This window comes from Dreissena polymorpha, chromosome 5 (genome assembly GCF_020536995.1).
Source record: "Dreissena polymorpha isolate Duluth1 chromosome 5, UMN_Dpol_1.0, whole genome shotgun sequence".
In the NCBI taxonomy this organism is placed as follows: Eukaryota; Metazoa; Mollusca; class Bivalvia; order Myida; family Dreissenidae; genus Dreissena; species Dreissena polymorpha.
Genome location: NC_068359.1, coordinates 115,883,492 through 115,945,114, shown reverse-complemented (window position 1 = coordinate 115,945,114; position 61,623 = coordinate 115,883,492). Strand labels below are relative to the sequence as shown.

Here is a 61,623-nt window from a genome sequence, read left to right as displayed (position 1 = left end):
GCAGTTTTAACTTTATTTTATTTAATGAAAATCTATGCATGTTTGTATACGATATACAGTAAACAATTTTCAACAGTATACCAAATGACAAGTAAAATTAGTCATCATCATTTAGTTTGTATTTTGTGAAGGGTTTATAGGAGATATTCTCAGCACCAATAAAATCTCTTCACGAAGGTTGTCTGACACCAGGGAAGCCGTGTTATTGAACCGCTGAATATCTAAAAATACTAAATTAAAATTTATCGTAATTAAATTTCACTTTGACAATTACTCTTTAAAACTGTCGAACTTTGTACAGTTTGTGGTGGCTTGGACATGGTGTCTACTGAGGTCCCCGCCCGGTTTAATCTCTATTGTGTAAACGCTATATTGATCTCCCCAAGAAGAAAAGTACTAGTTATAGCGGGTGAGTGACTGAGTGAATGAGTGAGTGAGTGAGTGAGTTAGTGACTGACTGACTGAGCGAGTGGGAGAGTAAGTGAGTGAGTGAGTGAGTGAATGAGTGAGTGGGTGAGTGAGTGAGTGAGTGAGTGAGTGAGTGAGTGAGTGAGTGAGTGAGTGAGTGAGTGAGTGAGTGAGTGAGTGAGCAAATGAGCGAGTGAGCAAGTGGGAGAATGAGTGAGTAAGTGACAGAGAGAGGGAGTGAGTGAGTGATTGAGTGGGTGAGTGAGTGAGCCAGCGAGCGAGCCAGCGAGCGAGCCAGCGAGCGAGCCAGCGAGTGTGCGATTGGGCGAGTTAGTGACTGAGCGAGTGAGTGAGGAGTAAGCGAGGGGCGAGTGAGTGAGTGAGTGATTGAGTGGGAAAGTTAATGAGTTTGTTAAAGAGCGAGTGAGTAAGCGAGGGGGGCGAGTGAGTGAGTGAGCGAGCCAGCGAGTGTGCGATTGGGCGAGTTAGTGACTGAGCGAGTGAGTGAGCGAGAAAGCGAGGGGGCTAGAGAGGGAGTGAGTGAGTGCGTGATTGAGTGGGAGAGTTAGTGAGAGAGCGTGTTTGAGTGTGTTCGCGGTTGTTCAATTAGTGTTCGGGGGAACGTCTAAACCATTCAGATGCCGGTTTTTCCGTAAATAGTTGATGACTTTTGTACATGAAGTTTTCCACTGATGTATTCAAAAGATTACTAGCTAGCAATTACAGCGCTTAATATTGAAAATAACGCATTACTTAAAAAAATCAACAACCTCAACCCCACATTAGTAAAATAAATTTCCATTCCATACATGAAAGCGTTTTGTGAACGAACCAGAGATCTATCTAACTAACAATCAATAGTATATCGATCCCATTACAAACGAACGTAAAATTACCAGCCCAAAACAATAAAATATATTTTCTGTCTCAAATATATTCTATTTACTTTAAAACACACTTACTGTTTGTTTACTAGAAACCTAATTTCACGAAGTTTCACAATAGTCGAGACCGAGACTCCTATATTACTGCACAAATTGGTATGATATTATGCTACGTTAAAGTCATGTGTAAGCTTTAAATTATGACTAAACTATACATTCTGGTCAATATGTGGTTGTTTGTTCATATAAGATTCTGACTTTATATTTTATTAGAATATACAAAGACCTATAAATACACATGGTTAATATAGATCTTTAAAAGGAAGGAATTCGTCGAATGCCAGCCTCACCGAAAAAAACACTAGCCTTATTTGAAATCTTTCGCCTATAAATTAGCGACTCTTAACTGATATAATGATGTTTGTCAATTTTTTTTTATGTAAGTGTTTAAATTAGTCTTATTTTTCCTGATGTGATTTTAAAGATTTTTTTGGCAAAGTTGATAAACGTTAAAAATATTATAAAATGACGCAATTAATTTGCAGCCAGTAACCACTATAGGACTGTGCCTCGCTAAATAATTGCGTTGTAATAATCAATGTTATCACAACTCGTACAGAAAATTCGTTTTTTATTGGCTAAGCCAAGTCACATGTTGTATTTTCCCATATCAGAGTACTACCTTTTCATATTAGATCAGTAAGTTTTAAATTAAATGACTTCACGGATGTACCGGTAAACACGGTGACGTAATCTAATATGAAACAGCGAACGTTTCACCTGATATTACAAACATGGTTGAGAATGAAGGAGACTCGATATGATAAATTCGTTGCACGGCTACCTACTGACCCCGCACGGAGTCATACAAGGTAGAAAAAAATGTGGATTGGGCTCCATCTCTGTTCTTTAATGACACTTGTATCACACCGTTCGGGGACAGTACAAAGTCGTGTAACTAATAAATTTGGGAATGTTAAACTTATTTTTCCTGATTATGTTCCATACCAAAACTACAACGGATAGAAGTTAACAATTCACTCTTTCTTTGAGCGTTTCGTCCGAAATGCTTTTAGACAAATTGAGTCCAAAAATTATTCTCTTGCAAGTAGAATTTATACTGATGAAGCTGACATTTAACAAAATAAAAGTTAAAATTATTGAAAGGCGAATTCATAGTTCTTAGTTACCATGGTAATCCTAGAGGTCTAAATGCTGCTGCGAATTTCCACTTCCACAGATTGAGAAATAACAACTGCGGTTTTATTTGTTGAAGACAAATTGCGGCTTTATTATTGGTAACAAAACAATGCCATTATATCATCTTTCAGGCTAAATTTCCCCGTGTCCTTATCGGGTATACACATTAAGTAATTTCTAAAACCATGGATTGAAACTAACAAAGATTACGGATAATGCCACTTAACGATGTTAATATGTTTTAAAATGGTACGAAACTTGGTTGGACGAAACGACACCAACACAAATATGGCTGCGCCCATTAAAATCTGCATGAAAAGGTTGTTTGACGTTTATTTTCATTAAGCGACCATTTTTCTTCAATTTATTAGCGTAGATTATCTATTGTTGTTGTTTCTTCACACAATAGAAGAAACTATTTTGTTTAATATTGAAAATAATTAGAATTGCAAATGTTCTGTTATATTGAGTAAATTTCGGATAGGTATTAATATTCGGACTGGTTTTCATTGCAGCAAACTGCACATTCTTAGGCTTATAGAGTGTTTTATTAGACCGTTTGCTTGTCAGAATAAGTACGTTTTCATTTTAAAAATTTCTAGACCTGGGTGGGGATCTTTTGCAATAAACATTAACATGAAATGTTTGAAACCGTATTTTTAAATGGAGCAAAACTACATTGAACAATATTGACACCAAATAGAGAAGTTCATAATGTTCGGGCCAAGCACTCCTAAGCAAACAACAAACAAAGACGCATTTATTTACTCATTCGGAAAAGAAACTGTACCATAACAATTGAAAATAAATATCGCAAAAAAAGGAATTGGGGAAAATTCTTGTCATCAGGGCCAAAACACCAACTTTGAGGAAAGGGCCACAGCCTTTTTTGGGGGGAATAAAAGACACAATTTAATGGCTTTGGGGAATGAAAAATACTGAGGTAGATTGGAAGTTTAGAGAAAAATGCATGATTTTAAAGAAATTTCAGTAGGGGAAAGAGCATTTTTGGTTAAGGTGAAGAAAAAGAGGCCCCTTGCGAAGAAGTGTTTTTTGGCCCTGGTCATGAAGTATTAACTGGGAATTATGGGTCTCTTTAATTGCAAAGTATAAATTGCAAAAATCAATTATAATAACTACATGCATTTTGGCTTGGCTTGAAATGCTCACTTGCTGATAAATCACTGCTGGAACAAAATGTACAAACTATTTCTTTCCTTTTGGGAATTGTTCAGATGGGTATTTAGAATTTTGTAGTTTTTCCTCCTTTTACAGGTACTTCATAAAAAAGGAAACAATGCGTTGTAAATAATGGAACATGGTTATTATTTCAACATTGGATGCCTGCCCGAAATTTGCTCTTGGTTGCAATATTTCAACAATACCATGCAAAACTGCCCCTTCATTTATTCACAGGAGTTTGAAATTCTATCCATAAAGCTAATCTTATGGCTAAATGATAAAAAAATAAACTCCTATATTAGGAGTTTAATTTTTAACCAGGTTTTCCGAAGGAAAAAACTGGTAATTAGATTGGCGAATGTCGGTGGGCGGGCGGGCTGGCAGGCGGGTTGAACAAGCTTGTCCGGGCCATAACTTTGTTGTTCATTGTGAGATTTTAAAGTCATGTGTCACATTTGTTCACCATCATTAGACGGTGTGTCGCGCGAAAGAGTTACGTCTCCAAGGTCACACTTTGAGCTCAAAGGTCAAAAATGGCCATAAATGAGCTTGTCCGGGCCATAACTATGTCATTCATTGTAAGATTTTAAAATCATTTGGCACATTTGTTCACCATCATTGGACGGTATGTCACACAAACGAATTACATCAATATCTCCAATGTCAAGGTTGCCACAACTAAAAATAGATTTATTTTCAAACAAGGGAGTAAAAAAATTCTGATAAAGGTTTACAACTCAAACTGAACAATCAGTTCAGTTTGAGTTGTCTCCCTTTATCAGAATGTTTTTTTCAAATTGAAAACCTGGTTTTGTTACAATTTTGTCCCTTGTTTATTATTTAGCCTTTAGATAAGCTTTATGGATAGAATTTCGAACTCCTGTTATTTATTATTATGATGGACAAATTGAGTGTACAAGTAAACAACTTATGGTTTAACGTTGAACGCCTATTCGTCAAAATGTTAATGTACTATACTTCTAATTTTTTTGTCAGACCAACAGAGACTAAACTAGTAAAACCTTAAAGAAAACGATAATCCATCAAAAGAAATACTAATTCTCCCATAGTTTGTTATTTTGTTGTAATTATATTATCTACACATGAGTTTTAAACTTTTTAAAAGGATTATTTGAGGTCAAAATAGACTATGATATCCTAAGGACCCTAGCACTTTTCACCTTTTCAAGAATAACTTGTGACCTTGGATCATTCTACACTCCTTGCTCACATAGGTTGGTTCATGGTGGTCACCATACCTGACAGGTGGGATCTCCTCTGGATACACAAGTACAGCACAAGACCATAATAATGCAATTGGATATCTTTCAGTGAAAGCTAAAATCTAGCATTGTAATCTTTAGTGCAGTTATTTTATTACATTAGATGAACTTCATGTCATCACATTATGCAGCCACAGATACAATAGAACCTTATAAACTTTTAAATGCCTTCAACAATTCTTTGAATGTGTTTATAACTGATCTACAAGAATACATGTACTACCAGATAATAAAACTGACAAACCAAAACCTCTTATGCCTTCCATAGGTTGGCAAATAGTACTTGTATTTTCCGCCCTACCGTCTGTCAGTCAGTTACTGGTTTACTTCTTTGTGTTGTGGGGCATAACCTTGGATGAATCAATGGGATTCTAATGAAACTTTAGGTTAAAGGGCAATATGGAAAAAAGCAATGTACAAGAACCATGAATACCTATTCAGGATTTACAGACCAATTGCCCTTTAGTATTAGTAAATTTTCTTGCAGAAAACATAACTTGCTAAGTTTTGCAGGAATTAAAAACAACATTTTTTATTGAAAGCAGACATTCAGAGAAAGTGCAAAGAACCACATCTTTATTATTACCGGTATTCTCCTTTGTATGTTTGCCATATGCTTAATTTTAGGTATTGTCTGTTTCTTGTTTGGATTGTAACTCTGAGAGGAAGTGAAGACTAAAAGTACTCTTTCATAATTATTTAAAGAGAGTGTTCATTTGTGTTGATGTTCTTTTTCACTCTATGATTGCATTATAAGAGAAGATATTAAGACGAAACTTCACTATCTACAGTATTTTGGGCAACATGAGTGGGCAGATGGCACAAAATATTTGTTTGGAAAAATAACTTTGTCTAGCACCAAATACTGGTTCTAATCCCAGGAAACAGTGTTGCAAATAAGCCTTAGGCTTCCTATACAATCAAGCTAAAATAAATAACATGATTGGATTGAAGAAAAATGCAATAATTGTTTTTAGCTCACCTGATTGCTCAGGTGAGCTTTTGTGACCGGTCTTTGTCCGTCGTATGTCCGTCCGTCTGTCTGTTAACATTTGCTTGTAAACACTCTAGAGGCAACATTTCTTGTCCCATCTGCATGAAACTTGGTCAGAAGCTTTGTCCCAATGAAATCTCGGCCGAGTTCAAAACTGGGTTGTGCTGGGTCAAGAACTAGGTCACTAGGTCAAAAAAAGAAAAAACCTTGTAAACACTGTAGAAGTCACATTTTATGCCCAATCTTCATGTAACTTTGTCAAAATGTTTGTCTTAATGATATCTTGGTTGAGTTCAAAAGTGGTTCCGATCCTTTGAAAAACATAGCCACAAGTGGGCGTGGCAGTTTTCCTTATTTGGCTATAGAGAAACCTTGTAAAAACTCTAGAAGTCACAATTTTTGCCCAATTTTCATGAAATTTGCTCAGAACATTTGTTTCCTTGATACAAGAGTTGAGTTCAAAAATGGTTCCGGTCAGTTGAATAACATGGCTGCTGGGAGGGGGGAAGTTTTCTCATTATGCCCCCCTTTCGAAGAAGAGGGGGTATATTGTTTTGCTCATGTCGGTCCGTCCGTCCACCAGATGGTTTCCGGATGATAACTGAAGAGCACTTATGACAAGGATCATGAAACGTTATAGGTACATTGATCATGACTTGCAGATGACCCCTATTAACTTTCAGGTCACTCGGTCAAATGTCAACGTCACGATGACCCGAAATAGTAAAATGGTTTCCGGATGATAACTCAAGAACACTTATGCCTAGGATCATGAAACTTCATAGATACATTGATCATGACTCACAGATAACCCCTATTGATTTTCAGGTCACTTGGTTAAAGGTCAAGGTCACCGTGACTCAAAGCAGTAAAATGGTTTCCGGATGATAACTCAAGAACGCTTATGCCTAGGGTCATGAAACTTCATAGATACATTGATCATGACTCGCAGATAACCTCTATTGATTTTCAGGTCACTAGGTCAAAGTCACGATGACCGGAAATAGTAAAATGGTTTCCGGATGATAACTCAAGAACGCTTAGGCCTAGGATCATGAAACTTCATAGGTACATTGATCATGACTCGTAGATGACCCCTATTGATTTTCAGGTCACTAGGTCAAAGGTCAAGGTCAGGGTGACCTGAAATAGTAAAATGGTTTCTGGATGATAACTCAAGAACGCTTATGTCTAGGTTCATGAAACTTCATAGGTATATTGATCATGACTAGCAGATGACCCCTATTGATTATCAGGTCACTAGGTAAAAGGTTAAGGTCACAGTGCCAAAAAACGTATTCACACAATGGCTGTCAAGGTCACGGTGACTCAACTTAGAAAAATGGTTTCCGTATGATAACTCAAGAATGCTTATGCCTAGGATCATGAAACTTCATAGGTACATTGATCATGACTTGCAGACGAAATAATGATGAAACTTGACCAGGATGTTCGTCTGGACAATAGCTAGGTCAAGTTTGACATTTGGTAAAGATTGAATAAACCGACTCCTCTCAGGTGAGCGAACTAGGGCCATCTTGGCCCTCTTGTTATTAGTTGTTGTTTTCCTAGTAAAAACCTGATCTGCTTGTAAGTGTTTTATCATAATACTAAGTTGTAAAATGGAAAATTGTAAAATGTTTCATTAAAGAGTCGCTAATTTACAAAGCCCTGAATTCAAAGCTATCAATGGTTGCAAGCTTCAAACATAACTAAATTAAACCGATTCATGTATTTGTTACAGGCATTTAGATGAAAAGGCAAATGGCGAGGAAAGTGAAACAAATAAATGCTGCAAAATTGACAAACAATTATTGATGTAAGTTGTTTTTTTTATGTTTCAAGCCTTGAGGATATCATGTCCTTAACTTCTTGTGTTGGTAGTCTTCTAATGTTATGTTCATATTTTCCAATCGCACAAAAATGAATTTTACTTGGCTATGCAGCTTCTTACATAGTTTTGAGGGTATATGTGTTTATAACAAAATATCACAAACAAAGCAAGGGATTAAACTCTGTCAGTTTAGAAGTAATACATTTCCATGCATAGCTTTTCAAATCACTTTTTATATGTGAGAAGTTGTTTAGTTCACAATTATTTCAGTGGCTTTTACTTTATATTGTTTAGGGTTGTACATGTTGTTCATCAACAATACTTTTTGAATGTGTATGTTTGCTGTGTTTTCTAGCACAAAGTGTATTGTTTAATCTAGACTTGCTAGGAGCATACAGTATACCAAATCTCCCCACGTTCTCTGTAATGAGTATAAGTCAACCTATTATTATATAAGAACAGTAAGGTCCAACACATATTGTATTTAATGGAACACATAATGTATGCACTTACCGGTATGTTTATTGTCCTTTTTTAAAACTGTACGCTGATGCACCTGCAATTCTGATTGAAACTAATGGAAGCAAGTTCGGATGATAAGTAAGCCATGATTCGTGTTCTTGAAATCCTTTTGTGTTGCTCCAATTGTCACGAGATATTATTCAATTACGAATTCGGAACGTGAAGTCTGTTAAAAAGGGGACAAAACATGCGGAGGATATGGAAAGTAAGGCTTGATTGGTCATTGTCGGCTCGGGTACTACTTAAATGTACCCCGGGTACTCTTAAAATATGCTTAAATGTACCCCGGATACGGAAAATATACTGAAACGTACCCGGGAATTCTATCGCTAAATTGGTCGTTGTCGCCTCGGCTTTTTTTCAAATTTATTATGTTCATATTTACGTCAATATTCTGTAAAAATGGCCTATTTATTATCGAAAATCTTACTAAAAATGTCGTGGCAGGTTTTGTTCAAAGAGATTTTTTTGTATTCTGTAGCGCGTTTTACGACATCGGATATTGGGCGGGAATAAAACTCGGGTACAGTCTAAAATGGCCGGGTACAGCATAACATGTCAGTATATTTTCCGCACCCGGGGTACATATATTGATTTATCAACTGTGATGCTATTTTAATTTATTGGTTTGCTATTTCTTATGCCATAAGCGAAACGCTTATTTTATGTGTAATATATGCTTTATGTACTATGGTTTACAAATTGTTAAAATATGAAATAAATGAATGAATGAATATAAGTTTACTTAAGAGTACCCGGTGTACATTTAAGTAGTACCCAAGCAGACAATGGCCACTCGAGCGAAAGTAAGTCGAAAGAGCTTAAAACGGGGTCGAGACAAAGGGTGACAAATAAGTAGAAGGGTGGGACATAGTAGTTAAGGATCGAGACAAATGAGTAGTTGGGCGGGACAGAGTGGTAAAGGATCGAGACAAAGGAGTAGAAGGACGGGACAGGGTAGTAAAAGAACGAGACAAATGAGTAGTTTGGCGGGACAGAGAAGTAAAAGATCGAGACAAGAGAGTAGAAGGGCGGGTCAAAAGGGTAGCTGGTCGGGACATCGGAGTTGCCGTTCGGGACAAAAGGGTTGGAGGGCTAATAGGTAGAAGGTTATTCCTTTATACAAGTTATAAAGGGCTTTGTGGACCGGGGAAACAGTTGTTGAATAGTCGCGAGGGCTAGGAAACGGCTTGGAAAGGCGTGAAAACGGGTTTGCAGAACTTACGGGACGCAATGGAGTTCCGAGTACGTACTGTTTTTAGGAAGGAAACCCCTACTGATTGAAAATAATCAAAAGCGGGCATGATAATGAACAGAAAATGAGGATTTGGCCAAGAGCGAACATGGAAAGATGACCTGCCCTTCCGTTAAAGGAAAAACAGTCCCGGAAATGAAATTGCCAATATGCTCTCATCTCGGTCACCGCGTGCTTTTAGCAATCAATTAGCCTCGCAAAAGATAAACTTCACCGGTTCGTGTTACAGGTAACCAATTAGACGCATGCCACTCATTGTCTGTTGAAAGCAGAGAGCGTCTGCGCCGTGCTAAACGGCGTTCTCAGTTTTGATGGATGTTCAGCATAAATACTGCAGGCGTAGTTAATAGTATTGAGAGGTTGGAACACGACTTTTCCATCACCACATTGCCATATGGTCGACCGTTAAAAGTGCAAACGGTTAATTGTATTTCAGCTTGATAGAATGGCATGGTTGTCTCTTCACTGTAAGCGTCGTTAGATTTATTGTCCCCTACCGGTATCACCGGAGGGGACTTATGGTTTGCGCTCTGTGTGTCAGTCAGTCTGTCTGTCCGTCACACTTTTCTGGATCCTGCGATAACTTTTAAAGTTCTTAATATTTTTTCATGAAACTTGCAACATGGATAGATGGCAATATGGACATTATGCACGTCATTTCATTTTGTTCCTACGTCAAAAATTGTGGTTGCTATGGCAACCAAAAACAAATAAAAGATAAAAATTCTGAAAATGGTGGAATTTCTGACAATGGTGGAGCCGGTAGGGGACCATATTTCTTGACAATAGCCTTGTTTATGTGGTTTTTCATCGTAACGTGCCGAAATTCGGTCCCTACTTTATAAAAAAAAATATATAATATTCCTTTAATTCCTCATTTAATTGTTTGCTCTTTTGAAAACAACGTACCGGTAGGCTTTGATTGACAACTTTCGTCAACGTTGACGCGGTGAGGTCGTTTATTTCGTGCATTTTTTAAGCTCTCCGAACATTTGTACCAAAGATAATATTCGAAGCTGGATCACGTGGGATCAAAAACTATATATAAAAAAACACACACACACAAGGCCACTTGGTCAAATTCAAGAAAAACACTCTTGAAGTCATTGCTTTCCAATATTCTTAAAAATTTTCCCCACACATGTGTTGTGCTGATACCTCAGCCAAGTTCGAAAATGTTTCCGGCTCGTTGAAAAATATGCGGCCATGGGCATAGGCGCTCGATGTCAATGACAATGTTTTATTTATTTATTTATATATTTTTATTTTTTTTTAGTTACCCGTTGTTTCTTATAATGCATACACATACTAAATCAATAAAAACCTTCCGACAAAACGTCTTCTTAAAAAAAGATAGTTCGACTATGTACATAGATATTGACAAGGTAAATCACTCGCCATTTTCTCAAGCAACGGAAGTGCGTCATTATGCATAATTAAATCGCTGTCACCCCGCTCGCTTATTGAAATGTGCGCGCAGGCCGGGAACCTCGCGAGTGATTTAGTATGTGTAAGCATTTTAATAAACATCGGGCAACTAAAAAAAATAAAATAAAATAAAACATTGACATCGAGCGCCTATGGCCATGGGGCTTGGCAATATTCTTATATGGCTGTGTTAATAATTTTGAACACTCTAAAAGTCACGTTTTGTCTCAATCTTCATGAAACTAAACTTATCCTGAACTGTACATCAGATTAACTATAGGCCGAGTTTTTCTTATTTGGCTGTAGTTTAACATTTTGAAGACTTAAGATGTCAAATAGTTTGTCCAATCTTCACGAAAAACAAGGCTACAATGGGGTCGAGGCAGTTTTCTTTATATGGCTATAGTCGAAAACCTTGAGAATGTGTTAACAGTTTTGTCCTATCAATATACAGCGTAATCAACATATTTCTTCTTGTGATATCTCAGCCGAGCTCAAAAATGGTTCCACCGGATCGTGAAGATTTTTTTATGTAAATTAAGAGCGACCGCTAAATATATATTTAAACTTAATATTTTTTTCTAAACAAATCGACGGAACGTCAAATGATGACATTGGGGCAATTGTCAGATTCTTGCTATTATAAGATTGTATCCATTGTTATCCTATATGTCAAACCAAATTGTGGTTGAATGTTTACAATATTTTTGGAAAATATAGAACTAAAATGGATAGCTCTTTCATATTAAGCATCATGCTCGAGAATTTTGTGGCGTTGCTTTCGTAGTACCGCTTTCATCGGTTGATAATTAGTTTAATAATTGAAAAAAATGGCTAACACATAAAAGTGATCAAACCGTTTATATCGTTTAAATTGAATAAATATTGTGCGAACAACTGCGTTGTCAAAAACGTGATATTCATGCCTGAAAAAGTGAAAACACGCATGTGTTTATACAAGAAAACATTGTTGATTCGCAGTTTATCATTAAATCGGTACAGTTAAGTAGTACTGAACCGATTGTTCAGGTAAGCCTTCCGGGTACATCGTGAATATCTTGCTTGTATCTTGTGTTTAAATTTACATTAAATATACCCGCTACCACCTTTTCCATTAAAAATGCACCAAGGGGTTTAGCACGGGATTTTTTTTTCATATCAGCTAACTGCTATGGTACACTCTACGTTTTGTTTCTGTAAGTTCGGTAATCGTTTATGATCGATCTGATCATTTTAATAATTAGGCGTGTTGTTTATTTCACTATTTGAACTTGATTATCGTTCAGTACTCAGACATACAATAAGTATTATTCGCAACAATATCATGTGCAAGCACATATCCGTATACCATATATTATACCGTAAATCAGAATTTGAGTTAAATACCTGTGTAACTGCATTTTTAAAAACAGTCTCACCAACCCCGACAAACAGTGGCAAATACATGTTATGTTTCGAGTAGTGTATAACACAATTTTCTTCAAAGAGTTGCGATCAAATGAGTCGTGTTCTGAGACAGCTGGACATAATGCTTGTGCGTAAAGTGTCGTCCCAGATTAGCCTGTGCAGTCCGCACAGGCTAATCAGGGACGACACTTTCCGCTTTTTATGGTATTTTTAGTTTCAGAGAAGTCCCTCTTTACCGAAAATCAAGTTTAGGCAGAAAGTGTCGTCCCTGATTAGCCTGTGCGGACTGCACAGGCTCATCTGGGATGACGCTTTACGCACATGCATTAAGCCCAGTTTTCTCAGAACACGACTCAAATGATTACTATCTAGATAGCTGTCAGAATGACTGATACTCAAATCTTCTGTCAGTTGGGAAGAGCTGGTGTTTGTGTGTGTCTGCGAAACAATATGGAACCTATTCATTATTCGTCTGAACTGAAACAGTGTTTGTGTTACGTCGGACTTACAACTAAGTTCATTTCATGGAAACACCAGACGTCTATACATGGGGGTGGTGGGAAATTAGTTGGACTGAAACTCTGCTGAAACCCAGTATAATTGTGTTTATATCTGTATCTATTAACCAATACGTGTGTAAATTTTTATTAATGCTTTTTATAGGTAATTCAACAAAACAAAAAGGGTATGTGATATCTTAGCAGAACTTCTTTGCATTACGGAAAACTGAAAAATGTATTAATTTCAGTTCGGTGGCACTTCCACCCTCCCACTTTTTGCCGCCTCTGCAAGTCATTGTCTTATTTCATTTACCAAACAATATATTCAGTTTGTGTTATCAGTCTTTGTTGAGGCGGTTTTGTCGACATGCCATAGATAAGCGTGGCGGGATCTCACTAGAACTTGAAGCCAAATTTGAAATCGTTTTTCATCCGTGTGCTTTCATTGAATAAAACGTTTTTAGAGTGAAGTTTGTTTGAACAGGCACCTGTGTGTTTAACTGTCTCGAATTACGCATTAACTTGGAATCGATCAGTTGCGAACATGGTGTGCGCATGCATTATATACCGGACGATTAAGATGAATAAAATGAAACTTTAAGTAGTGTCGCGGAGCGTGAATTATTAAGCGCGAAGGGCCGATGTACTTCGAACTAGTGCTTCTGGATGATAGAAAACAATGAAGACAATTTGAAAGTGTGGCAATTCGATTTGCAGGATGTATCCGTTTTTTTTCCCAAAGATGGACTAAACATTTGTGAAACACTGGGAATGAGTTTTGTAATATTGTATACAAACAATGGCGATTTAATGATTTAAGTTTTTCATGTATTGAAGAGTGATTGATACATTTGAATTGATGCACGGATTCACTCGCCAGTTAATAAATGAACTTATGGAATGTGGTGTGATAAATATGCAGTAATATTGTAAGATGTATGGTGAATTTGTGATTGAGAACGCAACTGTTTATGGTTCGTCATGCAGTGGGTTGCATTTAATAAATGATGATGTTACTATAAAAATAAGGGTTGATTAAGAACAGAATTTAGTATGAAAAAGCCATATTTATTTTGTGACACTGAGAAAATTAATCTGGGTTTATTAAACTTTTGGATTAATACTCCCCAAACTCTAGATAAAGAATTATAAAAGCGACATTATCTAAAGAGGGATTATCTTTATCATGTTCATTTGGGGTGTGCAACTTCAAACTTGTAATTCAATTTCTAGCTTCAATGTTTGTTGTTGTTGGGGATGCGAAAGCGTGAACTTCGTTTCAACTAGTATTGGTTACAAACCCGTGCACCTGTTTAGATGGAGAACTTCCATGATCGATCACCGTGAAAAATCTCCACGAAGCTAATTTTGATTCTTGAATAATGCAACTTCTTTGGTTCTGGACCCTTGCGTGTTTGCTCATGGATTTCATGGACTATCTTCTGTCGTGTTTCAGGTACAGATAGATAGATTTATTTCGGAGATAGCATACATACACACAATGCATTGAAACAACATGTACATCAAACAATATGAAGTAAAAAACAATCATAATTGAAAAGTACATGCATAGAATGCACTATGGCATGCACACTAACGTCAAGGATTACACAAAAAGAGCAATATCCCCTATTTCCATTGTGGTCCTTGTTGTTGGTGGCACGACATACAGAGGCACTAGTAATAAATGAATACTAAATACTATGTTAATAATAATAAATACATGAAATATAATACTGAGATTCAGATCAATGAACACAAATGTATCAATTACGAACATACAATACGTACAAAATGAAGCATGATCTGGCATTTGGTGCTCGTGTTAAACGAGATAATATGTATAGTCAAAGCAATTCAGAAACGAAAAACGTCTTGGCGATGGTACATGCGTTTCGTATTAAGTATCGCATGTACATTTTGGGTCTTTTCGAAGGTTGTTGTCTGTCATAACGAAAACGATCTTTCATGACGAATGTTCTCCCCTATTGCATGTCGTAGGAACTCTTAACTAGTAACACATGAACCTGTATGGCGTGACATGTATATATATATATATATATATATATATATATATATATATATATATATATATATATATATATATATATATATATATATATATATATATATATATATATATGTGTACGGGTATTTATGTTAGCGCCATTTCAAACGTGTGTTAACAAATATGAGACACGGCTTGTGAATTTACTTTTCACTTTGTTTGCATTACATTAGACATATTGCGATGTAGCAAATCACAGCGTAGAATGCTGTAGGACTCCTGCTATCGCGACAGTCTCGCAACAGACCATTTTTATGCCCCCGGATCAATAGATCGGTGTACTATTTTGTTTTTGTCCTGTCTGTCTGTCTGTCATTCTGTCCAAAACTTTAACATTGGTTAAAGTTTGATAACTTTTGCAATATTGAACATACCAACTTGATATTTACCATGCATGTGAATCTCATGGAGCTGCTCATTTTGAGTGGTGAAAAGTCAAGGTCAAGGTCATCCTTCAAGGTCTAAGGTCAAATATTATTGTATTTTTATTTCCTAAAACTTTAACCTTCGTTAAAGTTTTATCATAACTTTTTAAATATTGAACACAGCAACTTCATATTTGGCATGCATGTGTATCTCGTGGAGCTGCACATTTTGAGTGGTGAAAGGTCAAGGTCATCCTTCAAGGTCAAAGGTCAAAAATAAATCATTTCTCCATTCAATCTCTTACTTACTTCTCGCGGAGCTGCACATTTTGAGTGGTGAAAGGTCAAGGTCAACCTTCAAGGTCAACGGTCAAAATAAAATAAAAAAATCATTACTCTTTAAATATTGAATACAGCAACTTTATATTTGACATGCATGTGTATCTCGTGGAGCTGCACATTTTGAGTGGTGAAAGATCAAGGTCATCCTTCAAGGTCAAAGGTAAAAAAAATAATAATAACAAAATGTTCATAACTTGTTATGCCCCCGGATCGAATGATCGGGGCATATTGTTTTTGGCCTGTCTGTCTGTCATTCCGTCATTCTGTCATTCTGTCCAAAACTTTTACCTTACAGTAAAGTTTTGCAATAACTTTTGAAATATTAAACATAGCAACTTGATATTTGGCATGCACGTGTATCTCATGGAGCTGCACATTTTGAGTGGTCAAAGGTCAATGTCATCCTTTAAGGTCAAAGGTAAAAAAAAAAGCGGGGCACTGTGTTTCTGATAAACACATAACTTGTTGGTTTTAAAACATATCTTCATATTGTTTATGAATAGTAGCTAACGCACGAATGTTTGATTGAACGGATGATCCTTAACGATACCTCTTCCGGTTTCTGATTTCGAAAATCATGATAGTCTCTTCCTCTTGCAGACAACGTGAGACGGAGCGGGTTGATAAAGATGACACAGCGCAACAGCGGAAGCACGATCAGAACTACTTCCGGTATTAAATTTATATGCGCATTTAAACTATAAGTTCGATATACGAAGTTGGAAGGCGGAAGTTTCAAGATGCACGTTTAATAATTAGATCCAGTATCTGATGTCTTTCTAGCACGATTATTTAACCCCACCCCGAATACGTATAGAACCTATATAAAAGAAAGGATGCGTATTTTTTTTCACGGAACTTAACAATACTACCTCTGAAAAACACAAATAACAAGCTATATATACATGTTCTATCGTAAATGATTAGAATGACCTCGCAATTGTGCGCATTGTTTTATGAAATCGTACAGCTTTGTTGACAGAGCTAGTAACATATTGGCACAAGGCATTACTCGTTAATAGCGCACATGAAAGGCCACTGAAAACTTTAACTGATTATTGAAATAACGCATGCTAGTCCGTTAATAGGGTTGGTTATTCTATTGATTGTACTATGGATCAACAGATGGCAGGCGCGGCAGCAATATTTGGAATTTAAGGGGTGGAACTTTATCTTCCTAAAGTAAATTTGTCTAATCAACGGTTTTTACCTTGGCTCGATTTCGATTTCAGACATCAATGGTTTGTATTTGAACTAATGTTTCATGTTTTGGACATGTTTACATATTTTAAGCCATGCATTTTCATCGTTAACACTGTAGACGTCACATTTCTTGTCCAGTGTTCGTGAAACTTTGGTCAGAACTGTTATCCTTCTGATATATCAACCGACTTCGAAAAGTGTAATGTGGTGTAAAATAAAGTGTCATGTGGTGTAAAATTAAGTGTAATGTGGTGTAAAATAAAGTGTACAGTGGTGTAAAATAAAGTGTACAGTGGTGTAAAATAAAGTGTAATGTGGTGTAAAATAAAGTGTAATGTGGTGTACAATAAAGATCATTCGACAGCCTGGTGAATACAAACTTGTTTCGCCCAATGGGCAACATTTATTGCCCAAGCTTAACCACACTTAGTCAGAAAATGTGTCACTTATTGTCAACTCTATCAATATTTGATGATTTCTGATATAAACTAATTATCCAAGAGCCCAGAAAAAAACATTTTTATGTCCCCCACTATAGTAGTGGGGGACATATTGTTTTTGCCCTGTCTGTCTGTCTGTCTGTTGGTCTGTTGGTCTGTCTGTTGGTCTGTTTGCGCCAACTTTAACATTTTGCAAAAACTTTTGCTATATTGAAGATAGCAACTTCATATTTGGCATGCATGTGTATCTTATGAAGCTGCCCATTTTGAGTGGTGAAAGGTCAAGGTCATCCTTCAAGGTCAGAGGTCAAATATATGTGGCCAAAATCGCTCATTTTATGAATACTTTTGCAATATTGAAGATAGCAACTTGATATTTGGCATGCATGTGTATCTCATGGAGCTGCACATTTTGAGTGGTGAAAGGTCAAGGTCAAGGTCATCCTTCAAGGTCAGAGGTCAAATATATGTGGCCCAAATCGCTTACTAGTATTTTATGAATTCTTTTGCAATATTGAAGATAGCTACTTGATATTTGGCATGCATGTGTATATTATGGAGCTGCACATTTTGAGTGGTGAAAGGTCAAGGTCATCCTTCACAAGGTCAAGGTCATCCTTCACAAGGTCAAGGTCATATATAGGGGGACATTGTGTTTCACAAACACATCTTGTTTTCTATTACACAAACCAATGTAATTTATGGCCCATGTCGAATGTCAATGGAACATCGGCGAAGGTGAAAGATTCAAAACTACCCCAATATAAAAGTAACAATAAAGGCAAATCATGTGCTATAAAAACAATATGATGAAGGTAGAAGGCGTGTATATGACATACCCTGTACACAATGAGATAAAGTAGAATAATTTAAATTAATAAGTTAAAGCAAAGTTTAACAATGGAAGCAATTTTATTGGAGCCGCTTTGCTAGATGGCTTCACCCACTCCCTCCAAGTTTGCCGTTCTCTAGATGGTTTCACCCGCATCCCCCAAGTCTGCCGTTCTCTAGATGGTTTCACCCGCTCCCTCCAAGTCTGCCATTCTCTAGATGGGTTCACCCACTCCCTCCAAGTCTGCCGTTCTCTAGATGGTTTCACCCACTACCTCCAAGTCTGCCGTTCTCTAGATGGTTTCACCCGCTCCCTCCAAGTCTGCCGTTCTCTAGATGGTTTCACCCGCTCCCTCCAAGTCTGCCGTTCTCTAGATGGTTTCACCCACTACCTCCAAGTCTGCCGTTCTCTAGATGGTTTCACCCGCTCCCTTCAAGTCTGCCGTTCTCTAGATGGTTTCACCCACTCCCTCCAAGTCTGCCGTTCTCTAGATGGTTTCACCCGCTCCCTCCAAGTCTGCCGTTCTCTAGATGGTTTCACCCGCTCCCTCCAAGTCTGCCGTTCTCTAGATGGTTTCACCCACTACCTCCAAGTCTGCCGTTCTCTAGATGGTTTCACCCGCTCCCTCCAAGTCTGCCGTTCTCTAGATGGTTTCACCCTCTCCCTCCAAGTCTGTCGTTCTCTAGATGGTTTCACCCACTCCCTCCAAGTCTGCCGTTCTCTAGATGGTTTCACCCACTGCCTCCAAGTCTGCCGTTCTCTGTAACCGCCACTGCTTATCATTTCTGATTGCTTAAAGGTCCATTAATAATTCAAACCAATGCAATCATCGGAAGTCTGTTACACAACGTTCACGGTAATGGTATTACCTGCATTTCAAAAAAAAGCTAATTACTGGCTCAGGGGTCTTGATTTTAAAAGCAATTGTCCGAAACATATGAAATCAAGGGACTGGAGCGGATGTGTGTTGCAACAGAAACAAGTATTGTGACTGTCGAGAAACAATGTCGGAATAGTGTTTTCACACTGACTTAATAACCCAGATGAATGAAGTTGCTAGTTGTCTTTATATTTTTTCAAGTGACAAGCATATAACGAATTCAAAGGCACGCATCTTATAGAAAACCTTATATAGGTTCAATTTATTAAATTTCTGAAGTCGGTTATTCGTTAAATTCTATTTATTGTTCCAGAAGGCAATTTAATGAAAATTTAAATACACTGCACTTACGTTGTAGGACAATACTGTTAACAAATCACGTATATCACGTGATTATTTGAAAAAAATATGGTGCCATTCTTAACCGCCTGGAATAGGATTTTTTTATTAACTAGTGTGGACAATCTTGATAGTATATGATTCTTATCAGTGTGAAACTTTTTCTCTAATAGTTTAACCTTTGCGAGAATAGTATCTCATTCTTCACAGTTTGACAATGTCCATTCTGTACACTTGACAATTTTCATTCTATGCACGTGTCAAATATTATTCTTAACCTTTTTGTAAAGTGATTGCTTGCGGAGCCGTTTGTATTCCATGAAATCGTATTATCTGATCCTCTCGGACTGCTATTGTCTTGCCATCTGTTTATTCATACTTAAAATGTGACCAATTTACTATCACCTTATGTGTGACAAATATGATGTTATTTCTGGTTCCAGGAGCTATGCGGACATAGACGTGCACGAGGAGATGTTGAGCGACACCGTGCGGACGAACGCTTACCGGTAGGGTGCTACATGTATTGTACCTATGTAGGGGGCTATGTATTTGTCGCAAAATTTAAACTCCGACGGTAGCAATCAAAGTTAAACCTTGCACAAATTATCTTAACTAAATTTTAATTTAGTCAAGAACCTGTGGTCTTATTTACGGATGCTGCCACCAGTCCATTTGGACAAATTTCCATGTAACTTGTACACTAGCCAAGCTAGTAGAAATTAAATAAGTCATTTGTTTCTACCACGACATTTTATTATGCCCCCCTTCGAAGAAGAGGGGGTATATTGCTTTGCTCATGTCGGTCTGTCGGTCGGTCTGTCGGTCTGTCGGTCGGTCTGTCGGTCTGTCCGTCCACCAGGTGGTTGTCAGACGATAACTCAAGAACGCTTGGGCCTAGGATCATGAAACTTCATAGGTACATTGATCATGACTCGCAGATGACCCCTATTGATTTTGAGGTCACTAGGTCAAAGGTCAAGGTCACGGTGACCCGAAATAGTAAAATGGTTTTTGAATGATAACTCAAGAACACATACGCATAGGATCATGAAACTTCATGGGTAGATTGATCATGACTCTCAGATGACCCCTATTTATTTTGAGGTCACTAGGTCGAAGGTCAAGGTCACGGTGACCCGAAATAGTAAAATGGTTTCCGGATGATAACTCAAGAATGCATACGCCTAGGATCATGAAACTTCATTGGTAGATTGATCATGACTCGCAGATGACCCCTATTGATTTTGAGGTCACTAGGTCAAAGGTCAAGGTCACGGTGACCCGAAATAGTAAAATGGTTTTCGGATGATAACTCAAGAACGCATATGCCAAAGATCATGAAACTTGATAGGTAGATTGATCATGACTTGCAGATGACCCCTATTGATTTTGAGGTCACAAGGTCAAAGGTCAAGGTCACGGTGACCCGAAATAGTAAAATGGTGTCCGGATGATAACTCAAGAATGCTTATGGCTAGGAGCATGAAACTTCATAGGTACATTGATCATGACTGGCAGATGACCCCTATTGATTTTCAGGTCACCAGGTCAAAGGTCAAGGTCACAGTGACAAAAAACATATTCACACAATGGCTCTCACTACAACGGAGAGCCCATATGGGGGGCATGCATGTTTTACAAACAGCCCTTGTTTCCATTATATACACACATTTTATTTCAGCATTTCCAACAGAAGTCAAACATTAGACATTTAAAATATGTACACCACGTCAGAAATATGTTAAGTTTAGATACATTCTAAAAGCTCCACAAACAACAAAAACATCATTTCCAAAATCCCCCTCTTCAAAATAACTTCAGGTTTATATATATAACCCCCTACCCGAACTCTCAGGTTAACCTGAATCCTCGGTTAACCTGAATCCTCGGTTAACCTGAATCCTCGGTTAACCTGAATCCTCGGTTACTTCAAGAGTACCTGAAATTGTACTTCATCATAGACCTGACCATTCAATGCCGAAGTGTCAGATACCCATTGATAAACAATTATCCCCCATTGATAAGCAGTTATCTAGAACTGATCTGATAATGAGTGTTGTAGGTGTACCTGAGTTTACATAATATATTGTAATCTACCTGAAGAACTATCACCTTAAATACATGCACATGTTTTATGTAGAAAAATATTGGTACAAGTATTAATGAATAAAACCTCAAAAAGTGAAAATAATCATTATTGCTATAAAACATTTTAGATGCAAAATAGTAAAAGACTCACTAATAAAGTAGCAATAAGATTGTTAAAAACTGAAACATATTGTACCTATGTAGTGGGTTACATGTATTGTACCTATTTTGGGGGTTTATATGTATTGTACCTATGGAGGGGGCTACATGTATTGTACCTATGTAGGGGGCTACATGTATTGTACCTATGTAGGGGGGCTACATGTATTGTACCTATGTACGGGGCTACATGTTGTGTACATATGTAAGGGGCAACATGTATTATACCTATGGAGGGGGCTACATGTATTGTACCTATGTAGGGGGGCTACATGTATTGTACCTAAGTAGGGGGCTACATGTATTGTATCTATGTAGGGGGCTACATGTATTGTACCTATGTAGGGGGCTTTATGTATTGTACCTATGAAGGGGGCTACATGTATTTTACCTATGTATGAGGCTACATGTATTGTACCTATGTAGGGGCTACATGTATTATACCTATGTAGGGGGCTACATGTATTATACCTATGTAGGGGGCTACATGTATTGTACCTATGTATGAGGCTACATGTATTGTACCTATGTAGGGGCTACATGTATTATACCTATGTAGGGGGCTTCATGTATTGTACCTATGTAGGGGGCTACATGTTGTGTACCTATGTAAGGGGCTACATGTATTGTACCTATGTAGGGGGCTACATGTATTATACCTATGTATGAGGCTACATGTATTGTACCTATGTAGGGGCTACATGTATTATACCTATGTAGGGGGCTACATGTATTGTACCTATTTAGGGAGGCTACATGTATTGTACCTATGTATGAGGCTACATGTATTATACCTATGTATGAGGCTACATGTATTGTACCTATGTAGGGGGCTACATGTATTATACCTATGTAGGGGGCTACATGTATTGTACCTATTTAGGGAGGCTACATTTATTGTACCTATGTATGGGGCTACATGTATTGTACCTATGTTGGGGGCTACATGTATTATACCTTTGTAGGGGGCTACATGTTGTGTACCTATGTAAGGGGCTACATGTATTGTACCTATGTAGGGGGCTACATGTATTGTACCTATGTAGGGGGCTACAAGTATTATACCTATGTAGGGGCTACATGTATTATACCTTTGTAGGAGGCTACATGTTGTGTACCTATGTAAGGGGCTACATGTATTGTACCTATGTAGGGGGCTACATGTATTGTACCTATGTAGGGGGCTACATGTATTATACCTATGTAGGGGGCTACATGTATTATACCTATGTAGGGGGCTACATGTTGTGTACCTATGTAAGGGGCTACATGTATTGTACCTATGTAGGGGGCTACATGTATTGTATCTATGTAGGGGGCTACATGTATCGTACCTATGTATGTGGCTACATGTATTGTACCTATGTAGGGGGCTACATGTATTATACCTATGTAGGGGGCTACATGTTGTGTACATATGTAAGGGGCTACATGTATTTTACCTATGTAGGGGGCTACATGTATTGTACCTATGTAGGGGGGTACATGTATTGTACCTATGTAGGGGGCTACGTGTCTTGTACATATGTAGGGGGCTACATGTATTGTACCTATGTAGGGGAAGCTATATGTATTGTACCTATGTAGGGGGCCACATGTATTGTACATATGTAGGGGGCTACATGTATTGTACCTTTGTAGGGGGCTACAAGTATTGTACCTATGTAACGGGCGTATATGTATTGTACCTGTGTATGGAGCTACATGTTGTGTACCTATGTAGGGGCTACATGTATTTTATACCTAAGTAGGAGGCTACATGTATTGTACCTATTTAGGGAGAGGGGGGGGGGGGGGCTACGTGTTTTGTATCTATATAGGCAGCTACATCTTTCGTACCCAGCGAATCGATTGTATCACTCTTTTCAACGTATTCATACAACCAATTCTTAGATTCTGTATAAAAAAGATTTTTCTTAAAACTGTACTGTTGTTTATATGCTTTATTTTTGAGTCTTACTTGACATTGGGCACCTCAAATAACATTAATCTTCGAACATGTATATGACAGTGTGCTAATGACATATGAACCAATTTTTGCTTGCGTTATTCCCTGGTGAGTGTTGGGGGTGGGGGAAGCCGGTCTTAAATTGGGCTTTAGACTGGTAGCGATTCCCGACAGACGGGAATACGAAAACAGTCCGATTTGTCCTCGATCGGAGCGTAAAATACACTTTAGCCGGATGTTATAATGGAGCACGAAAGACTCCCAAGCAATTACATTAGATGCGCAAAAATCAATTTTCCCTGGGCCAGACTTCCGCTTCCCAAATTTTGTTGAAATATAATTATCGGTGCAAAATATTACAGGGCGGGAGAGTAGACTGATGTTATCTTTTCTTTCTAACATTTCGTTCATAATTATACGAATTATGTTATATTTATATGCAGTTCTTGCTATAAATTTTCCAGGGAAATGTATTTGGTAAAATGGAAAAAAAATCATTCACATTTTCAGCAGACTCTAAATTTCAGTGTTTTAGATAAGTTTAGGCGAGAAAGTTGTGCAACCAGTTCATAAGTCAAACCTCTCGCTTTTAAACCGAATGATTTCTCAGCGTACGTAGATAACCAAGCCGCTAAGGCCTAAGGGTGACCAAGTTCGGGTAATCAAAAGATTGTAATATTTTGGTTAGAACGAATATTTATTTTATACTTTCCGGTGGTTTATAGAGAAATATCAGTGAATTAAAACTGATAATTTCACTGTTTCAAACAATGAAAATTATCAGTGAAAATTATCGATAATTTTCACTGTTTATGTTAAATGACGTCATTTTTTGGACGAAATGACGTCATTTTCCCAACGTAATTCTTTAGTTAAACTCTTTAACAATGTATATAAACTGTGAAATAAAGCATAAAATAAAAAGAAAATTTGTTGGGTTCGGTGGATTATCGATTTTAATTCACTCGTGATCATATAAAATGTATATTTCACTCGTGGCTGCGCCACTCGTGAAAATATTATTTTCTATGATCACTCGTGAATTAAAATCGATAATCCACCGAATCCAACAAATATCCTCTATTTATTTTATGCTTTCCGGTGGTTTATAGAGAAATATCAGTGAATTAAAACTGATAATTTCACTGTTTTAAACATTAAAAATCGATAATTTTCATCGTTTACTGTGAAATGACGTCATTTTATTGACGAAATGACGTCATTATCCCATCGAAATTCTTTAGCTTAACTATAAACAATGTATATAAACGGTGAAAAAAAGGCATAAAATAAAAAGAGAATTTGTTGAATGCGGTGGAATATCGATTTTAATTCACTCGTGATCGTAGAAAATATATATTTTCACTCGTGGCATAATTTTATATGATCACTCGTGAATAAAAATCGATAATCCCCCGAATCCAACAAATATCCTCTATATACTTAATTTTAAAATATGCATTGGTTATTGTGTAGCGATCATGTCCGAAGCCTTTTTCTCAAAAAATATTAATTATTTAATTTAATGAAATCTCTAATTGAAATTCTGAATATTGAATTTATTTATCCAACACAGTTTCCTTGGTTTTCACCATTTATCAATTTTGCAACTCTTGAAAAAAAAACGTTTATTTATCTTTACGTGAATTTAGGTATGTGAATTAAGGGATTGAGTCATTAAATCTTACAGTGATAAAACAGGATCCCCCCCCCCCACACACACACACACTTTAACCACATGGCCATTAATTTGTTTCACATTTATAAAGACGCTGTAGCTGCATGGCGTTTCGCACGACTTTATTACCTGTCTTATCTGAGCAAGACATTATCCTTGCCAAACAGTTCAAAGTGTATTCTGCTTCATCCATTTCTGTGTAGACGTGCCAAGAGTTTGAAGTGACCCTTGTACGTAAATTCCTGCAGAAAGCTGTATATATTTTGTATATATTTTGGTCTGGTTCATATTGCACGACTGGGTAATTAAATGGATAATAAACTGAATTTCAATTCTCTTTTGTTGCTTTTTTTAATAAGAATGCTCTTCGGTTATTTATTTGTTTACACTTGTATGTTAACTATTAATTCCGGGATAAGCGAGAGGTTCGATGCGTCAGTAAACCGGTTTAAATCTTCTATGCTTAGACGGTTCCAAGCGGTGACCCAGCTTAACTCATTCGTATTGTCGTTTTGTAGGTATCGTCCTGTATAATGGCTGTATTGTATAGGTCAACTGCCTTAAATTCAAGACTAGGGTGGTTTAATAAGAATTTCTCTCCTGATAATCATTCTGTGGGTTCATTTTTATCTCATCTATTTTTTGAAAAAAAAATGAGCTATTGTCATCACCTTGGCGTCGGTGTCGGCGTCCGGTTAAGTTTTGCGTTTAGGTCCACTTTTCTCAGAAAGTATCAATGCTATTGCATTCAAACTTGGTACACTTACTAACTATCATGAGGGGACTGGGCAGGCAAAGTTAGATAACTCTGGCGTGCATTTTGACTGAATTATGTGCCCTTTTTATACTTAGAAAATTGAAAATTTTGGTTAAGTTTTGCGTTTAGGTCCACTTTTTTCAGAAAGTATCAATGCTATTGCATTTAAACTTGGTACACTTACTTACTATCATGAGAAGACTGGGCAGGCAAAGTTAGATAACTCTGGCGTGCATTTTGACAGAATTATGTGCCCTTTTTATACTTAGAAAATTGAAAATTTTGGTTAAGTTTTGTGTTTAGGTCCATTTTATTCCTTAAGTATCAAAGCTATTGCTTTCATACTTGCAACACTTACTAACTATCATAAGGGGACTATGCAGGCAAAGTAATGTAACTCTGACTGGCATTTTGACAGAATTATGTGCCCTTTTTATACTTAGAAAATTGAAAATTTGGTGATGTTTTGTGTTTAGGTCCACTTTATTCCTACAGTATCAAAGCTATTGCTTTCATACTTGCAACACTTATTAACTATCGTAAGGGTACTGTGCATGCAAAGTTATGTAACTCTGACTGGCATTTGGACGGAATTATGGGCCCTTTATACTTAGAAAATTGAAAATTTGGTTAAGTTTTGTGTTTTGGTCCTCTTTACCCCTAAAGTATCATAGATATTGCTTTCATACTTGGAACACTCGCAAACTATCATAAGGGTACAGTAAAAGGACAAGTTGCATAACTCTGGATGTCATTTTTACGGAATTATGGCCCTTTTTTGACTTAGTAACTTTGAATATATGGTTAAATTTTGTGTTTCGATCCACTTTACTTCTTAAGTATCAAGGCTATTGCTTTCATACTTCAAATACTTTCATGCTATCATGAGGTTACTGTACCTGGCAAGTTGAATTTTACCTTGACCTTTGAATGACCTTGACTCTCAAGGTCAAATTATTAAATTTTGCTAAAATTGCCATAACTTCTTTATTTATGATTAGATTTGATTGATACTTTGACAAAACTACTCTTACCTGACATACCACAATAGACTCCACCCAAACCATCGCCCGTGCCCCCCCCTTCCCCCCCCCCTTATCCCCCCCCCTATTTTTTTTTTTTTAAGATCATCTCACAAATGACCACCACACCCTCACACTATACCCCCCACACCCCACCCCCTCCCAAATTTTTTTTTTAAACGGTTAAAAAACTAAACTATTTATTTTGATTATTTTATGTTTGAAATACCGTCCAACAATCGCACCCAAGAATCCCCCCACCCACCCCTCCCCCCACCCGAATTCCCCCCCCCCCCCCCCTAAAATTTTTTTTTTTTTTTTTAGATCATCTCACAAATTACCACCACACCCTCACACTATTACCCCCCCCCCCCCACCCTCACCCCCCCCCCCCCCAATTTTCTTTTTTTTTTTAAACGGTTAAAAACACAAATATTTATTTTTATTATTTTATGTTTGAAATACCGTCCAACCATCGCACCCAAGAATCCACACCCCCACCCCCCCCACCCCCCCCCCACCACCCCGATTTTTTTGTCCTTTTTTTCGCATTTTTTGGAAGATAATGTAATAAATGTCCACACACCCACACAATGCACCCCTCTTCACTCCACCCCTCCCTCCTTTGTGATTGAAAATGAGAGTCCCTTCACCTTTAAAAAGAAAATAGATGAGCGGTCTGCACCCGCAAGGCGGTGCTCTTGTTAAAGTACATCCTCACAGCGGCCACATCTGCAATCACAAGAACAATTATTCCATATCAATAAAGCTTAATAGTGTGTTACGTTTGTAATTCAATTAGCAAGTTCATATTTTATCACAATTGGTTACCGTATATGTCGTTTACAAGAAAAAATTCCTACTTGAACCATAAATCGTAATCGACCAGCATCAGGTGATTTGTGATTGAAGTAGAGATGTGATAAGCTGTGCATGGAACTAGTCCGCGCAGATATTGCCTCGTTCATGTCCGCCCACTTTGTACCTTCCACGTTCCATGTGCGCATCCCTGTCAGTATCTACCTGTTGAAATTAATTGGTCCGAATCTGATATGCGATTATCTGATATCGCCCTTATGAAAGAAATGGCAGGTGGTCTTGTAATATAATAGAACAAGACTCAAAGGCCCACACCGAGGTTAAGTGTGAAGCAGTTATACAAGATCTGTAATAAAAGAATCTCACGTTTGATCCTCGCGATGAATTTTCCGAGAAAATGCATTTGAATGCGACTTTGTTTAATATCCCAGATGTAAGCTCCGTATTCATTTTTGTTGTCATTCGGATTGTTGTCTATTTTTATGCTCGAAGAAGAGGGGGTATATTGTTTTGCACATGTCGGTCGGCCGGTCGGTAGGTCATGTCGGTAGGCCGGTCATGAAACTTCATAGGTACATTGATCATGACTGGCAGATGACCCCTATTGATTTTCAGGTCACTAGGTCAAAGGTTAAGGTCACAGTGACTCGAAATAGTAAAATGGTTTCCAGATGATAACTCAAGAATGCTTAGGCCTAGGATCATGAAACTTCATAGGTACATTGATCATGACTGACAGATGACCCCTATTGATTTTCAGGTCACTAGGTCATAGGTCAAGGTCACAGTGACTCGAAATAGTAAAATGGTTTCCGGATGATAACTCAAGAATTCTTAGGCCTAGGATCATGAAACTTCATAGGTACATTGATAATGACTGGCAGATGACCCCTATTGATTTTCAGGTCACTAGGTCAAAGGTCAAGGTCACAGTGACTCGAAATAGTAAAATGGTTTCCGGATGATAACTCGAGAATGCTTATGCCTAGGATCATGAAACTTTATAGGTACATTGATCATGACTGGCCAATGACCCCTATTAATTTTCAGGTCACTAGGTCAAAGGTCAAGGTCACAGTGACTCGAAACAGTAAAATGGTTTCCTGGTGATAACTCAAGAATAATTAGGCCTAGGATCATGAAACTTAATAGGTACATTGATCATGACTGGCAGACGACCCCTATTGATTTTCAGGTCACTAGGTCAAAGTTTAAGGTCACAGTGACAAAAAACGTATTCATACAATGGCTGCCACTACAACTGACAGCCCATATGGGGGCATGCATGTTTTATTCTTTTGTTTTTTCAAAATATTTTGCTAACATTATCATCAGTGTTCCGAATCCATGTTTGCAAAATGTGCCTACACGATCAAATAGACATATACACAAATTTGTTTCCATTATCCTTATATATTGCAGACACTTTTACAAAGCAAAACAAACGGCATGTATAAAATTTACACATCTGCATACTCGTGCATTCAAATATTGCGATATCTAAAGGCGGATATTGTGATATCTAATACGGATATTGCGATATCTTACGGTTAATATGAAAATATCTAGAGGTAAAGAATGCGATATATTTAGGCGAATAATGTGATATCTAATGCGGCTATTGCCATATCCGGCGGCGAATATTGCGATATCGAAAAGGAAAGATTGTGATATCTTATGGCGAATATTATTTAATGTAATGCGGGTGTTGTAATATATTAAAGTGAATATTTTCGTATCTTAAGGCTAATGATGCGGTCTCTAAAGGTAAATATTGCGATATCTTAACACGAATATTGCGATGTCCTAATTTGAATATTGTGATATGTTGAAGCGAATATTGTAATATCTTATGACGAATATTTTGATATCCTTGGGCGTTTATTAAGTTATCTTAAGGTTAATATTTGAAAATATTAAAACGAATATTGCGATATAACACAGCGGTAAATTTCTGCAAACAAATTGAAGAGCAAACGCATTTCCGTGCATTTAAACAAATTTATCAGCTGTTTACAGTGGATGTCGTTCATACACCGAATATTGGCAAAGGCTGCGTATATTCAAAGATCACCGGGCAATTTACGGTTCTTTTCAAGCGGTTGTTTACCTTGCGAGGCAGATGCTGGGGCGGCTCAGGCGCTGACAGAGAAATCTCAGGCCCGACCACCTGGGCTCTGTTATTTTAAAAGACTAACTTTACTAACTGGTTCATGATAATGTAAGGAAATCTTTTATATCACACAGTTTTGATAATCCTTATAGGATTTTTCTTATACATGTATACATAGTTTTAATAATGTGTTATTATTATTTCAGTGAACATTATGCCATAACTTGAAGTTATGCATGGTTCTAGTTATATACTCAATCATCCATAAATCCTAAAGTTGCATGCCTTTGAATTTGTCTGACGAAGCGGTGCGGGTATATTTAGTAAGGTTTAGGGCAATAACTTCTGTTTGAAATTTCAGCTATTCTATCCTAAAGAACTACGAGAAGATACGGGGCAAGGTAGTAGCTGATGTTGGGGCGGGAACAGGCATATTGTCCGTGTTCTGTGTGCAAGCTGGGGCCAAGAAAGGTTTGATAGGGGGTATTTAACCATTTCCCGCTCAAATGCAAAGTGCAAATAGCTATATGCAACCAGCATATAATCATAACAGCCCGCAAGTTACTTGCAGTCTTATCAGGTTTTATGCTGTTTTATGCTCATCAGTACTTAAATTTGAAATGAACCCTTTAAAAATTGAATATAGTAGTAACGGTCTTTAATTTCATTAGATTTTTTAAGGGACTACAGACCTGTCAGAATGTGTTTCTGAGTGGGAAAGGGTTAAAACGACCAGTTTCACTTTTCACTATTCACAAATATTTCATTTTCAATGTTTTGAACAATGTATTGTATTTTTCTCTTGGTGGCTTGCTTTTATGCACCATCTTTCAGAGAAGATAGGGGACATATAGATGTTCGTTCCGTCCGTATTTTTCATTGTAGTTAGAAATCTAAAGATCCAATAAGGTGGGGATCCCTTATCATGCATCGTTATTGTAAAACAATGTTGATAATAAAGCTGATGTTTGAGAAATTATATGCATATTTTAATTAGCACATGAAATGAAAGTTACAGGAAATAAAAATATAATTATGTGATAAGGGCGAAATTACCACTTACGGTGCGTCTGAAACAAGTCTGGTTGTTTTGACGTACACGAATTGTGGATGAAAGCATATTAATTTATAGTTGCAACGGCTTCGTTTGCTTTCATATTTCGCGCTAATAAAATCGACGAGTAAATGACAGGGCTGGTAACTAATTGGTACTCAATGGCCAAATTGATTTGCTTGCCATTAAAAGCTCTGTACAATGTTTCATCAGTGTACTGTAAAATAAGTTTGTGTCGCGCTTTTTTCATAAATCTTAAATCGCCCTGAAATTTCATAAATCTTAAATCGTCCTGAAATAAAGACTGTTGAAACGTGTATCGAAATATTGAATAATGAAACAGGAACTTTGTGTTCTGTATGGTGTCATTCTTGTAGTTAAACAGTGGTCAAGTATTATTACTTTTAGCGATAGCTTTATTTTCGCAGTTTCTTTACTTGGTGCGTATTCAGATAACTTGTCGTTCGCACGGGTGTCCATAAAACAAGAGGCAATAACCTTTATGTATGTGTGTAATGAAAGACACATTTATATGCAGACGAAGTAATAAACACTGATTACTGAGGATTAACGAGATTCCATCGCCCACTGGGTGTAGTAGATTTATGGTTAGTTCCCAGTGCACAATAAATTGTCGCCATATTTATTGCAAATTACATCTTAGCGAACGGTTAAATTATTGAATGGCTGATCCTCGAGTTGAAATAAGATGGATTTTATTGTTTTTAAGACGCATTTCATCAACTGTTTATTCCTATGTAAACAAGTTATGCTGGTTTTTTAATTGCGAAATAGTTAGTTCTACATAGGACAGAGACCGTCTGATTCTACCGTTAACATTCGGACGATATGATTGTGATGAATGTGTATTTTATTTGCCGTTCATTTAGTTTATGAGAGGCTCTACTCGTTGCAGGTTTAGATGTAAATATTGCAATATGAAGATGGCAGGGTGTGATTGAATTGTCTCTAGGTGAGAGCCTTGATACAGCACTGTCCGGTCCAAAATATCAATATTAGGGCATAGCACCGCATAGGTTAAGAGTGCAGTGGTCATGTTTTAGATAACCAAGATGTGTGGCAGCAATACCATGCTGCCCCCCCCCCGCATAGATTTGTTTGTATCACACTTTTACTAAAGCATACATTCATATACTCAGGTGCACAAGTTTCAGTGCTGGTTTGGAAAAGTTTCAAATCCCTAGCAACCATACTTTTACACGCAAGAAAAGAAATCAGACGGATGGAAATGACAGACGGGTTGACAAGGAAATATATTTACCCCGCCCCGTCGGAAACTGGACGCATTCAAATAAAAGCAGATATAAAAATTTACATCCTTAACCATCGACATAAATAATGCTACAATTTTAAATAACGAACTCACAATACAAGTTTTAAATTATACTTGTATTTTCTGTATGATTTGAACGTCAGTTAAAACATTTAAAACTTCTGGTTACTTTTTCGGAACTTCTGTTTGCAGTTTATGCAATAGAAGCTAGTGCGATTGCGGACCAGATCCGGGCAGTGGTGGCCGAGAATAACATGTGTGACCGGATATCCGTTCTACACGACTCAGCAGAGGTATAAAACACTGGAGTGGTGCTGATAAAGCGTTATGTTTTGAGAATGCATGGTTCACTTACCGGTACATCATATTTTATTTTAAAAACACATTATAAGAACAAATATGTGTCTTTATTGTTAACTCTATAAGATATAGTGTATGTACTTTTTTTAAGGCTATGAGATCGATACAACAAACCGGCTGTAAAACTAACAATACATGAAAATGCATGTGATTTTTTCGTTATGGAAAATTATCTACCCATTACTATATCGATATTGAATGATGACTTCAATTATACAAAGGGAATGTATGTACATTTGTTATACGTTATCACGTGTCTGTTATTCATTTGATCATGATATCACAATCATAAATACAGTTTTGTTCAAGTTACTGAAAACATGTGTGTATGTAAGCCTTCTGCCATTTTAGGAGGTAGAACTACCGGAGAAGGTCGACGTTATCGTGAGTGAGTGGATGGTAAGTTGACCCCAACATCCTCTCGAATCTGTGTGAGGAGAAACCTGGCTCGACGTACTGTTTTCAAACGTGTGCGCTTGCATCCTATGTTTATCTAGATATGTCAAAATTACAAAAATGACTTATGTTTTCATTATGTATGAAAGATGTGAATGAATTTACTTAAAATGTATGTTGTTAGTATTAAATATCTTTAAACGTTTCTCCAAACAACGCGGCATTCACAAATTATCCATTTTTCCAGAGTATTCTGCGTTATGTTTTAATGATAACGTTTTCCACGTTTTGCATATTACACATATTTTATAATTTATACAAGTATTGTAAATTACAGTTTTAATTCTATGTTTAACATTTGACGCTCATAATATCTGGCACGAGTTTTCAGTTCATACCATGTTTTATTTTACGTGTTTAGGAAATGTGTTAGCAAGCGAACCTTTGACGTGTGTCAAATCTTATTTAGCTCATCTATTTTTTGAAAAAAGATTATGAGCAATTGTCACCACCGTGGCGTCGGCGTCCGGTTAAGTTTTGCGTTTAGGTCCACTTTTCTCATAAAGTATCAATGCTATTCAAACTTGGTATACCTACTTACTATCATGAGGGGACTGGGCAGGCAAAGTTAGATAACTCTGGTTTGCATTTTGACAGAATTATGTGCCCTTTTTTATACTTAGAAAATTGAAAATATTGGTTAAGTTTTGTGTTTAGGTCCATTTTATTCCTTAAGTATCAAAGCTATTGCTTTCATACTTGCAACACTTACTAACTATCATAAGGGGACTGTGCAGGCAAAGTTATGTAACTCTGACTGGCATTTTGACAGAATTATGTGCCCTTTTTATACTTGGAAAATTGAAAATTTGGTTAAGTTTTGTGTTTAGGTCCACTTTATTCCTACAGTATCAAAGCTATTGCTTTCATACTTGCAACACTTATTAACTATCATAAGGGGACTGTGCAGGCAAAGTTATGTAACTCTGACTGGCATTTGGACGGAATTTGGTTAAGTTTTGTGTTTTGGTCCACTTTACCCCTAAAGTATCATAGATATTGCTTTCATACTTAGGGGACAGTAAAAGGACAAGTTGCATAACTCTGGTTGTCATTTTTACAGAATAATGGCCCTTTTTTGACTTAGTAACTTTGAATATATGGTTAAATTGTGTGTTTAGATCCACTTTACTTCTAAAGTATCAAGTATTGCTTTCAAACTTCAAATACTTTCATGCTATCATGAGGTTACTGTACCTGGCAAGTTGAATTTTACCTTGACCTTTTAATGACCTTGACTCTCAAGGTAAAATTATTAAATTTTGCTAAAATTGCCATAACTTCTTTATTTATGATTAGATTTGATTGATACTTTGACAAAACTACTCTTACCTGACATACCACAATATACTCCACCCAAACCATCCCCCGTGCCCTCCCCCCCCCCCTCTCCCCCTCAATCCCCCACCCCGAATCCCCCCCCCCCCCCTATTTTTATTTTTTTTTAAAGATCATCTCACAAATGACCACCACACCCTCACACTATACCCCCCACCCCCCCAATGTTTTTTTTGAAACGGTTAAAAAACACAAATATTTATTTTTATTATTATATTTTTGAAATACCGTCCAACCATCGCACCCAAGAATCCCCTCCCCCCCCCCCCCCACCCCTAATTTTTTTTTCTTTTTCTTTTAAGAGCATCTCACAAATGACCACCACACCCTCACACTATTATACCCCCCCCCACACACACACCCCTTCCCCCCCCCCCCAATTTTTTTTTGAAACGGTTAAAAAACACAAATATTTATTTTTATTATTTTATTTTTCAAATACCGTCCAACCATCGCACCCAAGAATCCCCTCCCCCCCCCCCCTCCCGAAAATTTTTTTTTGCATTTTTTTCGCATTTTTGGAAGATAATGTAATAAATGTCCACACCCCCACGCTATACACCCCTCTTCACTCCACCTCTCCCTCCTTTGTGATTTAAATTGAGAGTCCCTTCACCTTTAACAGAAAATAGATGAGCGGTCTGCACCCACAAGGCGGTGCTCTTGTTTTATTTTTGAAATACCGTCCAACCATCCCACCCAAGAATCACCCCGCCCCCCCCCCCCACACTTTTTTTTTGTTTGCATTTTTGGAAGATAATGTCATAAAATGACCACACCCCTCTGGAGCCACTCCACCCCTCCCTAATGTGATTGAAATTGAGATAGGTCCCTACACCTTTAAAAAGAAAAATAGATGAGCGGCCTGCAACCGCAATGCGGTGCTTTTGTTATCACACGTTATCAACGTTATGATAAAACCGGGAAGTTGTGTTCATTGTGCGACGTCGCAGCGTCATTTCAGCAATATAACGTAACGCGATTAGCCAGTGAACAGGAAGTTGCCGATGAAAACGACCAATAACTGTATTACTTAAAGATACAAACAGTCTTAATGGTTAACAAAAACAGGGTATAGCATGTGATAAATATTTACACCTAACAATTAATTCGTGCATATCGACGACCCGTCCTTAAATACCGCTTTAGCAATCGATTTATTAACTTAACCCTATCTCCTTAAATTAAGGTTACAATACAATGACTTAATTATTATTTTAATAATACACAAACCGTTTGACATTTTATACATGCTTCATGTTTACACTGTTATGAATGCATTTGTTTTTGACACAATTTGTTTTATATTAAGCTAAAACAAGAACCTGAAATCGCGGCCGGTGCTCACAGTTGTTTCACTGTTTCAGGGCTACAGTCTTCTCTATGAGTCCATGCTGCCTTCTGTGATTCACTTCCGGGACAAGTGGCTCAAACCGGTTTGTGGCTCGTATTCGCCATCTTTGTGTAAACTTATTGCGTTCCAGCGTGTTTTTTGTGCTTCCGAAAGCGTTTGCTTAAATTACTGGACAAATGTTAATATTGAACATGATACAAATAAAAAAGTAACTAAAAATGTGCATTTTATTCATGTAATGGAATGTACCTTGTTTCTCTATGTATGTTTCTTTCAGGATGGGTTGATGTTACCTGCCACAGCCTCACTTTACATAGCGCCTTTCACAGACACAGAACTAAGTAACAGGTAGGATGGACTTATGTTACCTGCCACAGCCGCACTATACATAGCGCCTTTCACAGACACGGATCTTAGTAACAGGTAGGATGGACTGATGTTACCTGCCAGAGCCTCACTTTACATAGCGCCTTTCACAAACACGGAACTTAGTAACAGGTAGGATGGACGTATGTTACCTGGCACAGCCTCACTATACATAGCGCCTTTCACAGACACGGAACTTGGTAACAGGTAGGATGGACGTATGTTACCTGCCACAGCCTCACTTTACATAGCGCCTTTCAGAGACATAAAACTTAGTAACAGGTAGGATGGACTGATATTACCTGCCACAGCCTCACTATACATAGCGCCTTTCACAACCACGGAACTTAGTAACAGGTAGGATGGACTGATATTACCTGCCACAGCCTCACTATGCATAGCGCCTTTCACAGACACGGAACTTGGTATCAGGTAGGGTGGGTTGATGTTGCCTGCCACAGCCTCACTTTACATAGCGTCTTTCACTGACACGGAACTTAGTAACAGGTAGGATGGACTTATGTTACCTGTCACAGCCGCACTATACATAGCGCCTTTCACAGACACAGAACTTGGTAACAGGTAGGATGGACTGATGTTACCTGCCAGAGCCTCACTTTACATAGCGCCTTTCACAACCACGGAACTTAGTAACAGGTAGGATGGACTGATATTACCTGCCACAGCCTCACTATACATAGCGCCTTTCACAGGCACGGAACTTAGTATCAGGTAGGGTGGGTTGATGTTGCCTGCCACAGCCTCACTTTACATAGCGTCTTTCACTGACACGGAAGTTAGTAACAGGTAGGATGGCCTTATGTTACCTGCCACAGCCTTACATAGCGTATTTCACTGACACGGAACTTAGTAACAGGTAGGATGGACTGACGTTACCTGCCACAGCCTTACATTGCGTCTTTCACACACACGGAACTTAGTAACAGGTAGGATGGGTTGATGTTTCCTGCCACAGCCTCACTTTACATAGCGTTTCACTGACACGTAACTTAGTAACAGGTAGGATGGACTGATGTTACCTGCCACAGCCTTACATAGCGTCTTTCACTGACACGGAACTTAGTAACAGGTAGGATGGACTGATGTTACCTGCCACAGCCTTACATAGCGTCTTTCACTGACACGGAACTTAGTAACAGGTAGGATGGGTTGATGTTACCTGCCACAGCCTTACATAGCGTCTTTCACTGACACGGAACTTAGTAACAGGTAGGATGGACTGATGTTACCTGCCACAGCCTTACATAGCGTCTTTCACTGACACGGAACTTAGTAACAAGTAGGATGGGTTGATGTTACCTGCCACAGCCTTACATAGCGTCTTTCACTGACACGGAACTTAGTAACAGGTAGGATGGGTTGATGTTACCTGCCACAGCCTCACTTTACATAGCGTCTTTCACTGACACGGAACGTACAGGTAGGATTGACTGATGTTACCTGCCACATCCTTGCATAGCGTTTTTCACTGACAAAGAACTTAGTAACAGGTAGGATGGACTGATGTTACCTGCCACAGCCTTACATAGCGCCTTTTACTGACACGGAACTTAGAAACAGGTAGGATTATTTACTGTGAGTTATAGAAGTAAATCGCTAAAAATATTTTATCTATTTTCTCAGATTGGATTTCTGGTCGGAGATTCGTTCGGTTTACAAGATGTCCATGTCTTCGATGAAGCAATACGCTCAGAAATGCATATCCAGTGAGTATGGAACACGGTTTTGTTAGCTGAATAGCATATGGTCCTAGTAAACACCACGAAAGTTCTTTTCGTAATCCCACTAAAATGTGATCATGAATGAGGAAATAATGACAGTAGTTGTGCAGCTGCAGCGCCTCAAGTCGCGCGTATACTTAATTTCGTGTGTGAGAGTCTTGCACGGACAACAATCCAGTGTTGAAACTATATCCCGTTTTGATAATAATCGCATACAAATGAATCACGCTCAGAGACAACGGAGTTGAATGTATGTGCGTTAAGTGTCGTTTCTGATTAGCATGTATAGTCCGCACTGTCTAATCAGGGACGACACTTTCCGCCTTAACTGGAATTTCGAATTTCGAAGAAGAGTCTTCCTTTAAACGAAAAATACAAAAGCGGAAAGTATCGTCCCTGATTAGCCTGTGAGGACTGCACAGACAAATCTGGGATGACATTTAACGCATATGCATTAAACCCCCTTTTCATAGAGCCCGGCTCAAATATAGGGAATACTTTGTTAGTGTGATTTAATTCATTAATTTATCCGACGATTTGAAGAAAGGTTTACATGTCGAGGCTTGCCGAGCCGTGTAAGCCTCTCTGAGACGTGTCGGATAAATTCAAGTTCACAATCACACTAGCATAGTATTATATTTACCCTACAATATTTGCTATATTTAATTTGTTCCTGGTGCAATCAAATAAATAGTATTTACTTGCTAAAAACAATAGCAAGAACAGATTAAATTTAATGAATGTAACATTGCGTAGTAATATTACATTTGTTTGTGATCGTTCCCGTTTACGCCACTTGGAATAGTCCTTTAGAATTTCACGCAAAAGCAGAGTAACAAGACAAAATATCGCTGTATGCCGAATTTAAATTTATTCAGCATTCCAAATGTTGTATAACACAGACGGTTTTGTTCAAACTAAAATGCTAGTTTCACCACCGCAAAAAACCAACAAAAAATGCTGCCATTTTGAACTTATTCGTCAAGCAATATTCAGCATTTACCCGCCGATATTGTTACTTTTAGCCTATGAACAACTCTTCTCTTTACACACTTTTACTAACTGGCATAAAAAGTCATACATCTACTGGTTTTTGTTATATTCACCTCAGTTGTGTAACAACCATGTTTGTTTTCTTCAAGTTTTGTTTGCTTCAAGACGAGAAAATTCTATTAAAATTCTACACACATAAAATATACATTTCTTCATCGCATTTATTTTTCATTGTGTGTAAGCAGGCAGTTCTTTGTCGATAGATGATTATGATATTATGATAGACATTCTTTGATCAACTGACAAAGGAACGACTTATTATTCAAAGAAATAACCCTTAAAATTGAACTTTAATTCCTTCAAAAAAAAATAAAGAACAATTCACGGACACTTTTCTTAATTCGTCAATTGTTCAACAAAACATTGCGTTATTCGAGTACATTCCCCATTTTAAAGAAATCGAAAATTCAGTCTCACCGCTTTCATTAGTGACATATTCCAACAATATAATTCACATCGTATTACAATAAGCCATCGTAATCACGCACAATCATTCCAAATGCAGACATTAGCGTCCTTGACATGAATGATGCAATCAAGGGACTCGTGTTCTGAGTATTCTGGGCATAATGCATGTGCGTAAAGTGTCGTCCCAGATTAGCCCGTGCAGTTCGCACAGGCTAATTAGGGACGACACTTTCCGCCTAAATTGGATTTTTGCTAAGAAGAGACTTCATTTAAACTATAAGTGTCTTTCAAGCGGAAAGTGTCGTTCCTGATTAACCTGTGCGGTCTGCACAGGCTAATCTGGGACGACACTTAGCGCATATGCATTATGCCCAGTTTTCTCAGAACGCGACTGAAGGGATTTCGTTAGCTGTGTTGTAAAGTAAGATATTTTCCAACAGTGTCGCAATCGTGCAAGCTCTTTAGCATCTTGGTTGGATTGTCTGATTACCACGCGAAAGACCCTTGTTCAATCCCCAGTGTGTTCAGAATTGTTTCCTTTTAGCTAAACGAATTTAAAAGAAACGCTTCCTTGGATTGAACACTTATTTATATACGGTACATTGATTTGAAAAGTAAATTTCCAATTCATGTATAAATCCTAATTGAAGAACAAATAAACGAGGAATGAATGGCAATAATAGTAGTTTCTAGTAGGTGTTGAATTAAGGCAACCTGTTGAATAAACCTTATCTTTATTGTCCCCTACCGGTTTCACTGGAGGGGACTTATGGTTTTCGCTCTGTGTGTCTGTCAGTCTGTCTGTCACACTTTTCTGGATCCTGCTATAACTTTAAAAGTTCTTAATATTTTTTATGAAACTTAAAACATGGACAGATGGCAATAAGGACATTATGCACGTCATTTCATTTTGTTCATACGTCAAAAATTCTGGTTGCTATGGCAACAAATATAAAAAATAAAAAATAAAATAAAATATTTTTGACCTTGATGGAGCCGGTAGGGGACATATATTGCTTGGCAATAGTCTTGTCCACGACGGTGGCGGGAACTACAACTTCTTCAAAATGTAAATTCTCGAATTATGAATGACAATCAATATTTTTGTTTCAGAGCAGGTCCATGTGATGAACATTCCACCGGAAGCTCTGCAGGCGCATGCACAGAAGGTGTGTCACCTTGACCTTTTGAAGGTCAAAGTGAAAGATCTTCAGTGCGTAAAGGTAACGAGTTTCGTTTATAATTGTGGTTATACAGAAAACATTCGAATACATATTATTTGTCAAAAATACATGCATTTAATTATCTGTTGGTTTTTGGCGAGCAAAATACTCCTCCGGTTGTGCATTTCTATTTTAGCACACTTTGACCCCATTTATGGTCAGTTACGCTGTCAACTTTTACTTTTTATATACACCCCTCCCCCCAACGATCCTGAAACTTAACAATTTAACAATAATAGTTGTAATGAAAGCCATGAAAATAGCTATTTTTAACTATACTTTTCATATATAGTAAAAAGGGTCTTTTTGATATTTAATTAAACGAATAAACAATTTCGTATATTTACAAAAGTGTCGATTGAATGCTTAGGTTTCAAGTGTTGAGCCATCGTCTTATGCCCAAGTGTGTTTCTAATACCCAAGTGTGCGTTACAGTTACTCTATATGAAGTATAATTAGTGAATCAACACGTCTGTAGTATTTTACTCTCAACAATTGGGTTGTTGTTGTTTTCAGAGTAAGTTCTCGTTCCGTTGTTTCGGGGATAGCGTCGTTCACGGGTTTGTCACGTGGTTTGACGTCACATTTCCGGAGAGCATCACATTGTCTACGTCACCCTACCATGAGTTAGTATTACATTCACGAGATATTAATCTAGTCACGTGTGTGTTATCGAATCATGGGTAAGTAAGCCAGTCACAAGTTGATTATCCTGTCACGAGTAAGTAATCTAATCAGGAGTAAGTAAACCGGTCACAAGCAAGTTATCGATAACTAGTAATTAATCCATTTTCTATCAATTAATCCAGTCACAAGTAACCTATCCAGTCATGAGGAATTACTCCAATGCCTAAGTAAGTAATCTAGTGTCGAGAAAGTAATCTAGTCACGAGTAAGTAATCTAGTGTCGAGAAAGTAATCTAGTCACGAGTAAGTAATCGAGGCACGAGTAAGTAATCTAGTCACGAGTAAGTAATCTTGTCACAGATTAGTAATCCAATCAAGAGTAAGTAATCAAGTCACGAGTAAGAAATCTAGTCACGAGAAAAATTATCTAGTCACGAGTAAGTCATCTGGTCACAAGTAAATAATCTAGTCACAAGTAAGTAATCTCGGCACGAGTAAGTTATCTTGTCACAAGTAATAAATCTAGTCACGAGTAAGTAATATAGGTACCAGTAAGTAATTTAGGCAAGAGTAAGTAATTTAGTCACAAGTAAGTAATCTAGTCACGAGTAAGTAATCTAGGCGCAAGTAAGTAATTTATTCACGAGTAAGTAATCTAGTCACTAGTACGTAATCTAGTCACGGATAAGTAATCCAATCACGCGCAAGTAATCAAGTCGCAATCACGTGTTCCGATTACGTGTTAGTAATCCATTTACGTGTACAATTACGTGTAAATAATTCAGTCACGTGCTAGTAATCAAGTCACCAATAAGTAATCAAATCTCTTGTAAAGTATCCAGTCTCTGGTTATGTATCTTAATCACAGTATTTAGTAATTAACTCATGTTAGCAAGTCACGAATAGATAATCCAGTCAGGAAAAGTGTTAATTAGTAAGTGATACAGTACAGAGTTAGTAGTACGGTAATTAGTAAATAATCCAATCACGAGTTACAAATCCGGTCATTAGTAATACAGTCACCAGTTTGTTATTCAGTATCTAGTTAGTAAACCTGTCAAGAGTTAGTTATCTAGTCACGATAATTGGTAATGGTTTCTATTGTATTAGTGATATTGGAGGTGATGTTGATGATGATAAAGATGGTGATTAGGTCGATGATGGAATTAATAGCGGTGGTGCTAACAAAGTTTATTAGAGGTATGATGCTGATGACATGAGAATTTTAAACGTTGAGAACTTTTTTTTCAAAATGTACTTCTTACGTTAATCTTCACACATACTATTTATAGATGAATTTTTATGGGTTTTAGTTCCTCTTTCAAATATTGGTCCCATATACGGTGTCATTAAAGTGAAACATGAAACACCAATTTACACTCTGCCTTGCTTCTATTTACAGCATTACAATTTTAGCCTCGTTCTTGGAAAGCTGGGCTCAATGCATATGCGTAAATTGCCGTTTAAGATAAGCCTATGCCGTCCGCACAGGCTAATCTGGGACGACAATTTAACTGTATTATCGCTAAAATGGAGTTTTTGTAAACGAACAACTCCATACAAGCGGAAAGTGTTGTCCATGATAAGCCTGTGCGGACTGCAGAGGCTAATCTGGTTTTTCTCAAAACCAAACTGATCGCAACGTTATTGTGTTTCAGGGAGACCCATTGGTCCCAGACCGCGTTCTACATGGAGCAGCCCTGTCACGTTACCCAGGACACCCTCATTTCCGGTAGCGTCTCTGTACAGCCCCACCCGGGGGCAGCTAGGTATGATGGCGCAGAAATTATTAGAGGCTTTGTAACTCAACTCACTTTATTAAGCAAATGAAGACCACCGGCTTATAATGTAGTACTGTATAAGACATTATAGTACACATATAATAACATTTAATTATATTTGCACACCGAAATATATCCATCTGGAAAATGCCTAGGTATTTAAAAAACGACATATACAAATCGTGTAGTTTAATCCTTCTGTATTTGACTGCAAGCGAATCTTGGGTATTGCACCCCCGTGCATCCTGCTGTGGTCACAGTGCAGCGGTAAATACACCGAGTGATATACTCCTTAGAGAACCCTTACATGCTTGCATTATGCAATACATATATCTAGTGGAGTTAAACGTCATATCAGCTAATGTCGATTTTATTATTTTTTGTAAAAACGCGTGTTTTGTTTGATAAAATGTTTTACTATTTTAATGTTTAATAATAATTAAAGGGGCCTTTTTACAGATTTTGGCATGTTTTGAAGTTTGTCATTAAATGCTTTTTATTGATAAATGTAAACATTAAATTTTAAAAGCTCCAGTAAAAAAATCAAAAATAAAATTTAAAAAAGGAAAAAAAAAGTAGCCCGCAGCAGGGCACGAACCAGTGACCCCCGGAATCCTGAAGTAAAACGCATAAGCCAACTGAGCTATCCTGCCAAGCAGGCATAAGATGCGTATTGTATACGTTATATAAGCAATCTTCGTAGTATCACAAATTTAAACGACAACAACAGAACTCTACAAATTATTCAATCGTTTCGCGTTGTAACGCTTTATAATTTTTAGGGTTTTATATCGTCAAAAGATGCATATAATGACTATATTAGACCATGGCAAATGTTCAGAAATACTGTTTCCTCACAAATATCATAACTAAACTGAAAATTTGCGAATCTGAAACAACTTTTTCAATTTTGTCAATTTACCAAACCGTAAAAAGATCCGTTTAAGATATGCGGTAAGCGTGTACCAAGACGCAATTTCATTTATATCGTCTTAAAATAATTCAACACTTAACACAAACAAACATTTTCAAACTAAATTATGTATTATATATATTTCGCCTGTTTGCACGCTGTACGGTTGTTCCGTATGTCGACATACATGCGGAATTTATTTCCAACCATGTTCGAACTCGTGTTTCTATGGCTACACTGCAGTTTGTACCGTATTTGTAAATAAATAAAGTACACTATGAGTCATAGTATGACCCATACTTAACTGTATAGCCCTAATGAATGATTGCTGTATAGTCGTAAATGTATACGTCCTCAGTTTTTTTAATGTGAACTTTTTATATAATAAAACGTTTTCCAATAGTGACAATGTAATGAGTGATCTTGAAAAAGTTTTTTTCTAAATACAAAAACGACGCGTTTACGTTTACTTTACACAAGTAAAAGAACATCGCACCAAAGTCTTCATCAAAGATATCATTTTTTATCTCGATAAATGTTCATCCATTGGTGAAAAACACCATCGTCATGTTTACAATTTTCGGGTGTACTGGGGGTTAATTATGTTGGAACTTTTATTTAACAGCGTTATGATTTGATCAAATAAGCTGGACCCATACATGCTTTTGCTGTGCATGCTAACATCCAATTTGTTTCAAAGGTTTCTCGACATCGCGCTGACCTTCCAGGTGGACGGCGACTGTACGAGACGCCAAAGCTACTTCATGAACGACTGCTTCGTGTGAACTTCCGGTCACTTTAACCGGAAGTGTTCGTAACATTACCCTTTGGCGAGTAAACTGATTGAAGCCCCACTGGCTCTGACAGCGTTACGATAGTTACGGATGTTGACAACAATTGAGTCATCGACCGGGTAAAGCCATCACATTACGTCTCGTGACTGCAAACGCGATATTTAATTGGTCACGTGCGGTTTAAATCACCACGTGGTGTTAAAACTATTCAAGTGGTGTTTTACCTGTCGAGTGATGTTTTACTGGAAACACGTTGTTAGAATCGACATGTGCGTGTGTCAGTGGAGAGACAACTGATCGCTGTCGACGTCTGTGGAGATTTAGTTGGAGTTTGAAAAGTAATGGAATCGTATAGAAAACAAGTCGTTGGTCGTGTTAGAATGTAAAATTATCTACTTTCATCTGAATCACGGTTGTATTACCGTATGTGATGTGTTTGTGATCCATAACAATGAAATAAACTAATTAAAAAGTATGACGACCATTGGCTGAGTTGGAAAATTAATTTGGATATTTGGGGCATTTGCCTAGATGTCTTTAGATTGTAGACCACTTCCTACGTAAAACTTAAACATTTGTGAGGCCAGACATTAACAACTTGTTACATGAAATAGGCCATAAATAATGAAAAGTTCTCGAATACTTTAAAAATAGAAACTTTTTAGTGGCTTATAGTTGTTGAATTATATCATTCTGGTTTAATTTGTCACGCTTTACGTCTTAAGAACTACCGGTAAAATGCAACATTTGCTGTGATCTTTTATATTACTGCATCATGTACATGTATATTGATGATTTATTATATAATAAGACAACGAAGATTCCTGTGTTTATTGTTATGTAGCCATTAAAGGTCAACACATCGACATGTTGAATGATGAATACTTAGCTGTATTTTAGAAATTATTTTATAACATAATACGTTATAAACAGGGTCTCGTCAAGCCAAATGCTCAAGACAATTATCAACAAATAACTAGCATGTTTATGCTCAAGACAATTATCAACAAATAACTATCATGTTTATCACACCAAAAGCATTTTAAGCTCACATATGCACGCTTAAGTCCGTTGTGTTTTGTTTTGTTTTTCGAGGGGAATAATTAGCACCTTTCTTCTTATAAAATGCATGTATAAGCAATATATTCTACAGTCGGGATGACTTTCTAAGTAAGTAAATATATTGTCTATTATAGTGACACGTGCAATATAACAAAACATCATAATTATTGATGTACATACAAATGTGTTTTGCACACGACCCGATGGGCCTAAAAGTCACCAAAACAGAATATTCAAAGTACAATATATACAATAACACAAAATACACTGATACATGTGAATAATATATTACGAATATAAAAAAAAGAAACAAGCGATTTGTTTGTGAAACACTATGTCCCCGTATATTTGACCTTTGACCTTGAAGGATGACCCTGACCTTTCACCACTCAAAATGTGCAGCTCTATGAGATACACATGCATGCCAAACATCAAGTTGCTTTCTCCAATATTGCAAAAGTGTACATTAAATAAGCGATTTTTAACCATATATTTGACGTTTGACCTTGAAGGACGACATTGACCTTTTACCACTCAAAATGTGCAGCTCCATGAGATACACTTGCATTCAAAATATGAAGTTGCTATATTCAATATTGCAAAAGTTATGGCAAAGGTTAAAGTTTGACGCAAACACAAACAAACCAACAGGCAGGGCAAAAACAATATGTCCCCAACTATAGTGGTGACGGACATAAAAATGCACAAGAATTTATGTCGATGATATACTCATTCAGAACTATGCATAGATAACAGATCGTCTTTTTAAATACACTTAAACAATGCATTTAGCCTGTTTTCTTGGACAAATAGACATTAGTACATTCAGTTTACTAAAAGAATTGTGGTTCGTCAGCTCAGATAATATATCTGCCAAGTGTATGTGCCGTCAATCATTGTTAGTATCACATTCAAAGAGACAGTGTACTTCATCTTCTACACGATAAAAGTGGCACAAACTAGAAGTTCTCTGTTCTAACGGTTCTCCTACAAATTGTCCAGTTTCAACTCTTAAAGGGGCCTTTTCACAGATTTTGGCATTTTTTTAACTTATTCATTAAATGCTTTATATTGATAAATGTAAACATTGGATCGTAAAAGCTCCAGTAAAAAATCAAGAAAAAAAAATAAAAAAGGAAAATAACATTGCCCGGAGCAGGTTTCGAACCAGTGACCCCTGGAGTCCTGCCAGAGTCCTGAAGTAAAAACGCTTTAGCCTACTGAGCTATTCCGCCGAGTACACATTCTTGACGTATTTTATACCTTATATATGCAATCTTCGTAGTTTCACAAAATTTAACGACAAAAACAGAACTCTCCAAATTATTCAATCGTTTCGCGTTGCAACGCTTTATAATTTTCAGGTTTTAAAATCGTCAAAAGATGCATATAATGGCTATATTAGAGCATAGTTAATGTTCAGTATTACTGTTTCCTCACAAATATCATAACTAAAACGAAAACTTACGAATCTGAAACAACTTTTTTCAATTTTGTCAATTTACCAAAGCGTGAAAAGATCCCTTTAATAGCAGTATACCCATTCTTATTTGACACAACATTGATCGTTCATTCTTTTTAAGGTTACGGTAAGTCCAGTGTAGGTCATTCCGTACTTCAAGTTATAAAGGGTTTGAAGAAAGGGGAAAAGGTTGGTGAAGGGTCGTGAGGGCGAGGAATCGAGTTGGAAAGGTGTACAAACGGGTAAAAGAAACGGATAATAGAACTGGGACAACTGGACGCAAGGAAGAACGAACTGTATTGAGGAAAGACAACACTACGGATAATAAAATCAGTGGGTTGGTTGTGTTTAATACATAAAGATGGACAGAAAGGGAGGATTTGGCCAAGAGCGAGCAAGGTATGGTGCCTTGCTCTTCCGTTCTAGTGAAAACAGTCCCGCAAATTTCATTGCCAATATGCTCTATATCTTTGTCACGCAATCCTTCACCGCGTGATTTTTGCTCTCACGCAATCATTCACCGCGTGCTTTTTGCTCATTCGAAGTCATCAATTAGCAGCGCGAAAAGCGAAGCAATACCGATGCTTGTTCAAGGTAACCAATTAGACGCATGCCACTCATTGTCTGTTGAAAGCAGAGAGCGTCTGCGCCGTGCTAATCGGCGTTCTCAGTTTTGATGGATGTTCAGCATCAATACTGCAAGCGTAGTTAATAGTACTAGGGGATGGAACACAACTTTTCCATCACCACATTGCCATATGGTCGACCGTAAAAAGTGCATTTTATGTGTTCCTTTTATTTCAGCTAGATCAATTGACATGGTTGTGACTTTCTGTTAAGCGTCGTCTCGTTAAAGTGTTTGTGGTAAAAAAAATGCCGAAAATAGGTCCCAATCCCATTCTTTAAAGGTTTATATTTTCGCAAATATATTCCTTTAATTCTCCATTTGATTGTAAGAGCTCTTTTTAAAACAAAGCAGGCTTTGATGGACGAATGACGTCAGCGTTAGCACAGTTCCGCTGTTTATTTCATGCATGTTTTAAGCACTTAGCTCTGTTTTACAAATGATATATTGACATAGTTCAGACCTTTGTCACGTCGGATCAAACTCAAGGTCACTTTGTCAAGTTATTGAAAAAGCTTTTGAACACCCTAGAAAGGATTGTTTTCCAATCATAATGAACTTTGCTCAATAATTGTGTATGTATAAATAAATAATATTTCGGCAAAGTTCGAAAAAGGTTCCTGTTCGTTAAATAAGATGGCCGCAAGAGGGCAGGCAGTTTTCCGTATATGGAGAGTGTATCTTTATGAAAACTCTAGAAGTCACTTTTTGTATTTATCTTCACGAAGCTTCGTTCAGGAGTTGAGTTCAGATGATCTATAGGCTGATGTTCGAAAATGGGTTCGGTCCGTTGAAAACATGACCACCAGGGGCGGAAAAGTTTTCCTTAAATGGCTGTAGTGAAACATTGTGAACACTCTTAACCTATGGCCATTGGTCCAGTCGTGTATTGAAGTCGTTGCTTAGCTGCTGTCTGCGTTAGAAGTATTAAAAATCTTCATTTATGTCAATATATCTCTAATACCCCCGATACACCGACTCCGTTCGAAGAACGTTCTGAAAAATGTGACTAAACGGGCTCGAACTGTGTGAGAACGGAGTGATCGTAGTAGCAACGTGTTACAAACTGTCTTCGAACTTTGTGGACGGCCTGAAACGGGGTTGAACAGGAGAGGTGTTTCAGAACTTTGAGTCTACTCAAAATTTTCTTCCGATCATCCCGTTCTACAATTAAACGTAGTAACAACGTACTGGAGACGTCCTAAGAACGGATAGGTCGTACTAAGGTCGGGTTAGGAACGTGCCAGAACGTAGTGCGATCGGACCGAAATTACCTGTACGATGTCACACCGATCGAGTCCGTTTCTAGTCCGTCCAATCCGTTCTCAGACAGACCGACCCCGTCCGCACTACGTCTCAAGTACGATCTAGTTTTGTGTAAATGAATAGAAACTAAAAGATAAGTTCCAACAAAGTTTGCAACACGTTCTTTAAGTTCTTAGTAAATTCTTAGTACGTTGTACTCGTTTTAAGGAGTTCGCAGTAGGTTCCAAGTAAGTTGTACTCGTTCAATGCAGTTGTAACAACGTTCAAACCGTAAATACAGTACGTTTAGACAATGTACATATACATAAAGATCGTTGTCTCCAAATTCATCATTTGTGACATTAAGTTGAAACATGGACAATCTTTGAGCTGTTAATTGAAGCAGTTTCAGGATTTTCAATACCTTCTGCATTTTCTTGACGTTTTTCAGTTGATATATTTATTTGTGTGTTTTTTTTAATGCGGAAGCGTTTAGCCACACTGCCAATTTGGCGGAATTATTTCTTGGAGGCATTACAAATGTACCTCTGGTCGGCTCAAAGCGTGAAGCATAAATGAGAACTGGCAGAAACATAGTCGGTTTAATAATCGCCGTGGATAACGTGGCCGCAACTATGTCTAAACGTACTAAGAACGTAGTAGGACGGAGTGAGAACTGCCATTGAACGAGTTACCAATGCACAACGAATAAAGAAGAACTACGTACGAACGTGATCGAACTGCTGAGGACGGGCTCGGTCTGACTGGAAACAGTATACCACCCGGGACAATTGAATAATTGAGCCGATTTAAACTGGATAAAGACGGACTGGCAACGGGAAAAGGACGTGATACGAACGAGCTGCACGTAAGCGCGAACTGTGCATGAACGTCATTCAATTATATTGTAGATTCTTTTTTGTGACAAAAACTACACGTTCAAGCAAGTTCACATCCCGTTCTGCACTTTCTTCAGAACGTGGTCGAACTGTTTAAAAACATGCTTGGTGTATGGGCTCCTTAAAGGTTTGTAAAGATACTAACTGCATCATTCTTCTTTAAGTAATGAACTTGTTGCTTAATTTGAAAAGTGTAATTGTTAATCGGATCTTGAAGATTTGTTTTATTTACATTAAGATCAACCACAAAATATCTAATTAAACGGAGTAATTAAACGAAGTAATATCCCTTTATATCTAGAAAAATCAATGGAACGTTACACAGTCATATAGGAGAAACGTCTATTACTAGATTGCTTACTTTGTTATCCTAACTGTCGTACTAAATTGTGGTTTAACCCATTTATGCCTAGCGGACTCTCTCATCCTTCTTAATTGGATAAATTTATTTCCAAAATTAGGGATGTCTAGTATACTTATTTATATATTTAGAATATTTCTTACAGAAATTCCTTTATGCAAACAGCGCAGACCCTGATGAGACATGCGGCGTCTCATCTGGATCTACGCTGTTTGCCAACGCCTTTTTTAGACGCTAGGCATAAATGGGTTAAGTTAAGAATATTTTTTGTGCAATTATTGGACTTAGTTTATAAAGGATAGCTCTTTCATATGGAGCATTATTGTTGCGTTGCGTTCGCAGTAGTGCTTTGATCAGTGACGGTTGATAAGTTAAATAATAGAAAAAAAAATGCTAGCACTCACATTCAATCAAACCGTTTACCATTTCTCATTTGTCAATAGTGTGTGTACAACTGAGCATTTGAAGCGCCTTGTCACTCACGTGATAGCCATGCCTTAAAAAGTGAAAACAATCATTTGCTTCTGTTTTTCATAACTCTGGATAGTAGAAATTTTATGTCCATGTGCAGTATATAAATTGCATCGGTACATTACTGCATTGATTAGGCAGGTAAGCGCTCCGGGTGCATTGTTTGTTATATTGCTTCGTTCGCCACGAATTGGTCCATTGGCTTACGACTTCACATGCACTAATTTAACCATTGTTTAAATTTACGTTAAATCCACCAGCTACCAACTTTTTCCATTAACATATACCAAGGTTTTCAATGCGGAAATGTTTTATTTTACCGAACTGCTGTAGTACATGTTACGTTTATTTTCTCTTAGTGCATAATTCGTTTATTTCCGATCTGATCATTGTAATAATTATGTTTATTCAGTCTCTAAACTTGACTATCGTTGCGTACTTCGACATAGAATAAGTCTTGTTCCTAACAATACCAAATATAGAATTAAAAAGGTGAACGATGCTCTAGCAGAATTATCTTACATCATAGCATGACAGGAAACTGACAAACGTATACATCTCAGTTTTCAATGAGGACGGAAAGAATGTCTAACTTGTTGCGATGTTGAAAAACGGAAATTTCACTAGGATGTGGGTCGGGGTTCGGTCTGTTGTTAAAACTCCAAATATGATGTACATAATTATTTAAGTTCCTCCAAAAATGAAATCAGAAATAAACTTTCATGAAAAGCTCCAAGGAAAATGTTTAAGATCGAATATTTTGCAAACACAGGTGTTTTCAGGTTTTCATCATTCTTTTAAGAGATCTTTTCACGGTTTGGTAAATTGACAAAATTGAAAAAAGTTGTTTCAGATTCGCAAATTTTCGGTTAAGTTATGAAATTTGTGAGGAAACAGTATTACTGAACATTTGCCATTGCCTAATATAGTCATTATATGCGTCTTTTGACGATTTAAAAACCTAAAAATTATAAAGCGTTGCAACGCGAAACGATTGAATAATTTGGAGAGTTCTGTTGTTGTCATTTAAATTTTGTGAAACTACGAAGATTGCTTATATAAGTTAATGCGTTTTTACTTCAGGATTCCGAGGGTCACTAGTTCGAGCCCTGCTGCGGGCTACTTTGTTTTCCTTTTTTAATTTTATTTTTTATTTTTTTCTGGAGCTTTTAAAATTTAATGTTTACATTTTATCAATATAAATTATTTAATGACAAACTTCAAAACATTCCAAAATATGTGAAAAGGCCCCTTTAATGTTGCATTACTCTTGAGAATAAAACACGTTTATTTATTGGCAAGTGAATTAAAGGATTGAATTATTAATCCTTTCAGTTCTAAAACAACTACCCACGTTAAAACATATGGTCAGCAATTATTTTCATTGATTAAGACGCCCTAGCTGCTCTGGGTTTCATCAATTACGATGACGTTGTTACCAGACTGAGCTGGGCCAAACTTTCATTCTTGTCATACCCAATATAGCTCCAGCCGTATTCTGATTCACCAAACTCTTTGTTTGACATGCCAAAATTTTGAATTGACCTTTGTACGTACTTTCCTCGTAGAAAAGTTGGTATTTTGATTGCGCTTGTCATATACAACAATTGAGTAATTTAACGCATTGATATCTGCCTGATATAACGTTGCCTGATATATAGAGAATAACAGGTTACTGCCTGATCTTTTTGTTATATATCAGGTGAATGTTATCTGAATGTACCTGTTGAATGTTTGAAACAGTGCATTTTCAGTTTTAATCCACTGACATTTCTCTGTAATTCACCGGAAAGCATAAAATACATATTAAAAACATTTCCGTGTATTAAAATGAATAATACAACAAGACAACATTTGTTTACAGTGGATGTCGTTCATACACCGAATATTGGCAAAGGCTGCGTCGATTCAAAGATCACTAGGCAATTAACGGTTCTTTTCAAGCGGTTGTTTACATTGCGAGGCAGATGCTGGGGCGGTTATTGTCAGCGCTTAAATGCTCAGGCGCTGACAGAGAAATGTCAGGCCCGACCACCTGGGCTCTGTTATTTTAAAAGACTAACTTTACTCAGTGGTTCATGATAATGTAAGGTAATCTTTGGTATCACACAGTTTTGACAATCCAGATTGATTTTTTTTCTAACATGTTGATAATTCTCTCTGTGAATTTCAACACGTTCCGAAATTAGCATGAAGTATTAAAAAGTTCAACAAAATAAAGCATAGGACGTGAATACCCGTTAAAAAAGATAAATTGTCTACAGACTTAAAGCTATGCTTATTTAACTAAAGATTACATTTTTGGAACAAAGGGATCTTTTGGCAGTTTAGCGTAGTTGTAAGGTGGTGTGTGGGGATATGACATAGCTTTACAGTCGTACAAGCATAGGAACATTCGTGTACAGTTTACAACCCGGTTACCGTATACATTGTACATGTATTTCGAAATTTTACAGTCTTGAACTAAAACTGAAATTCTTTTGTGTTTTTTTAACTTTGTACTATTGTCATTTTCATGGATTAGCTGGAAATTATTATTTGAGAGAATATGTACAGCAATGGCGAACCTAGCGTATTGAAGTCGACCTTGGCATAGCCTGTCGTAAAACCTATATCCCTGTAACTCGAACATTGCTTGGTTTTCATAACTGCTGACCTTATCATATTTCAGTATGGAGATGGTTAATTGGAGTCACTCTGCCACATCCGTTTGTTGGTCGGTCGGTCGGTCTCAAAAGATGAAATAATACGTGAGTGAAGCGAACTACTACGTCAACATTCAGCAACCGATTTAATAATTATTGATAATTATGCCGTCACATTACTGTGAAGGTGTGCACGGCACTATTTTTATGCCTAAGCATCCACATATTCACGAGTTATAAGCCCTTGAACATGGCTGAAGAAGCTGTACGGGGGTATATAATCACATTAAGGGGATCTTTCATTCATGTTTGACATTTCAGCTCTTCTATCTTAAAGAACTACGAGGAGATGCAGGGCAAGGTGGTAGCGGATGTGGGAGCGGGAACCGGCATATAGTCCGTGTTCTGCGTGCAAGCTGGGCAACAAATAGTTTGATGGGGCAATATTTAACGAACAGTTTCACTTTTCGCTAGTCACGCGTATTTAATTAATAAATATTATGTACTTAAATGCTCTTTTCTATATGGCTAATTTATGTTCACCCAATTTCAGAGGGTGGGACATATATTTTCCTTTTACCGTCATTCCCTAGGTCCGTACTTATCATCGCATGTCTAATGTCAAGATTTTAAAAGATTGGACCAAGATTGTTCATGCATGCACAATTTAAGTTGTGCAATGTAAATATTAAAGCTGATGTGTGAGAACTTATATGCATAGTATAATGTGCGCTTTAACTGACTGCTATAGTAATTAAAATAATAATTTTATTTGATCCGGGCGGAAATATCACTGTTGTTCCTATGAAAATAGTCTCATCAATTACTTTGACATGACTTGTGGATGAAAGCATATTAAGTTATAGTTTCATCAACTGCTTCGCTCGCTTTCATGTTGCGCCCTAACGAAATCGCCGAGTTTATGACGGTGATGGTAACTAATTGGTACTCCGTGTCCAAATTGATTTGCTTGCCATAAAAAGCTGATTATATTGTTTCATCCGTGAACTGCACAATTAGTTTGTGGCTCGCTGTTGTCGTAAATATTAAATCGTCCTGTATCTAAATATTGAATAACGAAACAGGAACTTAATGTTCTGTATGTTGTTATTTTGTGCGTTAAAACGCAGCAAATATGTTGCAGTTTTCATTACTTTTAGTGATACCTATAGTTTCAAAGTCTCTTCGCTCATTGGGTATTCGAATACCCTGTTGCACTCACGGGTGTCTTAAACAAGAGTCTTAGTGCTTGTTTTAAATGAAAGACATTGTAGCCGTACCCATTATCTCTGATTATTGACGAATAACGCGATTCCATCTCTCAAAGGGTGTATTGGAACCCACCGTGTTGATTTCTGGATAGTTCCCGATACACTAGAAATTGTCGCTATGTTTATTGCCAGGCACATCCTAATTTAAAGTAAAATTATTGGAGTCGTATTCTGAGAAAACTGGGCTTAATGCATGTGCGTAAAGTGTCGTCCCAGATTAGCCTGTGCAGTCCGCACACGCTTATCAGGGACGACACTTTCCGCCTAAATTGGATTTTTGCTAAGAAGAGACTTCATTTAAACGAAAAATGTCATAAACGCGGAAAGTGTTGTCCCTGATTAGCCTGATTAAAACGAAGAGAGGAAAGAAACGCTCCCGTGTACATACACACGTTACAATTAATGGTGGTTCAGTGTGTAAGACGACGTTTCAATTGTTTGTTGACGTAAAACGAAATGTTCTGTGTGCACTCATACAGACAGTAACTCAATGTGGTTGAACGCCCAGAAAGCACGGAAACAGAGGTCACAGACCAAGGCACGCACTATGCTTTGATTATGTGAATCGGTTGTTCAGTTTATCATGAACACGTCATAAGAAATAGGTATGCCATACCCAGCAGCACCAAGGGGAAGCGACAACATTCCAATCGTTTACCTTCTTGCAAGCACTACAAAACTGCAATTGTATGCGCAATATATTGCTGCTTGCGAAGAGCGAAGTGTACGGCGCCTTAAAATCTACTCTTTCAAAAGCATTGTCCGCACATTCGAATTGCCAAATCGAGAGAGAACGTTTGTGGCAAGTGCGAGCGACTTCGCAAGTACATCGTCGGCGCTGTAACAGAAGAAGAGAAGTTACACGCACTGAGCGTAATGGGGAATCACATTATCACACTGAACGTAATGGGACGCGCACAAGGTTGTTAAATTAATAACATCTTACTTGATTGTTAGCCTATAAATTTAAGTAATAATGTAATGTAATATTCACATATTTTGCATGTTTAGTTAAAATGGAAGTGACATCCCGAAAACCAAAGCGGTAATTGGTATTGATAATTAATTCATGTTCATATTTTTACAGAAAAAAAATAGTTTACTTAGACTGCGTGGAGCTGGCGTAACTGGAAGTCGTTTATAGACGAACACTTCAATGCGCTTCCTGGCACACGGTATGCAGCAGCTATTAAATAAAAAAAGTAAATTGTACGTAAATATTTATTTACACTTATTTCATTCGGACAAACTACCACAAATAGAATGTGTACTTCCGTTACAGGAAATATCTGTACTTCTGAATGTCGTCTGCACCCCCCGGCGGAATCATGGTAAAGACATGTAGCGACGGTGAAGAAACCTCCTTTTGTTTGCGGAAGAACGAATGTTTTCGCTTCACGAACACCGACCGCCCAGTGCCGATACTTGCCGCTGGATTATCTGCAGCACGGCGCGACTACTTGCGTGACAACGTGCGCTCTATATTGTCAGCTCGAGGTCGCGAAGGCTTTCCGTGTTGGACAGCATGTGTTATTTGTATTGTTGCTAAAGAGTTTCATTTAACCAGTGATGGTAAATATATGATGTATTCTGCACGTTTGGTTGTATCACAAAAAGATAGAATGAGTAGGCGATTATTTAAATTGAAAAAAAAGTTAACGGTATTCAATTTTGTGAAGAAAATCATAAATTAATATTGACACAATATATGGCACAACCAAACAGTAACACATTAACGTCATCGGTATCGAAAAGAAAAACATTAAACATTTAAACATTATGTCGAAGGGAAAATCCCAGAAGACAACACATTTGTTCACAAAAACGACTTAAAATATCTTTTAAAAAGTGTGTGAGTCATCAGCACGCGATCGACAGCCTTTAATGTTTAAAATAATAACGCTTACCCATTTCGAACCTTCAGACTTAAGCGACCCATGAATACAAATACAAACTACCAGTAATTGCGGGTAATTAAAAATCAGTTCTCTTAAGTGAAATTGTTACCAGTCTCTCTTTTAAAGACAAGCTGACATTGTCCAATGTAATTATCTATTGGTAGAAACTTATACAAAATACAAAAGAACAAAAGAATTGTCACTTTGTCGTAAAAGTTATTTTTTGTTTATTCATCATTGGTTTCAAAATTGCAAATGTATGTGTTTGTTGAATTGTGGAAAAAACTGCGGTACGAAATATTGAACAACCGACGGGCAAACAAAAGATTTGTTTTAGAAATAAAGCGAGGATTTCAAAGTGTAAATGGTGAAACATTGTTTAAAATAACATTTAAAAAATAAACACAAACATATACATAATTTACACGTAATAGATGCGGTGGGATTTAAGTGATTCACATCAGAACAAAACAAAGCATTTTACAAGTAAAAGATTATTTTATGTCTTTGTTTATTCGCTAAACATCAATTATGCTCATTCACCGGTAGCAACAATTGTATAAAACTGGATTTCTGCACAGACGGACGGGAAATACGGAATATGTTTGTCGGACAAAAAAAACAAACACCGAATGACCGTAATATGTGAATGTTCAAATTGTCAAGAAGCCTTCCTAACCAAACTCCGCTTATTTGACCTATAAATGTCAACTGAACTATCTCGCTGACGTGGACGACCCTCATTATGCCGATCGGAATCGAGAACGTGCTGAAGGATGTGGACATGCAGATCGTGTACCGCAGACTGGAGGCCCGGAAGAGGTACGTCTTTGATTTTAAAACCGCAGGAAGCGAGGATTTATACTTTAGAGTCACTGTGTCTAACGGTTTTTTGGTTTGTAGGTCCGCAAAAGTTGTTGGAGCGACCTACTTGCACATTTCACAAGCAATTAAATTTAAACTTAAAAATAGCGTGACTATTTAGTGTAATTGTGCAAGGCACAATCTTACGCGCAGCGTTCCACCTAATTCTAAAACATTTAAGTGCACTTTAAGCTAGCAATTGGCCTGGCTTCCATGCACCAGACAAAGCCGTGTAATAATGTTTTAATATCACGCAAACGAAGTTTAACAAATAGGCGACGCGATGTCGGTTGGTCGGTTGGTTTGTCTGTTGGTTGGTCTGTCCGCACAAATATTATGAGTTTGTGGAGCAAACAACGTCTACAGTCTCAGGCTAATGAATTGAAGCTTGCCATTCACCATTTTCAATCAATATTAAGCAAATGAGTTTAAACTCGAATTATGTCATCACCATAAAGTGAAGAAATGCAAGACATTTTGACGTGCAGTTATCAAATGTTCCTGAGTTATGTGCCCTTGAACTGAGTCATGGGCATGGCTGCTATGCATCCGTCAAAACATTAGTCAAAACATTTAAGACTACAGTAGTCACTTTTGTGAAAAAGCTCTAGTGGTGTTTGTTTGTTTTTATCATTTTTAGTTAAATGCACGGTTTATACATGATACCCGTTTCATCAACGAAGTCGCCAAGTACATCTGCAACCGCTTGTATATGTCGACGTTATGATTTTATTGATCAACCGCAAGTTATTTTTGTGTATAATGAAGGTACCGGAATATTATCTGACGTTTTCAGTAAGTCAAGTCCAACTGAGGGGTATTTTAACCTTAATTGGTAAATGGTATTTTATAACTTTATAAACTGGACCCCAATCATTCGCAAGGAGTAGCTTAAGGCAAGTTGCTTAGATGAAAATTATTTAGTAATTTTGCATTCATTACATGCGTAGGTCAATTTTCTTTAAAAATATAATAATGAGGCAAATATACGTTATTTATTTAATGTTTAAAGTTAATATTAATCTGAGGAACTGATAGATGCCACACCGGTTTATTATTTAAAAGTTCGCACATTTTCCTCATCACAGGGACATCACCGCCGACGGCAAGATGTCCAAGCGGCAGCTGGCGATGGCTTACCGCGGCTACCACGGGCTCGAGTCGCAGTACCACGCACTGCAGCATCTCTCCAATGACGTCATGCTCAACGCCAAACTGCGCAACGACAACATCCAGAACCGGCACGCAGATGAAATGCGCGCACTCATTGAGCAAGAGCGCAATTCACGCAAAGAAAACGAGAAAGCGCTGCAGGCGATGCGAGAGGACTTCACCGCTCAGATCGCTTATCAGTACGTGTCTAAGAACCACAGCTTCAAGCGCAACTTCCAGTCCCGGAATCAGACGGCGCGTAAACCTCGGCCGGTTTCGGACAATCCGCAGCTTTACGCGCAGGAAATCGAGAGGCGACAGCAGTCTAGTCGCGGCGGCTCGAGACCTCTCGGGTCGCTGCGCGAGGTTGATAAATACAAAGACGAACTCAAGTTCCCGCCGATACGGCCCTCGGAGACGTCAGGGGGAAAAGAGGCGCTATCGCCGCGCGTGAATATGATGGGAGGGAAAACATATCAAGAGATGAAGAATCGGAACCCGGAGGAAGATGACGCTGAGAAAAAGTTATCATCGTTTCCGAATATTGAGAACGCAATGGGCGTAGAGATTCGGTACAAATACAAGCCGAACGAAGATGAAAAAAGCAGTATGATATCAGCGCCTCCGGGTAACATGGACGCAGAGACAATTATCGACAGCTATTTTTCGCCGTCGCCTTCGGGCCTCGTGGCTTTGGACATGGGACAGAACCTCGTTCAGCTTAGACGCGCCGAAAGGGAGCGCTACGAGACACAGCGCCGGCAACTTCCGGCTACCCCTGGGCCTAAAAACAAAATATTGCTGGTGGCAAGGAAAACGGCGGAAAGCAAAGAGGCATGGCGACGAGTACTTCCGGATACTCCCGTGCGACCGTCTACTGTCTTTCCAGGTACATGTATATAGGAGAACGAGACCGGTCGATTTGTTGAACCTGGAAATCTAAAAGCTTTTTAATGTGATTATTTTATGCTGGATATTTATGAGAAATATATTTCACATAAAAGGGAATACAAAAATCCGTTTCAGATTAATTCGCAAACATTCCCGAAAAGTAATCATACAACGTTCACTGAAGGCATTTCAAACTAGACTTGTTTAATCGCTCATAGCAATTTTATTTACCGCGCGACTAATTTCAAACTAAGCGGACATAAAAATAGACGTGTTAAGTTAAAAATATAGAACAAGTCTATATTAGTCGTGAATTTAATATCCAACTTCACTGTAATAATGTTATATTCGCAGATTTGCGATGACTTGCGAAGAACCCATTGACGTTTGGAAATAATGAAAAAGTTAAAGTAAAGAAAAACAGAAAATATGATAACATACTAAGTTTTAATATGTATGGTCAAGACTGGTCAGTCAGAACACGCCTCTGACTCAACAAGAGAGTAAAAACTCACAATTTAATGACATGCCCGCCTGTCTGTTATTTAGCAATATTCCTGCTTATCTGTTATTGCACGTTATCACTGCTTATCTGTGATTTCGCGATATCCCTGCCTATCTGTTATTGCGCGATATCACTGCTTATCTGTTATTTCGCGACATCCCTGCCTATCTGTTATTGCGCGATATCACTGCCTATCTGTTATTTCACGATATCCCTGCCTATCTGTTATTGCGCGATATCACTGCTTATCTGTTATTTCGCGATATCCCTGCCTATCTGTTATTGCGCGATATCACTGCCTATCTGTTATTGCGCGAAATCCATGCCTTACTGGTATTGTGCGTAATTTGTTACGAATATATTAATAACATTTCGATCTAAAATAAAATTATTAAGACAACAAATGTGAATGAACATGTTACTGAATGTTACACGATATGGTTCTTCTATGTACAGGCAATGTTACACGATATGGTTCTTCTATGTACAGGCAATGTTACACGATATGGTTCTTCTATGTACAGGCAATGTTACACGATATGGTTCTTCTATGTACAGGCAATGTTACAAGATATGGTTCTTCTATGTACAGGCAATGCGAGGAACAGTGTTGAGATCCATCGGCTGATGAAGAAAGAGGCCACCAGTGTCCTGGACCAGTGGGCCAACAACAATAAGCGAGTGGTAATAATAATGCTCTATGTACCGTTGTATATCGGTCAATATACACAGACGAAATCACTCTTCTTTTTTTGATTCCGCCTTAAAAGACTTTTTAAAGCTTCAATTTATACATACACAACACACGTAGAAAACCTTTTTAGCCGAAATATATTAGGGTAAAGAGAGAAGATTTTATCTGTATATTTTTTACAAATATTCCTACTGGATACGAGACTGCGTAACGGCCAATAAACAACGTACTAGTTAGGATAATATCAATAAAACAACGTGTATAATACTCATGTTCATTTTGCTGAATTGTTGGCTTTTAAGACACTCGAAACCAACCAGACATCCATTAAATGCTGTATGTACAAACATGTTTTCACATGTTTTTTTCATACATGAGTATATCACATTTCGTGTTCAATATTCAGGAGGCGGTTGAGCTGGCGAAGGAGAGATACCGACAAGAGATGACGGAGCATCCGTTACCTACGTTTGATCCACGGCGGCCGACCTCCGCTATTCTCCGCGAATACAAGGAATACAAACGACAGGAGGAAGAGCGGAAGGCAGCAGCGGCACTCCAACGGGAGTATACAACCACGAACGACGCCTCTGTCATCATACGCCAGATTTCCCCGCAACCGCGACCGGCTTCCCCGGTTTCACAACGTAGAGCCGACTTCATAAAGCGCGTACAGACACCGGCGTCAAAACACCGCGACCGCGACATGTCTGACGTGTCGGCGCTGCCGCCACGCGCCGGAAAACTGCGGCGAGCCGAAAGCGAGAAGTTTCCATCCGTTTCCCGTACTACGTCGTTTAAGGAGCTTCCGGAGCACGAACTTCTGGAGCTCCAGGAGAACGCCCTGCTTACCGCCGCCGAA

General features: G+C 37.7%; 2 protein-coding genes and 1 long non-coding RNA gene across 4 annotated transcripts in view; 2 read left to right on the top strand and 1 right to left on the bottom strand.

Moving 5' to 3' along the window:
• The first annotated feature begins 2,759 nt into the window (after window positions 1–2,759).
• On the top strand, window positions 2,760–45,537 carry LOC127832534 (protein arginine N-methyltransferase 6-like). 2 transcript variants are annotated; one of them, XM_052358044.1, is made up of 14 exons: window positions 2,760–2,812; window positions 7,696–7,770; window positions 16,273–16,344; window positions 19,810–19,875; window positions 30,315–30,424; window positions 32,494–32,594; window positions 33,013–33,060; window positions 35,823–35,891; window positions 36,087–36,157; window positions 37,820–37,902; window positions 40,492–40,601; window positions 41,118–41,227; window positions 42,887–42,997; window positions 44,623–45,537. In XM_052358044.1, the coding sequence occupies exons 1-14, from the start codon at window positions 2,781–2,783 to the stop codon at window positions 44,705–44,707; spliced, it is 1,143 nt and encodes a 380-aa protein (XP_052214004.1). In that variant the 5' UTR covers window positions 2,760–2,780; the 3' UTR covers window positions 44,708–45,537. The 2 variants fall into 2 exon arrangements, with proteins under 2 accessions (XP_052214004.1, XP_052214005.1); XM_052358045.1 differs by lacking the exons at window positions 2,760–2,812; window positions 7,696–7,770 and adding an exon at window positions 13,315–14,353.
• Window positions 22,275–23,096, bottom strand: LOC127832544 (uncharacterized). The gene is made up of 3 exons (XR_008026947.1): window positions 23,059–23,096; window positions 22,789–22,842; window positions 22,275–22,328 (listed from the first exon to the last, which is right to left on the bottom strand). It is a non-coding gene; the product is annotated as an uncharacterized LOC127832544 (long non-coding RNA).
• Window positions 45,538–56,481: 10,944 nt separating the features above from the next.
• LOC127832528 (uncharacterized) overlaps window positions 56,482–61,623 on the top strand; it is a 6,845-nt gene continuing 1,703 nt past the window's right edge. The window contains exons 1-4 of the mRNA XM_052358036.1: window positions 56,482–57,477; window positions 58,608–59,560; window positions 60,660–60,751; window positions 61,168–61,623. The exon at window positions 61,168–61,623 is cut by the window's right edge and continues 1,703 nt beyond it. Coding sequence (XP_052213996.1) covers window positions 57,401–57,477; window positions 58,608–59,560; window positions 60,660–60,751; window positions 61,168–61,623 — 1,578 coding nt within the window. The 5' untranslated portion in view covers window positions 56,482–57,400. The remainder of the gene's footprint in view (window positions 57,478–58,607; window positions 59,561–60,659; window positions 60,752–61,167) is intronic.

Coding starts and splice junctions, on each gene's coding strand:
- LOC127832534 (XM_052358044.1), top strand. CDS start 2,781: ATGGCTGCGCCCATTAAAATCTGCATGAAAAG. Junction 35,892..36,086: donor GGGACAAGTGGCTCAAACCG/GTTTGTGGCTCG, acceptor TGTTTCTTTCAG/GATGGGTTGATGTTACCTGC. Junction 37,903..40,491: donor CGCTCAGAAATGCATATCCA/GTGAGTATGGAA, acceptor TTTTTGTTTCAG/AGCAGGTCCATGTGATGAAC.